The sequence below is a fragment of the Gracilinanus agilis genome, chromosome 4, assembly GCF_016433145.1.
Source record: "Gracilinanus agilis isolate LMUSP501 chromosome 4, AgileGrace, whole genome shotgun sequence".
In the NCBI taxonomy this organism is placed as follows: domain Eukaryota; kingdom Metazoa; phylum Chordata; class Mammalia; order Didelphimorphia; family Didelphidae; genus Gracilinanus; species Gracilinanus agilis.
In genome coordinates this window covers 163,795,249-163,867,337 of record NC_058133.1, presented here as the reverse complement: position 1 = coordinate 163,867,337, position 72,089 = coordinate 163,795,249, and the positions used below count along the sequence as shown (strand labels likewise).

The window sequence follows — 72,089 nt, the reverse complement described above, 5'->3', positions numbered from 1 at the left end:
GACTAATGACATAATCAATGCTCTATTCCGAGTTCCAGTCAAACACTTCTTAATATTGTGTCCAGTACTGGGGCCTATGCTTTATGAAGGCTATTGATGATAAGGGAGTATCTTACATTGTTTAATGACAATGTGAGGTGGCCAAGTGGAGCAGTGGATAAAGTGCTGAACCTGGATCTATGAAGACCTTAGTTCAAATGCAGCCTCATGAACTTATTAACTATGGGACCCTGGGTAAATTGCTTAATTTCTACTTCAATTTCCTCAATTATAAATGGTGATAATAATAGCACCTATCTCAAAGGTTTATAAGGATCAAATGAGATAGTATTTGGAAAATGATTAGTAAGTGTGCCAGACACATAGTAGGGATTTGATCAATATTTTTTTGAGGATGTTAAAATAATTGGTAATTTGGAAGAACACCTTGAAGAAAGTGAATACACAAAATGTATATGTAGAAAGGGCTATTTGATAGAAGAAGGATTAGACTTTTTCCTTCTTGGTCCCTGAAGGCTGAACTAGAAGTTATGGGTGAAGTTTCAGGGAATCAGTTATAGATTTGATGAAGGGAAAAAGAACAAAAAAACCCCCAAGAAATTTGCTAAAACTTAAAGATTTTTTAAAAGTGCAATGAGACTGCCTTAGAAGGTAGAAATTTCCTAATAATCCCTAGAGATTTTTGAAGGAACTCATTTAAAATGCCTTTCTGTTCAGGTAATATTGAGTTGGATGGCTTCTGAGGTCCTCTTTACCTCTGAAATTCATTCAGTACTATTTTCTCATTTTAAAGACAAGGAACTCTCCAGCCCCAAGTGGTCTGTGTGAAACCCAGTCATAGAACTAATAATTATTAAAGACAGGATTCAAATTTAAGTGGTCTTGGTACTCCAATCTAGCCAACTTTCCCCCTCCTAACCCCTAAAATAATTAATTTATATGATATTTATTCTGTTCTGTGTCATGAGTGGATAAATGAATGAAGAAGATCTATGAGATCTAAAGATCTGCTTTCTATATGCCAGGAGTGTAGAGTATTGAGGATAAAAATAGAAAAGCAAGGTAGTCACTGTCCACGAGGATCTTATGTTTTAATAGACAATGCATAAGAGAATGTTAATGGAAGAATATTTTGGTCTGAGACGTCATAGAAAAAGCAAGTAGAACAACAGGGCAATTGATTGACAACTCCTTCCTAGATGTAATGGTAATGTTGATCTGATTATAGTTTCTAATCAATAGAAAGCAAGAGAGAATAGTATTATCAGAGCAGCATAGTAAAAAGAGCTGGAGTGAAGAAACATGATTAGGTCTGGGATGGATTAGATATATTGGGCTATGGTCAATCAAAACAGCACTTCCCAGTTTGCAGTATCATAGATACATGATCTGTGTGTTCTGTTATCTTAATAAGTCTCTAAATCCTCCAGGATGGGTATTGTATTTTTGTATCATCTACGCTACCAATCATAGTATGTTGTATATATAGTAAGTGCTCAGTAAACATGATAAATGAATGACTGAATAAATAAATCAACTACCTTCTTAATGAATATCCAACCAAAAAGATGTAAGGAGGTCATTACTATGTTTCTTTCTTTCTCCATCTTTCTCTATCATGAATGAGATACTGGCCTTTTCCTTTCATCTTTCTGAGAAGATGTCATTTCTGTCTGGTGTGGTAGTTTTTCATACTGAAATATTTGACCTTCTCCAAGTACCTGAAGTCATTGTCCAAGCTTTTTCTTAGAACATTGAATGAGAACTGAGAATGTCACTTCCCAATCAATCCATCAATGATTCATTCAACCAATACTGACCGTACCTGAGATGAATGAAATCCTGAGTCTGGATCATGTATCTTCCATCAATTACTGATGGTGGAAGTGAAAGAGTAATTTTGCAACTAGTATTGAATTTCAGATCTTGCTTCCCTCTGAACTCCAGCAAACTCCAGAGTCCTTTCTCTGTCATTTAACCCCTTCCAATGCCAAGCCAAGAGGATAAAATTCATTTTCATCCAAGAGTATGAAATTTTACCTAAGTAAAAAAATTGACTGAAAAAATCTCAAACCATCATCATATAATTGTATATACTGTTATTTAAATATAAAGAAATGTTGCCTAGTTCCATGAAAAAAGTATTAGATTTAGTATTATAAGACTTGGATTTAAATCCTACCTTACCACTTATTATCTGAGTGACTTGAGCAAATAAATAATTTCTTCTTGATATAAATTTCCTCATTTATTTAAAAAAAGGGAAAAAAGATAAATAAGGGGATTGAATGTGATGAACTCTGCTGCTAATTAAATATTTATATATGATATACTGCACCATAGTTGTCATCCATGAGAACATAAATTAATGAAGTTGAAATCTGAGACTTTCCAATTATATTTTTCAGCTTTGTAAAATTCAGGACAATGAGTATCAACAAGACACTCCTGGAAGAATTCATCCTTGTTGGCTTTTCAGTCTACCCAGAGTGGCAAGTGGTCCTCTTTGTGACATTTATCTTTCTGTACTTTCTCACCCTCACTGGCAACTTGGCCATCATGGCCCTCACCTGGGTGGACCACACACTCCATACCCCCATGTACCTCTTCCTCAGTGCTCTCTCCTTTTCTGAGACCTGCTACACATTAACCATAATCCCTAAAATGTTGGTAGACCTTTTGGCCAAGGATAGAAGCATTTCTATTCCAGGCTGTGGCCTTCAGATGTGCTTTTTCCTTGGACTTGGTGGCACCAACTGTATCATCCTTACAGTGATGGGCCTTGATCGGTTCTTGGCCATCTGTAATCCACTCCGCTACCCAACATTTATGACCAACAAAACATGTGGGCAGCTTGTGGCCTCAGCTTGGGTAGGTGGTTTTTTCATCTCCTTAACAGAGACTACATTGATCTTTTGGGGATCCTTCTGTGGCCCCAATCTTATCAAACACTTCTTCTGCCACATGCGAGCAGTGGTCAAGTTATCTTGCCTAAATAGAGGTATCACAGAGGTTGTTGTCACAATCATTTCAGTGTCTGGTTTACTTGGGACATTTTTATTCATTGTCCTTACATATATGTTTATTCTTTCTACGGTCCTCAAGATCCCCTCAGCTGAGGGGAGGAAGAAAGCCTTCTCCACCTGTGCCTCTCACCTTACTGTGGTCATTATTCACTTTGGGTTTGCCTCCATAGTCTACTTGAAGCCAGAGGCTGAAGAGGGAGATGACACCCTCATGGCTGTCCCCTACACTGTCATCACACCCTTCCTCAGCCCCCTAATTTTCACCCTGAGAAACAAGGACATGAAGAATGCTCTGAAGAAAGTACTGGACAAGAAAGTTTCCTTAAACAAATAATCCTGGATAGTTGCTATTGTTGGTAAACACTCAGAAGCAGTGAGGCATTTGTCTTGTGACCTGAATTTTCTCCCATTTTCCAGAGATGAAAAAGGGAACAATAGTGTCAGAGATGCTCAAAACTGCATAAATTTGTCTAGTATGCTCAAGGGAAGTGTTTCTCTTCTTGTAGGGGCAGCTAAGTGGCATCTTGATTAGAGAAATAGACCTAGAGTCAGGAAGATGGAAGCTGAAATCTGTCTAAAGACACTTACTAGCAGCATAACTTTGAGCATATCACTTAATCCTGTTTGCCTCAGTTTCCCCATTTGTAAAATGAACTGGAGAAGAAAACAGGAAACTCCTCTAGTATCTTTGTGAAGAAAATTCCAAATGAGGTCATAAAGAGCCAGGCATGACTGAAAGGACTAAACAACAACTTTCCTTGCCATTTCCCTTTAAAGAGAAACATCTACCATCTATTGACTCTTGGTAGGGATATACAAGCAGGCAGTGGAGCATCATTCCAGTTACCTGTGGGCATTTAGAAGGTACCCTTGGGAGGGTGAGTAGAGTGGCATGGAAGAAAAACTAATCAGTAGCTGAGACAAGGGGTAATCAATATTTGAGGATATAAGAAGAGAAGATGAGAATGTGCAGGCCAAATCTTCAAATCATGTGAAATAGCTCAATCTTCCCTGGCAGACAGTGCCATCTCACTTTTAGAAACTTCCTTTCAAAACAACAGTCCCCAATCCTAGTAAGTAGTGATGTATGTATTATTCCTTTCTGAAGTATCCATACTGTTAAATAAGATACACATATAGTAATCTTAAACAGAATACTATCAAAAAGACTCCAGCAAGTGATCATGAGGATTATCCACCATGATCAGGTGGGATTTATACCAGGAATGCAAGGATGGTTTAAAATTAGGAAAACCATCTACATAACTGACCATATCAACAACCAAACCAACAGAAATCACATGATTATCTCAATAGATGCAGAAAACGCCTTTGACAAAATACAACACCCATTCCTATTGAAAACCCTAGAAAGTGTAGGAATAGAAGGGCTTTTCCTAAAAATAATAAACAGTATATATTTAAAACCATCAGCAAGCATCATATGCAACGGGGATAAATTAGAAGCCTTCCCAATAAGATCAGGAGTAAAACAAGGATGCCCATTATCACCTCTATTATTCAACATAGTACTAGAAACACTAGCAGTTGCAATTAGAGAAGAAAAAGAAATTGAAGGTATCAAAATAGGCAAGGAGTTGACTAAGCTATCACTCTTTGCAGATGATTTGATGGTCTACTTAAAAAATCTTAGAGAATCAACTAAGAAGCTTGTAGAAATAATCAACAACTTTAGCAAAGTTGCAGGATACAAAATAAACCCACAGAAATCATCAGCATTTCCATGTATTTTCAACACAACTCAGCAGCAAGACTTAGAGAAATTCCTTTTAAAATCACCTTAGACAAGATAAAATATTTAGGAATCTACTTGCCAAGACAAACACAGGAATTATATAAACACAACCACAAAACACTTTCCACACAATTAAAACTAGCTCTAAACAACATAATAAAAATGATAATCCTAACCAAATTAATTTACTTATTCAGTGCCATAACTATCAAACTACCAAGAAACTTTTTTACTGAATTAGAAAAAATTATAACAAGGCTCATTTAGAAGAACAGAAGATCAAGAATATCAAGGGAAATAATGAAAAAAATGTGAAGGATGGGGGACTAGCAGATCTTAAATTGTACTATAAAGCAGTGGTCATCAAAACAATATGGTACTGGCTAAGAGACAGAAGGGAGAATCAGTGGAATAGACTTGGGGTAAATGACCTCAGCAAGATATTGTATGATAAACCCAATGATTCTAGCTTTGGGGACAAAACCCCACTATTTGACAAAATCTGCTAGGAAAATTGGAAAACAGTATGGGAGAAATTAGGTTTAGATCAACATCTCACACCCTACACCAAGATAAATTCAGACTGGGTGAATGACTTAAATATAAAGAAGGAAACTGTAAGTAAATTAGGTGAACACAGAATAGTATATTTGTCAGATTTTGGGGAAAGGAAAGATTTTAAGACCAAGCAAGAGTTAGAAAAAAATTACAAAATGTAAAGTAAATAAAAGGGTTTTGTACAAACAAAACCAATGCAACCAGCATTAGAAGGAAAACAACAAATTGGGGGAAAAATCTTTATAACAAAAACTTCTGACCTCAAATTTATAAGGATTTATAAGGAGCTAAATTTATAAGGAGCTAAATTGAATGTACAAAAAGCCATTCCCCAATTGATAAATGGGCAAAGGGACATGAATAGGCAATTTTCAGGTAAAGAAATCAAAACTATCAATAAGCCCATGAAAAAGTGTTCTAAATCTCTCATAATTAGAGAAATGCAAATCAAAACAACTCTGAGGTACCACCTCACACCTAGCAGATTGGCTAATATGACAGCAAAGGAAAGTAATAAATGTTGCAGGTGTTGTGGCAAAATTGGGACATTAATGCATTGCCGGTGGAGTTGTGAATTGATCCAACCATTTTGGATGGCAATTTGGAATTATGCGCAAAGAGTGCTAAAAGACTGCCTGCCCTTTGATCCAGCCATACATACCACTGCTGGGTTTCTATCCCAAAGAGATCATAAGGAAAAAGACTTGTAAAAAAATTTATAGCTGTGTTCTTTGTGGTGGTAAAAAACTGGAAAATGAGGGTATGCCCTTCAATTGGGGAATGCCTGAACAAATTGTGGTATCTATTGGTGATGAAATACTATTGTGCTCAAAGGAATAATGAACTGAAGGAATTCCATGTGAACTGGAATGACCTCCAGGAATTGATGCAGAGTGAAAGGAGCAGAATCAGGTGAACATTATACACAGAGGTGGATACACTGTGGTAAAATCAAATGTAATGGACTTCTCTACTCACAGCAATGATGCTATGCAATGATCCAGGACAACTGTGAGGGAACTATGAGAAAGAACACTATCTACTTTCAGATGAAGAACTGTGGGAGTAGAAACACAGAAGAAAAACTACTGCCTGATCACATGGGAGGATGGGTATATAATTAGAGATATTGACTCAAAATGAGCATCCTCACACAAATATCAATAATATGGAAATAGGTCTTGATCAATGACACAAGTAACACCCAGTGGAATTGTGTGTCAGCTATGGGAGGAGTCGGAGGAGGGAAGGGATAGAACATGAATCCTATAATAATGGAAAAATGCTCTAAATTAATTAAATAAAAATGCCAAAATCTAAATAAATAAATAAATAAATAAATAAAATAAAAAAGGAATAAAAAATAAAGACTAACATTCTCTCATCTTAAAAAAAAAAGACTGCCTGCCCTTTGATCCAGCCATACCACTGCTGGGTTTATACCCCTAAGAGATAATAAGGAAAAAGACTTATACAAAAATATTTATAGCCACACTCTTTGTGGTAGCAAAAAATTGGAAAATGAGGGGATGCCCTTTGATTGGGGAATGGCTGAAAAATTGTGGTATCTATTGGTGATGGAATACTATTGTGCTCAAAGGAATAATGAACTTGAGGAATTCCATATGAACTGGAACAACCTCTAGGAATTGATGCAGAGTGAAAGGAGCAGAACCAGGAGAACATTATACACAGAGACTGATACACTGTAGCACAATCGAATGTAATGGACTTCTCTACTAGCAGCAATTAAATGACCCAGTACAATTCTAAGGGACTTATGTAAAAGAACGCTACCCACATTCAGAGGAAGAACTACAGGAGTGAAAACACATAAGAAAAACAACTGCTTGATCACATGGTTCGATGAGGATATGATTGGGGAGGTAGATTCTAAAGCAGTAGTTCCCAAACTTTTTTGGCCTACCGCCCCCTTTCCAGAAAAAAGATTACTTATACACCTGGAAATTAATTTTCAAAAAATTTTATAGCAATTAATAGGAAAGATAAATGCACCTGTGGCTATCACTACTCCCCTGGATTGCTGCAGCACCCACAAGGGGGTGGTAACGCCCACTTTGGGAATCACTGCTCGAAAGGATCACCCTCGTGCAAATATTAATAATATAGAAATAGGTCTTGATCAATGACAAATGTAAGACCCAGTGGAATTGTTTGTTGACTGTGGGAGTAGGATGGAAGGAGGGGAGGGAAAGAATATGAATCATGTAATCATGGAAAAACACTTCAAACAAATAAATAAATAAACTTAATTTTAAAAAAAAGACACACAGAGAGGGCAGTATCAGACCAAAAGAATTATTGTCTTAGGTTGGAATTTTCAGGCTTTTTTAAGCAGAACTCATAGCAGAAGGGGAGATAAGAATAATATCTTTCTGAAACCCTTGAAGTAGTCCCTTTAAAGTAATCAATAATTCCACCCATGAATTGGGATAGTAAGATCCTGGTATATTTGAGTGAGTGTATATTTTGTTTAAAGTCATTTTTTTTTCAGAGAATCTTAATGAATGAAGGTCTGACTTATTTTGGAAGACATTCATTCCTTTTTTTGGATCATGCCTTTTTCCAGAAGGCCTGAGAAAATCTCTACAATGCCATCAATCCAAATTTGTCAGTTCACTGAATGTGGCAAAGAAAACTTTATTAACGAGGAATTAATAACAAATACCATTTCCATAGCACTTTAAGATTCACCAAATTCCTCACAATACTTGTCTCCGTGTGTTATTTGTGTTAGGAGCAGTAGTGTCGGCTTTCCTCTGGGCAATCTGGACTAGTCATTCCTTAAAAAGTATGGCAGCCATTCATTAGCATTGTTTGGTTCAGAGAACTAAAGGGTTAGACTATTGTCATCAATTCCTCAATGTGTGAATGTAAACTGACCACAAAGAGCTCCAGATTCTCTCTCATGGTTAGCTGATGGACCAAGATGGACAACTCAGGTAAAAGAGTTTAACTCAGCTGAGGACATTCAGGTGTTCTCAATGCTTATTGTTGCATAACTTCTGACAATGGCTCAGTATATCTCCTTTTGTGAACTGAAGAATGGCCTACAAATACCTCATTTGTTCTAATATTGAACCTAAACTTCTAGGGCACTGACCTAAAGTAGGCCTAAAAGAATAGAGAGAAGAGTAAAATTTTATTTTAGAGATGAGTAGGCTGAGATCATCTGAGAATAAATGACTTGTCTAGAATTAGATATATAATAAGTGTGACTGAACCTCTGACTTTGTTATTAAATTAAATAACATTGTAGTACTCTGTATTAAGTGAATTTGAATGCTCCAGTGTCCTCTTAAGTATCAAAATGCTCATTTTCCAGTACCTCCTTGCAGTTTTTCTCTGCTCTTTCTTATTGGACACTCTTCCACTCCATACCAAGCCAGGCCCTTGTGTGGCAATAGGAAGCCTTCTTTCTTTGGTCATCACTTTCAAAGGGCTTCCAAATTTCCAAGATTCTCCCATTTTTTTTCTTGTACCCAGATGGTTCAATAGGTTTGCCCCTGCAGTCCACATACCTCAGGAACTTGGTCCAAACCTCAGCACAAGCTGAAAGCCACACACACTGTGCTTGATTCCAAGGTACCTTCTCCCTCTGTCTTCAAGTCTACACCCTCCAATCTCTTTCACGAAAAGTTTTGCAAACTGGATGAGAAGCAATAGAATGAAACTGAAAAATCTCTGGATTTGAGGGTTGGAATCCTCACTCTGCTAATTCTTACCTGTATGACCTTAGGCAAGTTGTTTTATATCTACTGACTCTAAGATCCAGGGGTTGGTAGAAATAATAGACCCAAACTCTAGCCTCTTATTTTGATGATAATACTATTAATTAATGGGCTTGAAATAGGTCTTTAAAGTTCGCAAAGCACTTTACAAATATTATCTTATTTTATCCTCACTACACCCAGGTAAATAGGTTCTATTTTTATCCTCATTAAATATATATATTTGTTGTTTTTTTCTGAACTCTTCTAAGTTCAGAAAAACTCTAGGGTTTTCTTGGCAAAGACTCTGGAGTGGTTTGCCATTTCCTTCTCTAGTTCATTTACAGATGAGGTAACTGAGGCAAACAGAGTAGAGTGACTTAGTTATTATATAACTAATAAATGTCTGAAGCCAGATTTGAACTCCAGAAGAGGAGTCTTTCTGACGCCAGGCCCACCACTCTATCAGCTGAGCCACCTAGCTGCTTTCTCTACAAAGAAATATAGCCTAGTTTCTGGAACATTTAAACCCTAACCACTATACTACCTTTTGAAGAGGAAGTATAAAAAAATAAAGGTTCTCCTCAGGCCGTTAGACACAAATGTGCCTGACTCTCCCTTGAAGATCTAAATTGGCTACTCGATTGTCTTCCATGAATCTTATCATTTTATCCAGATATTTTATCAACTGATTTCTATACATTTAATCAGAACATATCTGGCTCTGTTATTTAGACCAATCTTCTACAGAATTTTTTATTTTATATCTGTGTCAGCAAAAATAAAAACTAAATTTAAAAATGCCCCTCACAATATATTTAACTTTACTTATTTATGAAGTGTGAGGCCTTTTCACCCCTACTGCATCCTGTTGATGAGATTCTATCTGGCACAGGAGGGCTGAGAACACACAGGTGCTGTGAACATCCCTTTCTTCCAAACTTGCTGACTATGTTCTCTTCCCTTCCAGCTGGACATTAGAGACCTTCATTTGCCATTTGTACTCTCATTAATGGGAACTCAAATTCTCATATAAACACACCCTGTCTTTGACCCACTTTCTCCTCAATTATGATGAGCCTCTCCCCGTCCTACCTTGTAATGGGATGGACATGGTTGATTATAATACTTGGATGAACATAGAGTTATTAATTATAATCTTTTTAGTAAAACATTTATTTACCAAGCCCTACCATCTGCCCTGCAATTATGATGTTCAGATTTCTTGGCCTTACAGTCTGATCTTCTGATGTACCCCAAAGACTCCTGGACTTTGGCCTTGCCATAAAAATTGGCCTTGTCACTCTCCTTGGATATGAAGCACCCTTTATGTATTGTCTCTCTCATTTAAAAGGTGAACTCCTTGAGAGCAGGGACTCTTTTGTATTTGTATCCTGTGTACTTGATATGGTAAACATTTAATAAAAACTTTATTAATTTGTGTTGTTATAATAATTTTATATATTATAAGATATGCACAAATTAAAATTTTTAAAGGATGAAATTAAAATAGAATTTTGGTTTGCTATTTGAATCAAATTTAAAATTAAATTTGAAAATTTGATCCACTTACTCATTGTTTCCTCACCACCATGGTCCTACTTTGCAACCAACTCTAGTCCACTGGATATTTAGACTCCACCCCAATGTCCCTGAGGGTCCCTGGCAAACTTTTCCCTTAGCTTCCTGGGACCCATTCTTCCATAAAACTTCCTGTTTTCTCCTCAGCAACTGCTATTATATCAGCTGCCACCAAAAATTTCTCTCAGGACCAAATGACATGACACAGACCTTCTTCTCCTATGCAAAGAAAAAAATGAATAGTGAAACAAGCATTTCTGACTAAAGCTTATGAAAATAGTAGCTCTCCTGTATCCCTGCATACAAAACTCTCATCTTCCACCTGACTTCTCAGGGGGTTTTATGTCAGTCTTGGATTCACATTGCATGGAAATTATAGACCCTGCTATATCTACCTATCAGTATTCCCCTTTCTGTATGGCCAGCACATTCCATTTTGCTTCCCAACTTCTTTCCTTAATCTAGACATAATGCCTTATACAGATATCCCTTTCTAATGCTATTTATATTGGTGTACTAATCAGTATATATCACATTCCTCCTTTGTCTCAGTTCTTAACCTCCCAGCTTCTACTATTCACTTTGACACTTTTCTTGTCCACAAATTATTTAAAAATTTTGGCTGGAGTCAAGATGGCCCATTACGGCCAACCACCCAGCTGAACTCTCCCAGCATTCACCTCCAAACCACTTTAAAATAATCTTCAAATCAAGTTTTGGAGCAGCAGAAAAAGAGAAAAGCAGATAAGAAGTCATGGTGAAATATTTTTCCTGCCTAATAAACTTAAGAGGGTGGCAGAAGTCAACATCAGGAGAGAAATTTGGGTTTTAAAGTGGTGTGTGTGTGTGTGTGTGGGGGAACTGCATTCCCCAGCATGTCCTAGAGGTTTTCCCCCACTACTTCCTGGTGTGGGATTGGTCTTGAATTGGATCAATCCCATTCTAGGATGGGACACCCCCCCCCCATTTCTGGGTGTGGGATTGGTCTATATAAGGACCAATCCTGTGCCTAGGAGGGAACTTTGAATCTGAGAAGATTCAGGGTTTAGCAGGGGTAGTGAATTTCAGCCTAGTGAACTCTGTGGTTTTTTTCTTGAAATAAAGTTTTAAAAAGATCAAAGCAGATAGTTTTCTTTCATCATCTTCAAAGGTCTGTTCATATCTCAAACATGTGATGGTTGTAAAAACCATAAATGGCAGGTGGAGCAGTAACACTTTCTGGATCTCACAGCCCAGCAACAATAAGGAGGCCTGACAAATGCTTATAAAAAGATTACATAGGACCCTTTGGTTGGACTGGGTACTGCTGGTACTGATTGGCAATTCTATTGTCCATATACAGTTTCAAAGCAGAGAGGGAATCTGGTGATTGGTCAACAGGGAGCAGATGCCCTGGGCACAGTACCAAAGCAGAGAGAATTATTGGCATGTGCAGCTGCAGAGAATGGGGACCTTTCCTGGGTAAACACCAGAGCTCAGACCAGAGAGCAGTACTCATACCTATTCCCAGATCACATCACAGTGGAAATACCCCAAACTTGCAGACCTCCATAACTTGTTCTGAAAATAGCAACATGAAAAATCTTGAAACTTGGGACAGTGTCTTTCTACTCCCAAGTGAGCAGAGCCTAACTTTAACATAAAGTTCAAAGTCAAGAAATAGGCTGGAAAAAAATGTAGAAGTAGCAAAATAATTAGGCCATTAAAAACCACCAACAACAACATTATGGTGGAAGGGAGGAGCAAGACATAAACTCAGAAGAGGACAAGAATGTCAGAATAGATACAAGCAAAGCTTCAAATTAAAATACTAATTGGAGCCAAGCCTGATAAGAATTCCTAGAAAAGTTAAAGAAAAAGATAAAACTAGAAGAAGACAAATTGGGAATAGAAGTAAGAGTGATACAAGAAAAATTTGAAAAGAGAATTAATAGCTTGATAAAGGAGGCCCAAAAAATATCAAAGAACATAACTCCTTAAGAAGCAGAATAGGTCAAAAGGAAAATGAAGTATGAAAATTCATTAAAGAAAAGAACTCTTTAAAAAGCAAACCTGGGGGACATTTGGGTAGCTCAGTGGATTGAGAGCCAGGCCTCAGATACTTTCTAGCTGAGTCACCCTGGGGAAGCCACTTAACCCACATTGCCCAAACCTTACCACTCTTCTGTCTTGGAACTAATACTTAGTATTGATTCTAAGGCAGAAGATAAGGGTTTAAAAAAATTAAAAAATAAAAAGAAAGCTGGCCAAATGGGAAAAGAGGTACAAATGTTCACTGAAGAAAATAATTGCTTAAAAATTAGAACTAGCTTAGGGAAGCTAATTACTACATGAGATATCAAGAAACAACAAAATAAAATCAAAAGAATGGGGAAAATTAAAAGAAAATGTGAAATATCTCATTGGAAAAAGCAATCTAGATCTAGGAGAGATAATTTAAGAATTATTGGGCTATTTGAAAGCTATGATGAAAGAAAGAACTTAGACATGATATTTCAAGAAATTATCAAGGAAAACTGCCCCAACATCTTAGATCCAGAGAGTAAAGTAGAAATTGAAAGAATCTACTAACTACCTCCTGAAAGAGATGCCAAAATAAGAACTGCCCTGAATATTGTATCAAATTCTAGATCTCCCAAATCAAAGAGAAAATACTTCAAATAACTAGAAACAATTCAAATATTGTAGAACCACAGTCATCATCACAAGATTTAGCAGCTTTCACGTTAGAGAAGTGGAAGTTTTGGGATATGATATAGTAAAATGCAAAGTAGTAAAAAAAGAAAATTAAAGGATCTAGCATTACAAACAAGAATGGCCCCCAACAAAAGTGAGATTAATCCTTAAGGGAAAAAACAGATATTTAATTAAATAGAGGGCTTATAAGTATTCCTGATGAAAAGATCAGAGCTGTGTGTAAATTTAATATAAATTGTACCCCTTTAATCTGTTTAAATACCCATTTTGATTGGGTCCAACCAGAGAGACACAGAAGCAGTGACATCACTGGCCTAATAAAAAAGGGAATAGAGAAGGTGCTTGGTTTTTTGGGTGGGGCTGGAGTCTCTTGCTAGTGGATCTTCTATTAAACAAAAGCAAAATAAATCTAATTAAAAGAGCTAATCAGGGAAACTACATTTTACTAAAAGGTACCTTAGACATTGAAGTAATATCAAAAAATTGCAGCAAGCTTCTCTGATAAAGGCTTAATTTTTAAATTATTTACTGAATATAGAATTGATTCAAATTTACAAAAATAAGAGCCATTACCTAATTAATAAATTGTCAAAGTTTATAAAGAATCAGCTTTTAGAAGAAGAAATCAAAAATATTTATAGTCATATGAAAAATGCTCTGAATCACTATTTATTAGGGAAATAAAAAGTAAAACAACTCTGAGGTACCACCTTACACCAATGAAAAATGGCAAACACTAGAAAAAAATGAAGAAAAATATGTACATTAATACACTGTTAGTGGAGTTCTGAAATTGTTCCATAATTTCTGGAAGACAATTTGAAATTGTGCCCAAAGGACTATAAAATTGTGTGTACCCTTTGATCCACCAATACAACCAGTGAATCTATATCCCAGAGAGATCCAAGAAAAAGGAAAAGGACATATATGTATAGAAATATTTATAATAGCTCTTTTTTTGGATGCCAAAGAATAAGAAATCAAAAGGATATTCATTAATTGAGGAATGATTGAACAAGCTGTGTCACATGATTCAAATGGATTACTGCTGTGCTATAAGAAATGACAAAGGACATGGTTTCAGAAAAACTTGGTAAGACCTATATGAACTGATGCGAAGTGGAAATGAGAAGAACCAGATTATTATGCATAGTATCAACAATGGTGTAATAATTATAAACTATGAAAGAACTGGTTACTCTGACCTATATCATTATCTAAAAGAATTCCAAATGACTTATGATAAAAAATGCTATTCCACTACCATAGATGGAACTGATGAAATCTGAATTCAGATTAAAGCATACTCTTTTTCATTTCACTCATTCATCTTCTTTCACAACATGATGAATAAATATGTATTGTATGATATTACATGTATAACCTGTATATCACATTACTCTTCATCTTGAGGAAATAAGGAGGAGGGAGGGAAAGAATTTGGATTACAAAATGTCAGAAAGTAAATGTTAAAAATTGTTTCTACTTGTAATTGGGGAAAATATAATAAAATATGGGTGGTGATATTTGGGGGGGAAATGCTATTTACCATCAGAGAGAGAACTGAAGAATTCTGAAAGCAAATAAAAGTATAACTTAATCACTTTATTTTTATTGTTTTTTGTCATGTGAATAATTTGGGAATTTATTTTGTATGACATCACATGTGCAATTGATTATATTACTTGCCTTTTGTGGGTTGGAACTCAAAATATAAAAAGAAAAGAATGTAAAAAATAAATAAATAGTATTTTTAAAAGAAAAAAATCCTTTTCATCCCTTATTTCAAGACATCTTTCTTTGTTTTTCTTCCTATAATTATCTGAACAAACTGGAAACAATGTGGTTCACTTAAGAATCACATCTTTGATTTCTCTTAATCCAAAAGCTGTTTGAATTTGATATTCTTAAAATTAAAATATATAATATTATGAGGGTAAATTAGGGGATGTGGTGGTCAAAAACTAAACAGGGAAAAAGGTGATGAAAATTAATTCACAATAATAATAATTGTGCAAAAATCTTTGACAAGTAATCTCTCTAAAAAAGACCTCATTTCTCAAATACATAGAGAAATGAGTCAAATGTATAAGTATACTTGTCATTTCCCAATTGATAAATGGTTAAAGGATATGCACAAGCAGTTTTTAAACAAAGTAATTAAATCTCTTTATAGTTGTGCAAAAAAAATGGTCTAAATCACTTTTAACTAGAGGAATACAAATTAAAAGAATTCGGAGGGATAACACCACATCTATCAAATTGGCTATTATGACAGAAAAGGAAAATGACAAAATTTGGAGGGGATATGGGAAAATTGTGACACTATTCTCAGCAATACAATGAACTAAAACAATTCCAAATGATTTATGATTTTTAAAAAATGCCATCTGCTTCCAGAGAAAGGGCTTAATCCAAGAAAGAATGGATATGGGAAAATGTTTTACATGATTGCATATATAAACTACATGTGAGAATACTTCCCATTTCATCAGGGAGGGTGAGGGGAGGGAGGAAGGAAGGAGAGAGGAAGAGAATTTGAGACTCAGAGTTCTTTTAGAAATTTTGAAAACTGTTTTTACATGTAGTTGAAGAGAAATACAATTATATATGCATATATAGGCTTACATTTCAAGAATAATTTACCAAGAACAACTGAATATAATTCAACAGGGAATAAAAAGATCCCTTAATGAAATCAACCATTCCTGATGAAAAGATCAAAGCTTAGTAGAAATTTTGAAATATAAATATAGGAACAAAGAGAAGCATAAAAATAGCAAATATAAGGAAGCAACTAGAAAATATTCCATAAGGATGAAGTGATTTTACTCTAAAGAGGAGAAAGATGATATGTTTCCTTTCTAAACGGTCCTGCCTACAGGAACCATAGATTTTACCAGTAAGACAGAAGGCCTAGAAGGTTTTTGTTTTGTCATGTTTTTATGGATTTAAAAGGAAAGAGAGGTAGGAAATACACTAGGGAAGAAAAGAAGAACAGATGGGGTGAGTATTATTTCATATAAATTGAGGGATAATAGTTAAGGTTAATATAAGTAAGGAAGAGATTGAGGAAGCTAAAATCATTTGAATCTCACTTTGAGATGACACAGAATAAAACAGGTAGAATCATGAGAACAATTTTGCGAAAAGACTGGAAAAAAGAAAAGTTTTGAAAGATTTAAGAACTCTGAACAATGAAATTATTTAACATGCTTTAGAAGACTAATGATTTAGAATGATGTCCACCTCTTCACAGGTGATGGAAGAGATATGTGGAGTTCAGATAAGAGCATTTTTGGACAATATCAATGTGAGAATATGTATCCCTTCCACATTGCAGGGGTTAGGAACCTGGTTCCTCCACAGTCTGGAACACTCATGTCATTTTTTTTGGTCCTTCCTTCATAGCCAGGGAAGAAATCTGATTTTTTTCTTTTTCTTTTATGGGGCATTTATAATGCATTCTATGCATCTGTGAGTTACTAAACTTTTTTAAAAAAACATTTATTAATATTTATTTTTTAAAAAAGTTAACATAGTTACATAATTCATGTCCTTACTTTCCCCTTCACCCCCTGAGCTCTCCCCCCACCCTCCATGACTGATGCGTATTTCCACTGGTTTTAACATGTGTCATCGATTAAGACCTATTTCCAAATTGTTGATAGTTGCATTGGTGTGGTAATTTCGAGTCTACTTCCCCAATCATGTCCGCCTCAACCCACGTGTTCAAGCAGTTGTTTTTCTTCTGTTTCCACTCCTGCTGTTCTTCCTCTGAATGTGGGTAGCATTCTTTACCATAAATCCCTCAGAGCTGTCCTGTGTCATTGCATTGCTGCTAGTACAGAAGTTCATTACATTCTATTTTACCACAGTGTATTGGTCTCTGTGTACAATGTTCTTCTGGCTCTGCTCCTTTCGCTCTGCATCAATTCCTGGAGGTTTTAGTTACTAAACTTTTAAAGATATTTTTCTCTTTTTTCTAATCTTTATGTGTTGTCTGCTAGCTTTCATGTTCTTTTCACAACTTTTAATTTTTTACATATTTTAACTTTAAAAAAGAAATGGATATTTGTGGTATTAAAAGATAAAAATATGTTATTATACAACACTGAACATAAAGTTTATGTATTTCTAAATTTTCTTTATTTTCTGCTGGCCTTTGAGTATTATCTGTGGTTTCTGCAAAACTCTCCCCAAATTTCTTGGCTATGAGTATTTATTTCAGGTGATGTATTTTTCTATTTCTTCTTCTCAATGTAAGTAGGAAGTGAGGCAAAGGAGGTAGATACTTGTTAACTGAAAAAACTAATTAAAAAACCCTATAGAGAACTGACAAAATTAATGATTAAGAACAAGTTCTCATTGCTCAAAAGATATGAATTTAAAAATATATATCAATTAATTGAAAGACAATGTAAACCATACTAAAAGCAAGAATAACTTCCAAATTGAAAAATAAATAAAATACATTTTTAAGAAATTGGGGGAAGGGAAGGGAATAAAAGGTAGTAGGGTTGACCTTGAGAGTAACCTAGATATATATGTTATATACATTATTTTTATTTGATTCTTACACTACAAAACAGGTGCCTGGAACTGTCATATAATGAAAAGATCTAATTCAGATATTTCTACATTCTACTTTGAGCTCACTCTCCTACCTGCTCCCCCTCTAAACTATGTAGGTATACTATTCCTCCCTTCTACTTTCCAGATCTACTTTATGTTTTTACATCATTATCTATATAATTAAAAACATAATATATAGTCATATAATAATATCTTATTAAAATATAAACTCCTTGAGATTAGGGATGGTTTTTGTTTTTATTTTTGTAGGTCTAGTGCTTAAGGCAATTCCTGATACATAGTAAGTACTTTCTAAATGCCCTATTTTTTTACGTATACCTATTTATATATAATGTTTCCACCATTAAAATGCAAGCTTCTCAAAAGAAGAGATACTTTGTGTTTCTTTATATCTTCACTTCTTAGCACAGAGCCTGGCAAGTAGTAAGCATTCTAGGAACACCTTTAATTGGTTGAATTGGGGAGTGAGAGTGATGAGGTTCTACCCTCTGAGGCTAGACAGACTAGAGGAAAAAGTTCGAAATACACTGAGCTCCACTTTTAAAGCCCTTTCCTTTCCTCACTGTGCCACAAAGGATGGTCTGAGGTCAAAGTGGTGACAATGATGAAGCATAGAATTCCCAAACTGGAAAGTCATCTAGGTCAACTTTCTCATTCTACACGTGAAGATACAGAGGTTGGAGAGGTTAAGTGAATTATTTAAGTTCATCAGTATCTTAAATATTTAAAAATGTCTTTCATTGTGGCTTCTTGTAGGGCAGTTGGAGACACTGTTGATTCAGACCATTTTTGGCATAATGAGCTGTTCCACAGGCTGCATTTTGATAAGAATGGGCTGGAGGGCACCCAAAAGAGGACAAGTATGATGATGAAGAGTCTGAAATCCATGTCGCATGAGGATTGATTGAACGAACAAGAGATGTTTAGCTTGGAGAAGAGAAGATTTATGAGGGGCATAACTGTTTTCACAGAACTGTCACGTGTAAGAGAATTCAGACCAGCTCTGTTTGTTCCCTGAAGGCAAAATTAGGAACAATGAGTAGAAGTTGCAAAGTGACTAATTTAGATTTGATGTCAGTGAGGGGAAAGATGTCAGAGGAGGAAAAAAAAAACCCTTTATGTCAATAAGAGCTGTTTATATAGAAAGGTCTGCCTCAGAAAGCAGACGCTTAGGAGGTCTTCAAACAAGTATTTTTAAATGATCATTTTTAATTTTTACTTTATGGACTTATCATATTATTTTAGTATATTTTGATAATTATATTTAATAGGATTGGATTTTTTTGTGATCGTATTGTTTTGTTTTATGCATCTAAAATCTGAGAAAAAGTACATAAGGAGCATCAGACAACAGACTACCATCATAGGCACAAAGGGATTTATGATACAAAAAAAGACTAAGAAAATCCAGACAAATGACCTATGAGAAAGTGTGTAATAACGGAAATAGCACTGAACTTGGTGTGCTAAATGAGCTTGGGCTTGGATTTGAATCTGGCTCCCCCACTTTTTCTTGTGTACACTCTGTAATATTCTGGATACAATTCTTTACATATGACATTCATTCCTTTATTCCTATGCCTTTGCCCTGACTGTCCCCCATGTCTGAAATACTTTTCATCTTTGCCTTTGGGTCTTAGAATTTGCCTTCCTTTGGGACTCAGCTCAAATCTGATCTCCTGTGAGAAACCTCTCCTAGTTCCTGTGGCTACTAAAGCCATCTCTTGCAGTGCTACCATCCATCTAATTTGTAGGCATCTTGTATGTATCTGTTCATTTACATGTTGTTCATCCATTAGACTATAATTCCAGTCAGGGACTGTTTTTGCCTCTTTGTAGTATGATGTCTTCTACATAGTAAAAACTTAAAAATACTTATTCATTGATTAATTAATCCTGTGACCTAGGACAGGTCACTTCATTTCTGAGGCCTTGTTATATTGTTGTTTTGTTAATTCTTCATGTTCAACTCCTTGTGATTTCTTTTGGGGTTTTTCTTGGTACTGGAATGGCTTACCATTCCTTTCTCTGGCTCATTTTGCAAATGAGGAAATTACTCATCTATAAAATAAAGGGTTTGACCTAAATGACTTCTGATCAATTGGTAAAGAATTACAGGTAGTCCTCCCATTTTCACTCTCTGATGCTCATTGTGTAGGCAAATCCCCTTTCTGAGATATGGTGGATACCAGGATGGAGGAGAAGAGTCAATTTGCTTTCTTCTCTTGAGGAATTCCTGGATTTAATAGAGGGAAAAAAACACCCCCCCCCCAGGACACAGGCAGATGTACATGCAGTGAAAGTCAGAGTGACAGATGGAGTAAAGTGATGTGGGACAAATTAAGCCCACAGATCTTGTAATCTTTGTAATGTAGCAATTATATATGTATAGAAGTAGAATTACATAGACTTTTATTTATCTATGTCTCCATATACATATCCACAGAAACATAGATATATTTGCTCCTGTAAATGTTATTAGTCTAAGGGATGTAGTTCTAAAGTACAAGCTAAACTTCTGATCACTGTTTATTAATAGAGAAAGGATACAAGCTTTATATATATATAAGAGTTAACTCCCCACAAAATACCAATTACATATTTGTTGTTATTCAGTCATTTCCAACCCTTCATGACTTCATTTGGGGTTTTCTTGGCAAAGATCCTGGTGTGGTTTGTCATTTCCTTCTATAGTTCATTTTACAGCTGAGGAACTGAGGGTAAACAGGGTTCAGTGACTACCCAGGGTCACACAACTGGTAAGAGTCTGAGACCAGATTTGAACCCAGGAAAATGAGTCTTTCTGGCTCTATCACCAGCACTCTATCCCCTAAGCCGCCTAACTGCTCAGTAGGTGGTAAATAAACCCATTTATCCAAGCTGATAGTAAAATAGAAAATCAGAGAAAACATACATAGGAGAATATGTACCAGGCAAAACAGAGCAAAGGGGTTTCAATTGGAAGTGAGGTAACTCAGGTCAATCAAGAGAGTTGCATAACTCATCCAAAGTAGAAATTCCCCAAAGCCTCTAGTGTAGCAAGCTGGGAAGAGGGTTATGATGGCGATCTCTGGCTCTTCTCATGTTGGCTTTTCCCCAGAGTCTTATTTTCCCTTCTGTGATCTGAAGTGATTTGGCATTGTCCATGTTTTCTCTTGAAGATGGAGGGCAAAAGTGTCCAAAGCAACTGTGGAGCTCCAAGAGACTGACTACAATTAAGACACTGGCACTCTTGCCTTTCCCATCCTTGCCCTCTTGCTGGAGGCATTGATCTTTACCAATGAGGAGAAAGCCAATGAGCTTTGGAGCTTGAGCTACAATAATAAAAGATTGATTGGAGCTGGCTGTGTTCATTTTTTGAACTTAAACTATCTTGTATTAAAAAAAACAACTTTTATCTAAATTATTACGTAATTGAAATCTTCCTGACTTTTTAGTGAGGAGAGACTTAGATTCATGTTCTAAATGGACTTTTCTTAGTTTTGTCATCAAGTCCCTTGTGAGCCTCAGTTTTTCTCTTATGTGTATAATAGCAATAATAATATTTTAGTATGAATTGAATGAAGGGAAATGAGAAGACACCCCCAATCTACCATGTTGTAGAAAAAAACAATTCCATTCCTTAAGGAAATCACAATCCAATTGGAGAAAATAATACACAAAAAGGATGCTTTGTGGAGGTGGGAGGTCCGCAGCTTGCACCTGTCTTCAGACTTTTTCAATATTATCTATCAGTTGTGCTGACTTTCTCCCATCTATTTGTTAAATGAGGTAGCTCTCCTGGAGGAGGAGGGATAACTATGATGATCTAAGACACAAGTATCAAACTCATATAGAAACAGGAACCATTATACTGTTGTTGTGGGTAATATATTGACTTTGAAAATCACACATATATAGATGGTTGAGTGGAGAAAGTGTCAGGTCTGGAGTTAGGAAGATCTGTGTTCAAATCAAGTCTCAAATACTTTGTATCTGTGCGACCCTGGGAAAGTCACTAAACTTCTATTTATCTAAATTTCCTCACCTGAAAATGAAAATAATAATAGAATCTATCTCACAAGGTTGTGTGAGGTTCAAATGAGAAAATAATTGTAAAGTACTTAGCATAATAGTTAGTACATAGTAAGTACTTAGATCTTAGATATTATTATTATTGTTTTATTAATGTATCAACATATTAAAATCAGATAGGAACTTTATTTTAATCTGGTTTTGACCTCACCCAAGAGTGTTCTTTGGCTACCTATTTTATACTTCTGATCTGAGAAACAGAGGATATTAATAAAATATGAAAAATAATTTTTGCAATACATAGCTACATAGATGAGGGAAAATGTTATATAAAGTTTAAAGTATTATATAAATGTGAGGTATTTTTATTATTAACCTCAATAGAGGAGCCATTTTTTTCAGACAATAAGAGCTATATAAATATCCTGCTTTACAAATATGAACAGAGGTAGCATGATAATAGTGGAAAGTCAGGGAGTCCTGGATTCAAATTCCTCCTCTGACACAAATGGCTATAGGATCCTGGGCAACTGACAACCTCTTAGCTCCCTCTGGCAATTCACTAAGACTATACATTTCTGAGCAGTTACCTATCTGCATTTATGGAAGGAGTTTTTTCATCTAGAATTCTTTCTACAATGAAACCCCAGGTTCTGGACCTAATAGAAACAATAGCCAATTAGAATAATTCTGTTAAATACCATATGGAGGAATACTGTACTAATAAGGTCCCAGAAATAAATTATTGTTGTTCAATCATTTCAGTTGTGTCTGACACTTTGTAACCCCATTTGGGTTTTCTTTTTGGGAAAAATATAGGGGTGATTTGCCATTTTCTTTTCCAGTTCATTTTATAGATGAAGAATCTAAGACAAACAGGATTATGTGATTTGCCCAAGGTCACGTAGCTAGTAAGTTTCTGAGGCCAGATTTGAACTCCAGTTTTCTTGCCTCCAGTTCCTGTGCTCTATCTACTGAGCCACCTAGCTGCCTAGAAATAGTTAGGAATACATAAAAAATAAGGGCTACTTAGTTTCTGGTTTCCTCAAATACTTCATTATGCTTACAACTTTGACACTCCACCTTTTTAAAATCTGTTCTCTTTGGAATGCAAATCAAAGCAAAGATTTTTAACTTTATTTTATTTGGGTATTTATTTTGGAGTTGTGGTTTTATATGATTATTCTCTTACAAAAATGAACAATATGGAAATATGTTTTGCTAGGTTATACATGTATAACCAGGAATGAATTGCTTGCCAGCTTCTGGGAAGGAGGAGGGAAGGAAGGAAGAGATACATTTTGAATCATATAACTTGGGAAAACTTATGTGGAGATCTGTTATTACATGTAGTTAGCAAAATAAAATACAATTTAAAATATCAATAGGATATTTGTTTCTTAATTGATTTAAATCAGTTATTTATTTAAGTGTATTATGAAGAAGTCTGTAGTTTCTTAAGATATAAATAGTGTTTTGGTAACAAATTGTCACTGCTAATGATATTGTTCCTTCTGAAATTTCAAATAGGAATCAGGGTTCCTATAATATATGGCAAAATAGTTGAGGAATGGTGGAGGGAGGATGGACATTCAGTTATTTTGTTTGACTTTCCTCTGAAATGTTCTTTCCTTTTTTTATGCTGGGGTCTATAGAAAGGTCAAGACGAATACAAAATTGAATAATGTGAAATTCAATTTTGTGTGAATTATGAAAATATTTCAGGTCACATTTAATGAGAGACAAAAATTCAACTGATGAGATGCATGTGAGCTCGGTTGAGATTTTAACACACCACTACAAAATCAGTCCACATTTGCTTATCATTTCTTGTGGATGTGATAAGCTACAACCATATTACCAAAAGTTTGGTTGATTTTTTTTTAAGAAATTCTAGGCAAAATGGTCAAAAGAAAGAATTGTTTAAAGAGAAACACTGCCAGCATGCAAAAAAGCTTATTATTATTATTAACAAAATTTTGATGTACTTGGACCACATGAACATGGTCACAATAACTCAAATATAAGACAAGTTGGTATGGAATATAACAAATATGCATGCAAAAATAACAGAAAAAGTCAAACTTGCATAAGCTTTTGTGTTTTGCAAGTAACTACAAGGAATTGCTATAATTATAAAAATGGAGCATCTTTTAGCTATATAGATTGAAGATGGCAATAAAAAATGTGTTTCTCTGAGTAGAGCAGCCATTCCAACAAAAGCTTCAAGTTTATTTAAGGTCACAAAAGAAAATAGAAATGAAGTGGATAGTGAAAAAGCCTATTAAAAGCATTGGTTGTTTTTAATCATTCTAAAACTCAAGTTCAAGTATACAATGTTAAAATTATGGAAGATGAGTATGCAGAAGCTAAATGCTCTGATGTTTTGAAGAAAATAATCAGAAAAGGTGGAGAGAGCCTTGAGGCAGGGACACCCACCAGCAGGCTATTACAATAGTTGAGGCATTAAGTGATAAGAGTCTGTACCAAAAAAAAAAAAAAGAAGGATTACATATACATACATACACAAATACACATGGTATGAGAGGTGTTACTATATATACTATGTGTACATATTAATATATATGTTTATTTATGTATGTGTATTTATATGTGTACACACACACACACACACACACATATATATTATAAGGTAGAAAGAGAAACTGATCACTTATTGGATATGAAGGTTTTGGGGGGGGTTGGTAAGAAGTCAAAGATGATATCTTGGTTAAGACCCTGGGTGACCTGGAGGATATTAGTATTCTCAACATTGAGAGGGAAATTAGGAACATTTGGCAAGAAAATGATGAGTTTGGTTTTGCAATGCTGAGTGTCTAGAGTTGAATAATCAGGATGATGAAAGGCTTTGAGTTCATGACATATGAGGATAAATGAAAGGAAAATTAAAGGCAGATATCCAATCCAATCCAATAAACATTTATTAAGCACCTACTATGTGTTAGGTGTTATGCTAAGTGCTGGGGATACAATTAATATAAAGAAAGATTGTCCTTGTCATCAAGGATTTTCCGTGCTCAACACACATGAAGGAAACACACAAGAAGATGTAGGAAAGGGATGGAGGGAAGGATACTAGAAAGGACCCATCCATGGGAACATCTTGTCACGTGGAACTGAAACCAATCAGAGGAACAGACGGAGAATGAAGTGAGTCCAAAAGTCCAATTTCTGCTCTCTCTCATTGGGAGGAGTTTGGTTCTCTACTTTTCAACCCTGGAGTCTGGGGAGAGGAGGCTGAGGGAAATAGTGTCAGTCCAGACTTTAATTAGCAACAAGGTGATGAGATTAGAGGTGATGTGCTTAACCTGGGAGGGGCATCTTGTTCCATGGAGTTGAAACTAAGACTAGCAGCAGATACAGAGTGGAATGATATAACTCTTCAGAGGGTTGCCATGTAGAGGAGTGAGTAGAATTATTCTGTTTGCCTGTTTCAAAACGTGTCTCATATATATCTCTTTTTCTCATTTGCCATTAGCACCACCGTGGTACAAACTCTCATCACCTTAAACCTGAACTATGTAATAGTTTCTGGTGGTCTTTCTGCCATATACCTTTCTCTACTCCAGTCCATACTACATTCAGTCATCAAAGTGATCTTCCTAAAATACATCTGTGAGCATGTCACTTTCCCTATTTAATAAACTCCCAGTATCTCCCTATAATTTCTAAGGTCAAATGCAAAATACTATTTAGTTTTTTAAGCTGTTGATAACTTGGATCCCTTCTGTTTTTCCAATATTCTCAAATTTTACCTCCACATATTCTTTGATGCAGCAACACTGGCATCCTCCTTCTTCTTTGACTATAATACTTAATCTCCTTATTCTGGAATTTTCCACTTCCCATATCTCTAATTCCTGGAACTCTCTCCCTGCTCTTTTCTGCCTCTTGGATTTCTTGGCTTTCTTAAATTCTCATCTTAAATCTCATATTCTTCAAGAAACCTTTCCAAATCTTGCCTATCATTCCCTCTAAGATTATCTCTAATAGATATTACCCAGTATATATCTTCTCTGGGCATAGTTGTTATCATGTTGTCTCTCCCATTAGACTGTGAGATTCTTGAATGGAGGGATTATTTTTGTATATGTGTATAGTTTTGTTTGTTTTGCTATTTGCCTTTAGTACTTAACATGGTGTCTAGCATACAATAGATGCCTAATAAATGGTTGCTGACTTGATATGAGATGACGGAACCAGAAGCAATGAGTTGCTGTCAGACTGAGGCTAACTCAAAGCAAGTTCCTGGTAACTTAAATCTGATACTGGATTGAAAGAGATATTTAATCCCAATTTAAAAATTAACAAAATGTAGTTTACTTAGCCCCAACATAAAAAGGATACTGAATAAAGATAGAAGACTCAGATTAGTTAGATGCTCCCCATCTCACCACCATAGGGAACCTGTCTGGTTATCAGGGTAGAAGGTGGTAACTGCATTGGCTTGAGACATCCCCTATTAAATCTAAAGAACCCCAACTCCATGAGGTAGGATCTTAGATGAAGAAGTCATATTAATATTATCCAAGGTCACCAAGAGATTTACTGAACATTTAAGGGACAAGAGTTTTAGTCCCTTTAATCAGTCAACTCATGTGGATAGCTTCCGTGACTTTTAGGAAAAGATTTAGCTTCATATATATGGGACTGGGGGGTGTGTGGAAAACACTGTTTTATCACAGTTGCAAAGAGGTACATGTAGCCTCAATGCCAAGGCTTCCTTATAATTATTTCCATTCAAAAGTGGATTTGGCTGCCACAAAAGATGCTAAGTTCCCTATCTTTGAAGGACTTCAAGCAGAAATCTCAAGATCTCTTGTAGGGTATTATAATAAGGATTCCTTTCATATATGGCTTTGATTAATTAGCCAACAAGGAGCCTTCCAACTCTCAGATTCTGTGATTTAGTGTTTCTGTGAGAGTCTAATCCTTTCATTTAGTAGAGAAGACGGGTCAAAGAAAGGAAATGACTTTCCCAGTGTTTTACATATAATAAAGAGAAGATGTGCTATTACAATGTTCAAGGGTCTTAGCCCTGAGAGTTGAAAAAACAAAACTTTCTTTCTTTGCAGAGGTTCAGGGCATATGGAGGTGGTGCATGTGCCATTAGTCTTGACCGATATGTTTATTGGTTATACTGAGATTGTTGAATTCTTTTTGTAAATTTCTTTCAAAAATAATTGTTGTCTTCAATGCCTGGCTCAATGGGTAGGGGATGAAAAGTCTATTCAGAAATGAAGGTGAAATAGAAACAAAAAATATAGCTAAAAACATAATAGAATGAGGTTTCAAATCCAGGTCCACTGACGTCAAATCCAATGCCCTTTCTTCTCCAAAAAATGAATTTTCATGCTGTAGAATCTTAGACCAGCATGTCTAGCTTCCCTCAATAGCATTTCAAACCCCCAAATTATTCAACGCTTATATTAGTTTTGGAAACATCAGTCTGAATTATGACCTGCCTCAGTATGTATAGATAGTAGGCAGCTCCATTCATAGTACTTGATTTGAGTTTGTAGCAATGCTATACTAGGAGCAGGGGTGGGGGAAGGGACACAAGGCTCTTCTCTAGGTTCTGGGATTTTACATTTCCTCCCTCTTGCCCATCTGGTCTTCCCTTTGTTCTAGGTCCCTGAGGTGACCACAGTCTTCCTTGAGCAGGCCATGACAATGAGCCTTGGGAGTCATAGTCCCTCTGGAGAGGATAAGAGTGTTGGCACTTCCCTCATCTATCTCAGACCCTGCTAATGTATGGCAAAAAATACTGGGAGAAAAGAGTGAGGACCTGACCGCTGATTCAGGACTGAAGCTGACCACAGAAATACAAAAGTGTATAGCCAATGGCCAAGAGCTTTCCAGGGGAGTGGGTAAGTGGGCAGGAAAGCCTAACTAAGGAATGGTTTGGTGCTCACATTATTAATTTTCCTTCATTGGAAAACGGTAGGCAGCAGCAGGAGTTATACAGAGAGATGAATGTTGTGGAACTAGTTAGTTTAAGGACCATTTTAGACAGAAAACGATCATGTCAGGGATCTTATGAAGAAGGGGTAAAAGAGGCAAAACAGTAAGGCAGAGATAGAAGGAAAGAATGGAAAGGAAGAGAGGGAAAGATGAGAAGAGGAAGGAAAGGAAGAGAGAGGAAGGAAGGGAATAGAGAGGAAGGCAGATAAGAAAAAAGGGAGATAGGGAGGGAAGGCAGGGGAGCCTAATAGTTTAAGGAAATGCCAAATGACAAGTATAAGGTTGAGAAGAATTAAAGAAGGGTTCCTTTTCTACCCTCTTTCCTGTGATTCTATCCCAAGTGTTCAGCTGATGACTTTGCCATCATTCCCACACCCAGAGTCACAACTACATAATTTATTTAAATAGTTTCTGCTCAGTACAAAGCCAAATGGAGTTCTATTTCTATCATGTAAGACCACATCAAGAAATATCTTAGGAAGACAGTAGAAGGAATAACATTTCATATTTTCCCGACTATTCTATAGGACTAGAGAGAATCAAAAAGTGTTTAACAACAATATCAAGACAAGGATTGTTTGAATGAATCTTATCTTAAAATTTTTCACCTAATTTGCTTCTTGTTTCTTTTCCTTTTAATTATCCAGGGAACTGCTTTATTATTGTTGCTACTACTACTGTTATGTGTTTATCTGTGCATTTCTACTGTATATGTGTATGTGTATGTTTGTGTGTTTGTATGTATGTGTAGGTGTATGTGAACTTTCATTCAGGAGAGGAGAGTGAATGTTACAAATGTGTTAGGACAGTTGGGAAAATCCTGTTAACACAGAGACAGAGAATCATGACAGTAAAGACAGAGGAGCCATCACCAGTAGCAGATTTGGACTTTGGATTTATTATAGAATAAGGAAAGCCCAGAGAGGAGACTAGGGTTCATATGGGCTATCACTATTCCTTTCCTCTGAAGGTCATTTATTTTTTGGACTTGTCAAGATGAAAAAACAGATTTTCTACCTACAAAATAGCCAAATTTGATTTATCATTTGATCCATTATAGATAATAAATGACATTTGTATGTAATTTAAAGATTTACAAATCATTTAGATACATTATCTTATTTGACTTTCAAGGCAACTTCGGAAGGCAGGTACTGATAGTCATTTTCATTATTTTATAGAGAAGATAATTAAGGGTAAGGAACCAATAAATATCAGAGGCAGAATTTGAACCTGTGACTACCCTGATTCCAAGTCCAAACCTTTCAACCATATCACTCTGATTCACAAATATTTCTTCATTGTCAAGAAATCACTTAAAGTGGTGAATTTGGAGTTATAAGATTTGGGCTTAAACAAAACAAAAGCAATGTGAGTTTTATCAGTTGCATATGAGGAAAATTACATCGATATTGACTCCATTGAAAGCTTGCTCTGAGTATGATAAAATTATGTCATTACATATGATTAAGTACAATAAAAATGTCAATTATTAGACCCAAACTAAGATTTTATGAGGACAACTGACTGTGTTGGAATCCATCCATTGCTTAGTACCCTCTATGCCAACTACAAAAATCAATAGAAACACACACACACACACACACACATTCATGAATCTTGGAATTGTTAGGAGCCTTCCAGTTCACCTAGCCCAATCTGTGTCTGATATAAGAATTCCCTCTTCTGCCTATCTGTAAGGAAACCACATGATCTTCATTTGAGGTCATGTACTAAGGAGCAACTGATTATCTTTCAAGATTACTCATTCCCAGGTCTGGGTAAATTCATCCTCACATCAAGCCTAAATACGACCCTTTAAAAGTTTCATTCATTGTCCTCAGTTATGTGGTTTCTGGTCACTCTTTACTCATTGATTTGTGCCCTTCCAAACTGAAAACATAATTAAAAATAGAGGCTGAAGGGCTCTTTGAATTATCATTGGCTAGGAATGAAGTCGAGGTTTAGGGAACATGGCTTTGCTCTAGCTGTCATTTTAGAAGCTTTTACCCAGGGAGGTCTGTCTGAGGAGGTCATCATAGGGTATGGCTATGGGTATAGACCATCCAATGAAGTGGAGATTTGATCATCACAAGAGGTGAGTTGGTCTATGTAGGCAACACATTTGAACCTAGGACCTGAATGATCTAGTTCAGAGTCTGCACCAATCGCAACCAGCTCATCAGAGCAATAAATTATCTTCAGTTCTCTTTGTGCTATGTAGATTCAGCCTAGAGAGAGAAGAAAAGAGTTATCTTCCAGGTGTCTACTTTATCTGCTGGAACTAAAACTGGAGTCCCCAAGGTGAGGGAGAGGATTAAGACACTTGCTATAGTAAGGAGGACGAAAATACACATCAGGTCACTACACCCTAATGATGGAACTGTTCTGTTGGTCCTTAGGAGAAAGCAATTAAAAGTTAGAAGGAAGAAAGCTTCTGACCTAGAGACAAAAGAATGCTTGAGCCTCTTATAGGCTATAGTTAAATTTTGAATGGTACTTACACTTTGGAAATCAGAAAATATTACAAATAAAGGCTTGGTTTATAACTTTGTTGATTATAATGGATAAAAATGTTAAAGGAAATTAAACTTAAGTGTGCTATGATTTCCAGAGATCTGGTTGTTAAATATTTACCAGAACATCTCTACCTGAAGACATACATTAGCAAGAGCACCTGACTTAAGAGTCAGGAAGCATGTTGAAGTCAGAGATAAATCTGACATCCACTTCATGTGACCCTCATCAAATTTCATTTGTCTTTTAAGTCTCTATGCATAAATGTCATGATCTGTAAAATAGACTAATAAGGAAAGAACTTTGTTTTAATGTGTAGAGGGCTAGTTGACCCTTGGCCAGCTGATTCCAGATCTTCTCCCAATGATCCAGATAATACAGTCACAGAAAATAAGGGGAGGGAATCAGCTAGTTAGAATCCAACTAGCCCCCTACACATGAAAATTCAAAAGATGCATTAATTTAATAAATATTCTTAATCAATTACATGCACAGCAGAGAAGACATTGTTACTATTCTTAAGAAATTATTATCTCAAGGAAGATGAGATATGAGTATGAAATAACTGGAGAAGACTGTAAAGGAATGTTTTTCTCTAATTGAGTACTGATCTTGTACAAATAAGAGAAGATAGAAGATTAGGAAGAGAGAGAGATGGTGAAATGTAGTATAAAGAACACTTGATTTGGTGTCCAAAGACTTGAATTTTAATCCTTTTTTAAAATTTAGCAGCAAAGTTCCATAGTCTGTCTTATGCTTTAGATAAAGTGTTTGGTAGCTGTGTTAGAGGATGGATTAGAGAAGGGAGAGGCAGAGAGAAAAGAAATCAATTAGGAGACTATTTCAGAAGTTCAGGAAAGAGGTGATGAGTGCCTGGACTAAGGCAGTAGATGCATGAATGGGAGAGAAGAACATAGATGTGAGATATTATAGAGGCATAACTAAAAATACCAAACAACTTGAATGAAGAAGGAGAGGAAGATGCCAAGCCAGACTCTAAGGTTTTGGGTGCCTTTGGATATTGGTGGCCTGAATAGGAGCAGGAAGTTTGAATGAGTGGCACATTGCAGGGGTTCAAGGTGAGGGGAGGGAGAGGGAATGATAGCAAGCATGGCATGACACATTAAGATTTTGCAAAGATTTTACAAATATCATCTTTAATTCTCACAACAACCCTGGAAGGTAAGTGTGCTATTATTTGTTATGTTCATTTTACAGTGGAGGCAAATGGAGGTGAAGTGATTTGCCAATGTCATACTAGTTAAATGTTGTGGCATTTGGACTCAGTCTTCCTGACTGCAAGTTCCTAACTCCAAGTCCAGCATTCTATTCACTGCACCACCAAGCTGCCACTATTAAGTTTTACTTTGACATATTGAGTTCAAGATGCCTCTGTGACATCCCTAGATATTCTAAGTGCTCAGCTTTTTCTTTCCTTCTTCCTTCCTTCCTTCCTTCCTTCCTTCCTTCCTTCCTTCCTTCCTTCCTTCCTTCCTTCCTTCCTTCCTTCCTTCTGCCTTAGAATTGATACAAAGTATTGATTTAAACAGAAGAGCAGCAAGGGTCATGTAATTGAAGTTAAGAGACTGACCTGCCAGGATCACATAGCTAGAAGTTGTCTGAAGCCATATTAGCACCCAATCCCTCTGTACTCCAGGTCTAGCATTCTATCCATTATGCTTGCTAGCTGTCTCACTTATATACTTTCTGTGTGACTGTGAGCAAGTCATTTAACTGATGATTATCTCACTTCCTTCAACTGTAAAAGTGGGATAATAATAGTGTCGGCTTCACTTAAAAAGGTGTCTGGCACATAGAAGGTGTTTAATAAAGGCTTTATTATTTTCCTCATGGAAAATACTTTGGGGATGATTTTATTGCTATTGAGATCTCCCGATGAGGAAGTTCCCTCTGCTAGCACAGATAGATAAAACTTCTGCACCTTAAACTCCTACATGGTTGCCAGGGGCACTGAGAAATTAAGTAACCTGCACAGAATGTGTTAGTATGTACCAGAGGTAGGACTTGAACTTAGTACTTTCTGGCTCCAGAATCAACTTTTTGTCTAGTGTAGCATATAAAACATTGTGTAAAATCTAAATAGGAGTTGTTATTACCATTTGAGCTCTTGTTTTTGACAGTTTATTTTTACTCTGTAGATTTAGAGAAAAGGAATGAGGAAGATATGGGGAACAAGGAGTCAATTTAGGATAAAAAGAAAAATACAGAGAAATGAAAGGGTCAAAGAAGGTCTGGAGAAAACCTTCTTATCAGGAATCAAACTTGTTCTGACTCTTCAGCTCTTTCTTGTTACACACATTCATCTTGTGTGTAAAATATCTACCCTGTGCTTCTTATCTACCCTTGCTTCACACACACACACACACACACACACACACACACACACACACACACACATGAGAGTCAANACACACACACACACACACACACACACACACACACACACACACACACATCTGAGAGTCAATACTGTGAATTGATTCTAAGGCAGAAGAGTAGTAAGGGCTAGGCAATGGGGGTTAAGTGACTTGCCCAGGGTCACACAGCTAGGAAGCATCTGAGGTCAAATTTGAACCCAGGACCTCCTGTCTTTAGGCCTGGCTCTCAATCCACTGAGACACCCAGCTGCACCCTTCTTCCTTATTTATTCACCCATTTCTCCTACATTTCCATCCAGAAAGCCCCTAGTCATAACAATCCAAAGGCCCAAAGCTCATGCCCTTGTCCAGAGATGACACAAACTATATTATTTGAAATACACGTATTTAGGCAGAGATGTGCTGGAGCCCTCTCAAAATCTACATAAGAGTGATTGTTAAATTTTCTGTGAGAGAATTTACACCTCAGAAATGGATAAATACTACAGATAAGGAATTCATTGACTATTTTGCTGACTGTTTAGATTTAAGAAAGTGATGGAGAAAATGTTAATGCTGATTAAACTGTAATTATGTCCTGTTTTTTTTTTTATTTTGAGAGCCAATTGTTAAACATTTATTTACCAGCACCATGCTGCATTGGGGTCTGAATGCCTTCCCACCGGAGCACACAGTGACACATATTAATACTGACCCTCTGTGCATGATCCCCAACTCCATTATATTCTCATTTTAGACTCAATTTCAGAAGGATCCTTTCATAGCAGTAATAGAACTTGGGTCACCACATATTTCCTACATAAAGACAATAGATACTATTACAACTATTAGTCTAGTAGTTTTCCCTGTTGACCTCTTTGATGTTTATTTTGAACTTTATTTTTTTATTTTGATTTTTACCAATTACATGTAATAACAAATTTCCAAATAAGTTTTCCTAAGTTACATGATCGAATTTATCTCCCTCCCTCCTGGTGCTGGCAGGAGATTCAGACTGGGTTATACATGTATTATCACACAAAATATATTTCCATATTGTTCATTTTTATAAGTGAGTAATCTTATAAAATCAAAACACCAAAAGACAAACCCAAATAAACAATTGAGGAATCGTATGTTTTGATCTGCATTCTGACTCCAACATTTCTTTCTCTGGTGGTGGATAGCATTCTTTGTCATAAGTCTCTCAGAACTGTCCTGGATCATTGTAGTGCTGAAAGTAGCTAAGTCTCTTTGATGCTTGTTTCAGAGAGCTTTAGGAAATTTGCCTATTTATTCTTTTATTTTTCTTTTTACCTCTCCCAGTAACATTCATGACGTGAAAGACCATGGGAAATTGGAGTGGGAGCCATGTAGAGAACTTCGTCCTGGTGGGCTTTCCTACCTCGCAGCCCCTCCAGCTATTCCTTTTTGTGCTTTTTCTGATCTTCTACCTGATGACCTTGCTGGAGAATGCTCTCATCGTGTCCACTGTGTGGCTCACCCCTGCCCTTCACCGCCCTATGTATTTTTTCCTGAGCCACCTGTCCTTTTTGGAGCTGTGGTACATCAATGTTACCGTCCCCCGGCTTTTGGGTGCCTTTCTGACCCAGAATCTTTGGATCTCCTTTGTGGGATGCATGACCCAGCTATACTTCTTCATTGCATTGGCCTGCACTGAGTGTGTCCTTCTAGCTGTCATGGCTTATGATCGGTACCTGGCCATCTGTGAGCCCCTCCGCTACCCTAGCCTCATGTCTCCATCTCTAGCTACCCGCCTAGCAACTGCTTCTTGGGTTAGTGGCTTCTTTAGCTCCATGATGAAGCTCTTGTTCATTGGCCGGCTATCTTACTGTGGGCCCAACGTCATCAACCATTTCTTCTGTGACATCTCTCCTCTCCTCAACCTTACCTGTTCAGACAAGGAACAGGCTGAGCTGGTAGATTTCCTCCTGGCCTTGGTAATGATCTTGCTGCCCTTGCTGGCTGTGGTGTCCTCCTATGCCGCCATCATTGTGGCCATCTTGAGGATTCCCACTTCCCAAGGAAGGCAGAAAGCCTTCTCTACCTGTGCCTCACACCTAGCAGTAGTTGTCATCTTCTACTCTTCCACCCTCTTCACATATGCTCGACCGAGGGCTATGTATGCCTTTAACTACAATAAAGTCATATCTGTGTTATATACTGTTATTGTGCCTCTCCTCAACCCTGCCATCTACTGCCTGAGGAACAAGGAAGTGAAGGATGCCCTGAAGAAGACAGTGCTGGACCGATGTCACCATTGTGGTGATTCCCAAGATTGACAGTGAATAGATTGTGGGAAGAAGTAGGGAATAGGGATGGATGAAATGTGAGAAGCTCCCCAAAGAAGGCAGAGAAAATTCTCTTTGTTAGGTGGTGATCTCAGGGATTTGAACAGTGACTATTATTTCTTGTGTCCTGAAAAAATGCAAAACTAGGTTATACCTCTAATCCATGGATAAATTCCTGTATATCTATAACCACTAATCAAGCAAGCTTCATTCCCTCAGTGTAAGTAAAAAGAAGGGAAATATTGCAAGAATGAAAAATGCCCTATCAGGAGTGTGTGGGACAGGGTAGAGAATATCTATGCTACCTGCTAAATGAGGTGACAGATGAAGGGTGAAAACCCCAATACCTAATTACCATCTAGTGCCCTGGAATGCTGAGAATTTTCTCTCCCTCTTTAGGGGAAGATGCCCCATCCTTCTCACCTTTTTGGTTTAAATTCCAATGTTTTGCATCAGGAAGGATTAAACCACATGTCTTTTAGAAGCAAGAAGTGTGGTAAAAAGCTACTTTCCAGGTTGGATGACAGTGTCAGTTTTATGTTGACATAATAGTCTGCATTTCTGATATTGAAATGGCTGTTGAATAAAGCTATAATTTGCCTAGTAAATCTTTTCTTCTCTAAGCTAAACATTCCCAATTCTTTCAACAGATCCTTCTCTCACACAATCTTAAGACTCTTCAGCATCCTGTCTACTATTCTTTGTGTGACTTTAGTTTGTCCATATCTTTCTTCAGATGGGATACTTATGAAGAACATTTTAATTTCACATATGATTTGATCAGGATGGAATATATAAGGAACATCACTACCTTACTTATCCTGGGACACTCCAGAATTGAAATAATCTCTCCAAGTATAGGCTCTCAGTGTGACAATGGCAAATGTAGAGAACAGAGGTTAAAGATAAAAGGGAAGGAATATTGGAAGGCATCAGAATTTTCTCATTTTATGCTTTGATCTTTATTGAGCATCTCCCAACTAGAAGGACCTGTCAAAGGGAAATGTCAGTTAGCTCTCTCTCTCTCTCTCTCTCTCTCTCTCTCTCTCTCTCTCTCTCTCACCCTTGCCTGTTATATTTGAATTGATACTAAGTATTGGTTCCAAGGCAAAAGAATGGTGAGGGATAGACAACTGGGGTTAAGTGACTTGCCCAGGGTCACACAGCCAGGAAGTACATGAGGCTAAATTTGAACCCACTTTTGTCGCTAGGCCTGGGTCTCTATCCACTGAGCCACATAGTTGCCTCCAATTAGCCGTCTCTTATTGCATTTACAAGGTGAAAATTTCCATACATGGAGGTATGAAACCTAGTAAGGGATCAATTGAACAGTCTATCAGTGCAGCAGAAGTATACTATTTCAAGTAGAATTATCTTAAGTCAAGAAGATATATATATATATATATATATATATATTTAAAAAGTGGTTAATAGGAAATGTAAATTCAAGGTAAGAAGAGGTAGTAAAAGGACATGTAAAAATGAGCTCCAGTCACCAGACTCAGGCAAAATATGTTATTCACACAATTGATAGGCATGATTACCAGACAATAATCTAAAAACATAGCACAGAAGAAGAAACAAAGGGTACCTATTTTTTCATTTTAAAGGGTAAAGACTAAAATTCTGAAACTACAAGCTGGTGAAAATAACTGCAATTCCTGGATAATTCTGGAGCACATCAGTAATGGCACAATTTATGCCTTTTATACAGCTTGTGAGCCTTTAGAAAAGGGAATGAGCCAGCCTAGTTTCATCAAAAAGAGACCAGGCTGACCACATTTCTATTATAGGAGGGTAAGTTTCACATGCCAGATTAGTGGATCAGCATCAGTTGGCTTGGATTTCAGTGAGGCATTTGACTAAGTTCTTGATAATACCTTTTTGGTTAAGATGAAAAAAATATTGTATAGAAGATAGTTGAATTTGGAATTGACTGACCAGAACTCAAAACTAGTCATTAATGAATAATGTAAACTTGGAGAAAGGTCAGTAATAAAGTATTTCAGTGATCAGTCCTTAACCATTTACTATTCAAACTCTCTCTCCATATATATATTATCAGTGGCTAAAGGTGTATATGGAAGGCTTATCAAAATTATAGATGACACAAAGCTGGAAGGATAAGCTAACATGTTAGATGCCAGAGTAAAGATCCAAAAAAGTATTTTCAACAGGAAAGAGCAATGGCCCAAATCTAATAAAATGAAATTTAATATGGTTAAATATAATGCATTGGGATTTAAGGTATAATAGCTGCCTCCAGGTATAGAGAAGTTAAAGAGAGATTATATTTATTTTGTTTGGCCCAGAGGGCATAACCGAGAGAAATAGGTGGAAGTCTCAGAGAAACAGATTTAGGCTCCTTAAATAGCATGCATTTTATGAGAATTAGAGCTGTCCTTAAAATCAAATTGACTACCACAAGAAGTAATGACTTTTTTAATATCACCATTTAAAATACATTTTAATCAATACAATTCTATTTTCTCTTCTATCTCAACTCCTCTTATTAAAAATAAAAGATAAATGCAAACAAACCAACAAAAACCAGAAAAAAGAAGGAAAATACTTTATATCAAAACAAATTCCTGAATTAGATATGTCCAAAAATGTCTTATTTTGCATTATGAATTCATTACCTCTCTGTCAAGAGGTGGGTTGGGTAGTTTTATCCTCAGTGTACTGTACTCAAGGTTAGTGCTTGGTCAGAGTGGTGAAGTCCTTCAAAACTATTTATCTTTACAGTGTTGTTATCATATAGGTTCTATTGATTCTACTCATTTCATTCTACATCAGTTCATGTTAGTCTTCCTAGGTTCCTTGTAAACTATTACTATCATCATTTCATACAGCACAATAGTGAAGCCATAAGCTTTCTAAAAGCTAGATATGAAAGCATAGGAAAGACAATCACTTTTCATGTATTTCATGTATTTTTGAGAGGATGTTATCTTGATATGGGTTCAGTTATGTGGTCTCTGAGGACCCCAACTAGTTATAAGAGTCCATGAGCCAAAATGGTCATATAAACTGAATATTAAAGGCCATATATTTTTCCAAAAATGAAAAGAGAAGGAAGTAAGGTACCTTTCACAACTTTGGTTTGATGAGAGACAAGGGAGTTCCAAACCAAACAAAAAGATAACTTATCACAAATGATATAGAAATAACTTTAATTCATAAAATTAAAAACTGTTCTTCCCCAACAAAATAGTGCAATTTGGATAAGAAGGAAATAAGTCAATTGGGGGAAATATTTATATCAAATTTATCTGCCGAAAAGCTGAGATCCAAAATATATGAAGAGGCAATATAAATAAATAAGGTATGAGTCACTTAATGGATACATTGTCTATCATATACAATGGTCAAAGGACATAAACCAAAAATTCTTCAAATTATTGTAAATTATTAACAACAATATAAATCACTCAAAATTACTGAGAAATATAAATTAAAACAACTCACAATCACCCAAACAATTGACAAAGAAGACAAAAGATTAAATAGCTAGTTTGTGTAAAGAATAGATCTTTGGACTGGAAAAGAAAGAACTGAGTTCAAATCCTATCATGGGCACTTAATTTGTGACCTTGGGAAAGTCACTTAGCCTCTAATGAAAATCCCTATTTCATATGGTTGTTGGGAGGACCAAATAATATGGGATATGTAAAATCCTTTCCAAACCTTAAAATTCTATACAAATATTATTATTGTTATTACTATCATTATTTCATGCTATAGTGGGGGCTGGGTTACACAGAATACCAGGCAGATAATACACTATTTGTTTAGTTGTGAATTGGTCCAAGAATTCTGAAAAACCACTTTGGAATTAATCTAAAAAGATGGCTTACATAACTATAAATTTGACTCAGATATCCCATTGTTAAGTATATTTTCTAAAGTCAAGGATAGACAAATATTAAATCTGCCAAAAAATTAGTAGTAGTACTTTTGTTGTAGCAAAAGGAGTAAAAACAATCTAGGACACTAGCTAATTCAAATGAGCAAGGTGGTAGAATGAATAGGGCATCATGTCTACAGTCAGGAAGATCTGAGTTCAAATTTATCCTTGGACACTCACTCACAAGTTCTGTGACTATGGGCAAGTCACTTCACTTTTGTCTGCCTCATTTCTTCAACTGTAAATGAAGTTCAGAATATCATTTACCTCCTAGTGTTGTTGTGCGGACTGAACAAGATAATGGTTGTAAATGTTTAACAGAGTTCCTGAAACATAGTGGGTGCTTATTATCTTCTTTTCCTCATTTGAAAATGAGAGAACTTGACCACAGAACCTGTGATCACCTCACTATTCTATGCTGCCATTAAAGTAGATGCCCATATGTTGGGAAATTGATTTTAAAAAGGTGAATGAAATTAAGTGGATGATATTGTGCCATAAGAAACAATGAAAATGAAGAATTGAGATAATAGGGAAGAGTTAATATGAACTAATTCAGAGGAAATTAGGTAGAACCATAAAAACAATATAGATGATTACCACAAAAATATGAAGGGAAAGAATAACAAAAGAGAAATTGTATAATTATAGTGACCATGGTTGGTCCCAGAGAACAGATATGAAAATGTACTTCCCTCTATTCTATGAGGAGGTGGGATACATACTGTGTGTGTGGATCATAGCATAGGAGGTAAATTCTGGACAGTTTGTTGATTAGTTTTGTAATTACTTGTCTCCCTCTTTGTAATTATTTTATCCTAGAGATAACTTTCTAGGTAGGGAAGGAGAGATAAGTTTGTAAATGAAGGACATTAAAAACAATAGATTAAAAAATAAAATAGATTAATATAAATAAATATTTTAGGAGTCTAAGCCGCTCCTAGTGGTCATTTGTGATGCTTATTTTGTTGTTTTAAGGTTTATATCTTCTATATAATTAGACTCTGCTTTTTTCATGAAAGTTTTAAATAATGTTTAAATAGAAGTTTTGAAAAGAAAAACAGTTGTTTTCTGTAAAATAGGGAAGAGTGGGGAAGATTTCAGACCAAGAAAGGAAAGGGAATCTTTTAGGTCATGCTATTTCCTATTTTGTTTAAATTTTTGTGCATTCAAAGGATTTCAGACATCTTCATCTTTGGAAACAGAAATTCAAATATGGTCAACATAAAACCAAAAATAAATAAATGCATTTTGAATCTTCCACTATTTGGAATTTTTTTCTCTTTTCTCAAGTGGTTGTCTAGACTTAGTAGAAATAAACTTTTTTTCCTTTTGATTATTGAATGGTATTGTTACATTGGGGTTAGGGCCAGGAATTATAGGATGGACAATGTTGATGGGATGTAACAGCAAAAAATATAGTGGAATAAATACAAAATGTCAGGGGAAAGTGGATGCAAGAATCTATCCTCCCTTGGAGGGGTCCTGGATCAATTTATTCCCATACCTCCAAGATCAAGTTTAGACAGAATCAGGGGATCAAAAGGTTAAGATTAATTTTGCCAAACATGTTAGACATTTTCAGTATTCTTGACTCCTAGAAAGAATCCATTATGTTACAAAGGGTTGGAGGGGAAGGCTTCCAAAGATTAGGGGTGTCTTGGGTACTGTTACAGAGGAATTGTGTAAAGGAAGCTAGGGAACTTCGTTGAAAACTTAGGTAGTATTTCCCCTTTGGGAAAGTGGTCTCTCAATGAATAGGTACAAGGTAACATGTTACCTAATATTCTAAGGTGAATTCCAAATGGAAACATGACTTAGAAAGATTGACATTATAAGCAAATTAGAGATACAAGGAAGAAATTACCTTTCCAATCTATGCATAGGTGAAGAATTCATGACCAAAGAGGATCACAGAAGACAAAATGGACAATTTTTATTTCATAAAATTTGAAAAGTTTTGCATAAAGTAAAACAATGCAACTAATATTAGAAAGGAAACAGGTGACTAGGGAAAATGTTTACAAAAAGGCTCATTTCTAAGATATTTAAGGAACCAATTCAAATCTATAGGAATAAGAGTCATTCTACAACTGATAAAAATTATCAAGGAATAAATACAGGCAGTTTTTATTTTATTCTAAAAATATTTTTAAATGTATTCTGTTCAGCAATGCAATAATCCAGGACAATCCAGAGGAATTTATGAAAGAATGCTATTCACATCCAGAGAAAGAACTGTAGGAGTAGAAATGCAGCAGAAAAACGTATGATTGATCATGCGGTTCAATGGGGATATGATTGGGGTTTGGACATTAAAAGATCGCTCTATTGCAAATGCGAATAACATGGAAATAGGTTTTGAACAATGATGCATGTATAACCCAATGGAATTGTTTGTCAGCTCTGGGAACGGGGAGGGAAGAGGGGTGGAAAAATCATGAATCATGTAACCATGGAAAAATGTTCTAAATAAGGAAACAAAAATTTTATTTTGTTAAACATTTTCTAATTACATTTAAAATTTTGTTTAACATTCATTAAAAAAGCCAAACTCTTCCTTCTGTCTTAAAAATCAATAGCATTTATCAGTTCCAAGGCAAAAAAAGTGTTAAGGGTTAGGTGTTGGGGTTAAATGACTTGCACAGAGTCACACAGCTAGAGACTAGATGAAGCCAGATTTGTATTAAGGATCTCCCATGTATATGAGGCCTGGATCTCTATCTCCTGATTCACCTAGATGCCCTCACATTCCATTAACTTAAAACTTTCACATGATCATTGGGAATCACTAAGAAGGAACTGCCTGTATGTTATTTCACTGAGCCACCTGGTTACTCCTAACATTGATTTTAAAAAATAAATTCCAAATATTTTCCCTCCTTGTTACTCCTCACCACCACTGGAAAAGGCAAGCAAAATGATATCCATTTTATATTAGAAGTCACGCAAAACACATTTCAATATTAGTGATATTGTGGAAGAAAACACACACATATATACAAAATAAAGTAAATGAAAAAAATTTGCTTTTATCTGCACTGAATGTTCATCAGTTCTCTATCTGGAAGCAGACAGCATTTTTCAACATGGGTCCTTTGGAGTTATTTTCAATCATTGTATCAATTAGAATAGCTAATTGATCATCAATACAATATTGCTATTACTGTGTACAGTATTCTTCTGGTTATGCTCACTTCACTTTGAATAAATTCATATGATTTCCCAGATTTTTTCAGAAATCATTCTACTAATCATTTGTAATAGTGCAATAGTATTCCATCACTATCATATGCAAAAATTCATTCAGCAATTCTTGAAATGATGAGTATCCTTTCAATTTCCAGTACTTTCCCATAACAAAAAAGTTGCTATAAATATTTTTGTATATATAGGTCCTTTTCTATTTTCCTTGACATCTGTGGAATACAAGTTTTGTAGTAGTAGTATTGAGTCAAAGAATATGAATAATTTTATAGTCCTTTGATTGTAATTACAAATTTTTAACCAAAATGGTTTGACTGGTTCACTATTCAACTAATAGTTCATTAATATATCTATTTTCCATAATTTCATCCAGCATTTGTCATTTCTAACAGATGTTAAGTGATAATTCAGAGTTACTTTAATTTGTTTTTTTTTTCTAAGCAAGAGTGATTTTACACACTTTTCCTCATATGACTATGATAGATTTGATTTTTTCTTCAGAATATTGCCCATTCATATCTTTTTGGAAATCGCTCTTATTTTTATAAACCTTTTATTTTGCTGAGTTTCACATATATTTGAGAATTGAGCTTTGTATCAGAAATTTATTGCAAAGTCCTCAATATTTTCTTGAAATATTATATCTATGCTTTTTCTTTGATCTGAACTTTCAGGTAGTCTAATAATTCCTGAATTACCTTTTCTCAATCTATTTTCTAGGTTGATTGTTTTTCTGATGAGATATTTCATATTTTCCTAGATTTTCTTTCATTCTTTTGACTTTGTTTCTTGATTTCTCATGGAGTCATTAGTTTCCATTTGTCCAATTCTAATTTTTTTCTTTTTAATTTTCTTTTATTTCCCCCAATTATATGTGAAAACAATGTCCAATATTTAAAAAAGAATTTTGAGTATTAACTTCTTTCCCTCTCACCCTCACCTTTGCCCCCTGCTTCCCCTGAGATGGTAAATAATCTCATGTAGATTTTACTTGCACAATCATATAAAACATTTTTCCATGTTAAACCTTTTGTGGAAGAAAAACAAAAAAATACGAAAGTAAAAAAGTGAAGTTTAGTCTGGATTCAGACCCTATCTGTTCTTTCTCTGGAGGCAGATAACATTTTTTATCGTGTGCCCTTTGGTATTGTTTTGGATCATTGTATTGCTGAGAATATCTAAGTTATTCACAGTTCATTATATTGTATTCCTGGCTCCATGTAAAATATTCTACTGGTTCTGCTTATTTCACTGCACTTCAGTTCATGTAAATATTTCCAGGTTTTTCTGAGCTCCTCCAAATTCTAATTTTTTAAAATTATTTTTTCAGTAAGATTTTATGACTTTTTTCATTTAGGGAATTCTTTTTTGTAAGGTGTTTTTTTCTTCATTTTTTGTGCCTCTTTTACCAAGTTCTTAATTGTCCTTTCATAATTTTCTTCTTTTGCCCTCATTTCTTTATTTTTCCTTTATTAGTCTTATTTGATTTTTTGTTTTCCACTCCAGAATTCAACCCTAAGGCATTATTTTAAAATTGGAGGAGAATACTAGGAGAACTTGGCTGAGTGCTTTCTCTTCCCTTCCATCAATTATACCACAACCTTGCAAGACCTAGTTTCCTTATTTGCAAAATGAGGCAGATGTACTTGATGCTCTCTGAGGTTCCTTGTATTTCTAGGTCTGTGATCACATATATGTAGATATGAAAGGTGAATCCATAAGAAATAATGGAATCACCAAAAAAAAGTGGATAGACAAGACGTCCTAGAAAGAGCACTGAGGTCTATTCATACCCAGGGGTCAGGATATGGAAGCTGTTCTCACACAGGAGACTGAGAAGTAGCAGTCAGATAAGTGGAAGGATAATCAGGATAGATCAGAAACAGGAAAACCAAGTGTCATAATTCAGGCCTGACCTAGTCTGATCCAATGTTCAGGTTCAAGATTCAAATGGAATGAGATCCTGTCATTTTAGCAATTAGCAAAATTAGCAGAATTCTAGTAATTAACAAAAAAACCAACACACTCAATGTCATAGGAAAGATATCCACTAAGGAGACATCATTAATTCAGTTTAGCTTTAGACTCTCTGCCTCTGTGTTGATTATGCCTAGTAACACATCTAAGAGGAGAAATGCTCACTCCTTTTGAATTTAAGCCACCAGGAAACTAGAGCAATGCTCTAAATCACAGTCCCAAAGGGTAGTGAGAGTGTCTAGTAGGAAGGTATGGTCAACAGTATACAATGACACATAGATAAGGTCTGAGTAAAGACTTTTGGATTTATGAATTAATTATTGGCCTTGGAGAGAGGGTAGTTTGAGATAAGTAGTAGAGTCTGAAGCTGATTCACAAGAAGTAAGTGGGAAGTGAGAAAGTGGAAACAAGGGACATAAGCAAATTTTCCCCCCTAAGAATTTGGCTGTCAAATGAAGAAGAAATATAGGACCATTGCTTGGGAAGAAAAGTAGAACAAAGGCTTCATTTTTTTTATATTCATAAAGGAAATTTGGGGATTTTTTCATAGGTACCAGGAAAAAAAGACAGTGGAAAAGCAAAGATTTAAAATTAAGGTGATGGGGTGTTTGATTGAAGGTCAAACTCCCAGAGGAGACAGGGGCTGGTAGCATCAGGGGTCCAAAGTGAGGGATTGGTGGTGGCAAGGAGGAGGACCTTATCATTCTCAGAGATTGGAACAAAGAAAGAGGTAACTGGGGAATGGTGTTGAGGGGTTTGAGGTATAGAACTGGGAGATGAAAGCTCCTGACAGATGGCCAAGCTATCTTACCAGTGACAGGCTAATGGTTTTTATTTTTAGGAATTCACCTAGCCTTCTCTGGGGATAAGATGTTCCATCCTAGCATCTGCCCCCCCCTTATTTTTACCATTGGAAATATGTAGTTTTCCCTAAACTAAATGGCTGCACAAATACTGGAGTTTTCCTTCACTGACATTCATGCCTGGCCACACTTCTCCTAAGCTTGCTCCTTGGCTCAGAGGGCTAATTAGTTTGCTAGGAGAGGGACTGGTACTAAGGAGGCTACTTATCTCGATCCACACTTGGGCAGATGGCCCCCTTGGGCCTCCAGTTTCACCATGCCCTTTAGAGTCTAAAGGAAGCAGTATAATGAATGCTTTATTCTGTACCTCTGTTCTGCACCTGTCGTGTATTATTATCTTTTGCAGTTATCAATGTTTATATCTTATCCCTTTCTCAATGTAAATCTTCATGAGGTTAAGGGCCCCATCTTTTCTAAATTTTGCATCTCCCCCGGTAACTAGCCCAGAGTGCCACATGTAATAAATGCTTAATAAATATTTGTTGGATTGAGTTAAATAAAATTGAATGACTATGTACAGGGTTCCCGATAGAAAAAAATTTCAGATTTCCATTTTATTTCATGCACCATAATCTTTCAGCCCATGATTCAGACTGCATAGAAATTTGTATCTTGAGTGGGGATTATGTCTACATGTGTATGAACATGCATGTGGGCATACTCATGTCTCTGCTTGTTTGCATGCAGTGAGTCCTACTGTGGATGCATGCAAGGGCAAAGGTGCAGGTTGTTTTCCACTCCAAGCTATGATAATATGGTTAACTTTATCCTTTTTTGCTTTCCTCTGCATGTCCTCTGTTTATTGTCCCTCTCTGGAGATTCTTAATCTATGTGGAGACCAGCCAGAAAAGGATGGGATTTTTTGGGGAGAGAAGGTAATCACCCCCTCCCTCCCCACAGCCCCCTTACATTCACAGCCTGGTTTAGAAATGGGTCTTGGGCATTATTCATTGACCTAAGCACTTTCTTTGCCCTGGGGTACAACTTAAAATAGTTCTATCCTCAACTCTGCCCCCATCAAACTCTCATTCCAAGTCCCCCTCAGGGCCTTTGATTGGCCAAATCATCTTCTCAATTATCTCTCCCGGGAGGGCCCTTCTGAGAAGTCAGGGAATTGGTCCTTGGCCTCTCACTAGGGACACAGGGGCAGGAGGTGCACAAAGAGTGCTTGTTGCAGTCTTGACTCCAGCTTAGGAGAGATAAAGCACAGACCAGCCCAACACTGCTCAGTCCAGCTCTGCTTAATTCAGCCCAACCTAATTTGTGACTGTTCATCCAGGACCAGCAGTCCTACCCAGGTTTGGAGATTCACTGGTAATGTTCAATATCTAAGGACTTATGTTCTTCACAGGTTTGAAACTTAGTTGAATTCCAACATGCAAAAAATGAGAGTTAGGGAACTGATCCCAAATTTTAAAAAATTTGACTTTGTGCAAGGCTAATTATAGCAACACTTCACTCCTTCCAGAACACCAATGAAGCTCTTTCAATTATTTATATTAATGATGAGGAATGTTGACCTGGATAATCCAAAATGACCTTTGTCTTGAGAATGCATTTATTTTATTTTTACTGTTTGTTTTAGCATATCCCCATCCCTAACATATAATGACGAATGCCAGTGAATTAGAATCTATAACACAATGAGCCATATTTGACCTGAGGTCTCCCTGAGGACTGATGGGAAAATTCTCATCTTTGTAATATCATTCTTCAATTATACAAAAGGAACATAAAAATTATTGGAACAAGGGGGAAAATTATCAATTCATATTAAGCTATACTTAGTCATGTGAGGAAAGGAAATAACCAGAGACAAGAAAGGTCAAAAGCACTTAGATCAGGGGCACTCATTCTGGTTTATAGATAAACCATAAGATTTCAGAGTTTTGGAACTTGGATGGAGAAAAATAGCATTTTTGTTTTCACTAACTAATAGCATTTTTCAGTTATTTAAAAACATTTTAATGAGGGGTCCTTACATTTCATTAGACTGCCAAAGAGGTCTTTATCACAAAATAAAATTAAGAATCTCTGATTTAGATAAAGACCAAGAGAGAAGAAGAGATATTATTGTTAAAGTATATTATATTATAGAGAATTTGGAAAACTAGCCATAAGTAAGAGGGATTTAACTTATCGAGGTTTCTAGAGATGCTCTTGCCATAAGCAGAGCAGTTAATTACTATATAGAAGATAGCCATCTTTGAAGTGCTGTCATGAAGAAGAAGGATTAAATTTCTTCTATTTGGTTCCAGAGGCAGGAATCAGGAGTTATAGGAGGCTATGGCCAATTTAGGATTGATTTCAGGAAAAATTTCTGAAAATGAAAGCTATCCATAAAAGAAGGGGCTGCCTTAGGAACTAGTAGGTTTATCTTCCCTCCTTTGAGGTCTTCAAGCAGAGACTATGACAATTTATCAGGGGTGTTATGGTAAGGATTCTTTGTGGGGGGTTATGAGTTGGAATAGAGAGTCTCTCAGGTTCTTTTCAACTCTAAAATCTATGATTCTGTGAAATGGAATAAGAATCCATTCCATGTGGATAATTGAGAGTTCACTCTAATGGTCAGCTTGGTTGGGACTCTGGAAGAGAGCAGCTGGGCATTTTTGTGCATGTGTGTGTGTGTGTGTGTGTGTGTGTGTGTGTGTGTGTATGTATGTACATATTTATGTGTGTGATACTTTTTCTTGTAAGGGGAACAATCAGGGACTTGGGAGACTGTCAAGTGTCTCCCACAGCTATGACCAATTGGCTCACAGGAAAGAGTTCCTTCCATTCTTCTCATCTCCTCCTGGAGTCAGTCAAGGGCTTTTCCCTTGGGGAATCACATATATGAACAATACTACTTAGTAGGAAGGCTACAGTGAATAACATTCCTGTTGTCCCTATAAATAACAACTACAACAATAATAAATAACATTTATATTGGTGCAGCTAGATGACACTATGGAGAGAGTGCTGGGTCTGGAGTCAGGAAGACTCATCTTCCTATATTCACATATGGCCTCATCTATAAAATAAGCTGGAGAAGAAAATGGCAAGCCTTTCCAATATCTTTGCCAAGAAAACCTCAAAGAGTGGTATAAAGATTCAGACACAATTGAAAAAATGGCTGAACAACAAAAACATTTATATCATAATAATAGTAGCAAATATTTATATAATACCTATGTGCCGGGCATTTACAGACATTGTCCCTTTTGATCTTTACAATTTTACAGATATTTTACGGATATCGCTTTTGATCCTCACAACAACCCTGGATGGTTGGTCCTATTTTTTATCCCCATTTTACAGATGAAGAACCTGAGGCAGACAGAAATCAAGCAAGTTATCCGAGGTCATACAGCTAGTAAGTGCCTGAGGCTGGAATTAAATTCAGGTCTTCCTGTGATCCCTCTGCCCCATCTCATTAGACCTAAACAATGCCAAGCTTGAAGAAACCCTATAGATCCCTGTGTACTAATCTCGTTATTTAGGAAACTAAGATTCAGAGAGACAAAGTGAACTAGCAAAAATTATACAGCTAATTAATGGCAGAGCTGGAGCCTATGTCTTCTGACTTCCAATGAGGCATTCTTTCCCTTACCACCATTTGGCCTTTGTATCTCAGTTTCCCTTATGTCCTTTACCATCACATGACTTCCTCTTTTATACTCCAGAACCAGGCAGAATGGAACTAAAAATCATGTAAGTTAAGCAGTTTTTTCAAACTCACTCAGTAACTGAAGGGTGGAAGTAGAAAGAAAATTCAGTTCTCTTTACCCTAATGCCTAGGTTAGGGTGGATTGTTCCAAAGGAGGAGCAGGATCACTAAAATGGATACAATTAGATTTTCTTTCATGGGTACTTTGCTAGTAAATTGAGGAGATTGGATTATGAATTCTCAGGTCCCTTCAGCTCTAAACTTCCATGTTTTTCTGTGAATCAACAGGTTTCTCCTGAGCCCTCTAATACCTTCAGTGAAAGGTATCTCAAAGTGGGTAAGGCAGGCTTAAGAATGGAGGTGATTACATCCCCAGATGGAGGGGTGCATAAATAATCCCAACACAAACTTGGATTTGTTATTGAAAACAGTTATCCACATGGGTTCCTGTTTTTTTTTTTAAAGAGAGTTTTCTGAACATTCAGAAACAGGTTTATAGACTCACGGAGTCTCAGAGTAGGAAAAAAACTTTAGCTACTTTTTAATACAAGCTTCATATCTGAGCAAATAACCTCACTTATAACATTTCAACTAAATTGTCATCCAGCATCTGCTGGATGGCCTCTCCTGATGGAGAGCTTATTACCTCATAAAGCAACCTGATCCAATTTTTGGATGTTTCCTGCTGTATGAAGTCCTAGAAATAAGGACTGTATCACTAGTTTTGATTCCTTCTCCTTCTACTCAGAGCTTGGAGAGATGTGCCTGTATTTCCTGGTATATATTAAACAACATAGTTTTCATCCTCTTACCGCCTCATGATATATTAGTGAACTACTTGATGGAGCCTGGATACTAATTTTGTCGATTTTCACTGTCTTGAGTCTCATTTTGAGATTTCAAGAATTTCCTTTCAGGGATAAGTATAAGGGAAAAAATTCTTAGCTGAATAGGCTAGGAAAATCCCCAGCAGGACTTTCAAGGTCTAAGGCCATATCTTGAACCTCTTCTCTGGACAAAAAGTCAGTCAATAGTTTCCCCTATAGGCAACAAGCATTCACCTCATCCCTATGGTGACATAGTTCTATATTTTTAATTCTTGCTGCTTTTTAAAAATATTTTCTCTATCTCCTGTTGACTGCTTATTGCATTTCCTATTGTGATTGTTTCAAACCTTTATAAATCTCCTCATTTCCTTCCTACTCCTCCTCACTCATAAGACTTGAACAACCTCCTACTTATGAACAATTAATTAGGTGGTATAATGACTAGAGCAAGGACTTGTTGTTAGGAAGAGCTAAGTCTCACACACCAGCTGTGGGACACTGGGCGATCATTTAGCTTTTATCTGTCTCAGTTTCATCATCTGCAAAATGGGGATAATAATAATACCTACCTTTCAGGATTTTTGTAAGGACCAAAGGAGATGCTATTTTAAAGTATTTTTCAATCTTTAAAGCTATCTTTGAATGCTAGTCATTGCCATTATTTCTTTGCTGAATGTGAGACCGTCCAAAATGAGATCCTGTATCTTTCTACTCTCTATCCTATAATCTCACTTTATTTTTCTCCCTCTCCTTCTCCTCCTCTTCCTTTGCCTCTCCTCCCATCTCTTAAGTTGTACTTTCTTTTATCTTTGCTTAGGTTTATCCTCCATTTGTGCCTTCAATCGCATCCCTAGTCTCTACCATTATCTCTTTCTTTTTTGTGTATCATTTTCTTTTCAAGGTTCCTTGTCTTTTGCCTACAAGCACAATTTATTCTGTCCATCTTAATAATGAAACAAAACAAAATTCCACCTCTTCACTTATACTATCATCTTTTTTTCTCATCCATTTTATCTCCAGATTTCTAGATAGAATTGTATATAATTGCTGTCTCCATTTCCTTACCATCTGCTCATTCCTCAGTCTTAAGTATCTATTTTTTGTCCCCAGTCTACTAAAAAAACTTCAAGTGTCATTCATAACCTCTTTATCAAAGATTTGTATCCCCCTTGAAATTCTCTCCTTTTATTTCTATGGCACTATACTCTCCTAATTTCTTTATTCATCTAGAGTTCCATTAACAAATATTTTTTAGGTCAATTGAGCAATCAATAAGCATTTAGGAAGCACACATATGGAGAGCACTGTGTTAGTCACTAGGAAGTAAACATGGAGAAATTATACACTTGACCTTAAGGAATTTATGATCTAATGAAAATAATAGAAATAATAATAATAATAATATAGTTTACTTCTGACTCTTTTTTACATCTTCTAATAATTTTCCTCCCATTGCTACTTCTTAAATATAGATATTCTATGAAGTTATATACTATCACCTCTCTTCTACTCACTCTCTATGGTCACTCCTTCAGTAATCAAGCTAGGAGTATTTTGACTATTTTGCTAAGGCCTCAAATTTAAGATGTTCCAAACTTAATTAAGTTTAGAAACCCTGGAGTCATATTTTATTTCTTCCTCTCTTTGCCCCCCATTTGCCCCCATTTGCCAAACCTCATCCATTCTACTTTCTTACTGTTGCAACTTGTTCTTTCTTTTATGTCATCACTACTTGGTTAAGCCTCTCAACACCACTCATCTGAACTCAAATGCTCTTCCTCTTTCCAATCTCTTTATCTTTCAGTCCATCTTATATGCTATTACTGCCGTAGGAATCTTTTTATAGAACACCTTTAATCATGCCCTCTCCTCAAAAACTTTTGGTAGTTTTCTATTGCTTAGAGAATTAAGTACTTCTTCTCACTCAAGACCCTCCATGATTTAACTCCCATTTATCTCTCTATCTCATTTGTAATTACTTCCCTAAATTCACCCTGTGATGTAATAAATAAAATTACTCATTGTTTTCTGAATATGTCATGCTTCTTTATTTCCCTGCCTTTTCCTCATACTCTTTTCCCACTGAGATAATATAGATAATCCAAAATACTGTACCCACTAGAAAAAGCTGATTCTTTGCTTTGTCCTCCCACCAAAGAGTAGGAAGTGAAATGCTTTGGAGTCCCCAAATTGAGCTCTGTCCCTTTCTCTAACTTCTTTTCTGGCCTCATGTAAATAGCTTTACCTTCACTGAGGTTTCCTCATTTAATATATAGGTATAATAATCCATGAGCTACTTATTCCCCCTGGGGATTATAAGAATCAAATGAAAATGAGGATAATACTTTAAATTCTCAACCTCTGCCATTCCTTTTTTTTGCAGTTAAATGGGATGTTTTTCTTTATCAGCTTCCAAATCAGCTTCAAGCATCCCTTCTTTGTATGCTGATACCTGCCAACAATCAGAGAACAGGTTTTCTTGTTGCCCAAGGACATGCTAAAGAATCCGTAACTAAGGTAGGTGTTCCCAGAAGGTTGACTGGATGAGGATGGGGATGTGGTGGGAGATTAAGGGACACTTGTACTGTCAGTTTTTTCAAGGAGTAATTCTGGCTCCCATTGGCTTATTTAGCAAACATTTATTAAGTGGCTTTTGAAGGTAAAGTACTGAATAAGGCATTGGTGAGATCTAATCCAGCATTGAGATGAAACAGTCAAAGAGAACTATAATACATTCCATTGTAAATTTTGGCTCTATTTTTTTGTATTCCCATTAGGTAGATTAGTACAAGTATTATTTCCCTCAATTTGGGCATCTTTGAACCGATCCTGTGATTCCTCTAGTAAAAAATAATTCCTTTTAAGGAAACTCTAGCCATCAATGCAGATTGTCACCTACTCTGCAATTCATAGTCTAGCAGTGATGGTGAAACTTTTAGAGATGGAGTGCTAGGTCCTGTCCCCCTACCCCCAGACCAAGTGCCATGCCTGCCCCCTCCAAGACACCACATGCTGTGCCTCTCACATAGGGGAGGGAGGAAGCACTTCCATTGGACTGCTGGGTGGAGGAGCTGGTGAAGTGAGGAGTGTCCTCAGTGAGTGTAGAGAGGGGGAGGAGAATGACCAGAGTGCTCTGCTCCCCTCCAGCTCTGCTATCTGTGTGTTGCCCACCTTACCTGCTGTGCACTCCCATGGAGCTGTTGGGCAGAAGGATGTGGGATGTGAAAAAATGTTGTCAGGTGTGGTGGAGAGGGAGAGGGGAACAGCTCCACCTGAGTCCTTCTGCCTTCTAGTAATGAGCTGTAGAGTAGAGCGGTCATATGCCCACAGAGTGCACTCTGCCTGCCATCTTTGGCACCCATTCCATAGGTTCACCATCACTGGTCTATAGAGAGCTGCCTGGGGAAACTGAGAAAGTATGTGATTTTTTCAGAGCCAGAGATATAGAAAACATATGAGTCAAACTTGAACTCACATCTTTCTGACTCAGAGGTTACACTTTGTTGCCAATACTCTGATCATTTTAAAGATAAGAAATTGAGGGAAAGTTATTAATCCCCAGCTAGATAGCTAATAAAAGAAACTGACAATAATCCCACCAAGGTTTTTTTTTTATTGCAAATCAAGTATTCTTTCAACTCTATCAATACATTTCCCCTGGTGCTATGCTACCCCCTCATTTCTTCATCTGGAAAATTAGAGGATTAGACTAGATTAATAGTAAGAACAACATTTATATAACACCTTAAGGTATTCAAATTGCTTTACAAATATCAACTCATTTTATTCTCACAACCACCAAAAGAAGTAGGTGTTATTATTATGCCTGTTTTACAGATGAGGAAACTGAGGCTTAGAGAGGTTATGACTTTGCTCAGGATTACAAAACTAGTATCTTAGGATAGATATGAGTTCAAGTGTTCGTGACTCAAGGACCAGTGCATTGTGTAACCTAGCTGTCTCTGACTTCTATTATCTCTTTCAACTCTAAATCTTATCTTTAATGTGAGCAGGCAAAACTGATGTTACTAGCAACATCAGGGAAAAGCAGGAATGAATATTCAGGGCATGGCATAAATTGACCCTACTTGTCCCCACAGTTCATTATGAATGCCAGACCCCAAAGGGAGGACAACTGGACAGCTACCACCCAATTCATTCTTCTGGGATTCCCTACACAGCCTGCTGTCCAGCTACTCCTCTTTTCCCTTTTTCTGATAGCTTACCTGCTGACCTTGCTGGAGAATTTCATGATCATTCTTGCCATCCGCAGTGATGGGCAACTCCACAAGCCCATGTACTTTTTCCTGAGTCACCTCTCCTTCCTAGAGATGTGGTATGTCACCGTCATCAGCCCCAAAATGCTGGTGGATTTTCTCAGCCATGACAAGAGTATCTCATTTGCAGGCTGCATGACTCAACTCTATTTTTTTGTTACTTTTGTCTGTACTGAATATATCCTCCTTGCTGTTATGGCCTTTGATCGCTACGTGGCCATTTGCAACCCTCTCCGCTACCCAGCCATTATGAGCAACCAGCTCTGTAGCATCCTGGCTGGGGGCTGCTGGATCTGTGGCCTGATGACAGCCATGATCAAGATGGTCTTTATTGCCCGACTCCGCTATTGTGGCATGCCTCACATCAACCACTACTTTTGTGACATCTCCCCACTCCTCAACGTCTCCTGTGAGGACTCCTCCCAGGCTGAGCTGGTAGACTTCTTCTTGGCTCTGATGGTTATTGCTGTCCCACTCTGTGTGGTGGTGGCATCTTATGCTGCTATCATTGCCACTATCCTAAGGATCCCTTCAGCCCAGGGCCGCTACAAAGCCTTCTCCACCTGTGCCTCTCACCTCACGGTTGTCACTCTCTTCTATTCAACCACCCTCTTCACCTATGCCCGACCCAAGCTCATGTATGCCTACAATTCCAACAAGGTGGTATCTGTGCTCTACACAGTCATTGTCCCCCTCCTCAACCCAGTCATCTACTGCCTGAGGAACCGAGAGGTAAAGGTAGCCTTGAAGAAGACCATTCTTTGCAGAGCTGGGGGGACTGGGGAGGATGGGGCTTTGCATGCTTGACTGTCAGACAGAGTCTTTCTCAGTCAGTAACAGAATTGAATCTTGGCATTATCGTTGCCTGGACCACAAACACTTAACTTACTGCTTTTCCCACTTCCCATAAATTTCTAATTCTTTGTTTCAATTATCAGAAATTAGTGTGCATCATGAAGAATCATAGAATATAAGCATTAGAAGAGTCTTCTGAGGATGCCTACTCCTTATTTTCTCTTCATGAGAAAATGTGGGCTAGTAAACAAACACTACTCTTGGAATTAAAAGATTGGTATTTGAAGTCTGACTCTCCCACTGCCTTTGAACAGTTCACAAACTCTAACCCTAGGTTTCCTTATCTGAAAAATGGGGTTAGGAGGATGATAAAATATGCTATCTACTCATAGAGATATTTGTAAGAATCAAAAGAAAAAATATGTAAGGTACTTTATAACTCTGAAGTACCATAAAAATGTAATTTTTTAGACTTTTTACTATCTACAAATCCCAAGAAAATTTTAAAGAAATTGGTCCAGATATTTGTATAATTTGGAATCTATTACCACCTCCTTGTTTCCCACACACACTTTTGCTGCCATCTCCTTCTGCTTCAACCCAGAATTTAGTCTATGACTAGCCATCTTGACATATTTTAGGAGGAATCTTGTGGCCAAAAATACTGAAGGACTTGAAGTGTAGACAACAGAATGGCCTCTATAGGTGATCCCTTGGGGCTCAGAACCAGCCACCATTAAGCTTGGGTGATGGTTTCTCATTGTTCACATGAGGGTCAAATTCCTTCAAAGGACAAAGGGTCTTCATCACAGATCTTATGGTAGAAATGACATTTGAACTTTTCCTGGAAAGAGAAAATAGCTGTGAGTAGCAAGGAAAGGAGAACAGATTCACCAATTGCTGCTGAAGAGAACTGAGTTAAAAATTTTTTTTCAGTTATTTTTCAGTCATTCTTCAACTCCGTTTTTCCCTTAATAGAGGTGATATGCTTTGGTGTAGAGATTTAAAGTCAGAGGGTCTGGCCTTGAATTTTAGCTCAGCTATCTAACTATCACTCACCTTCCCTTTGGGCAAATTTCTAAGCTTTGTAGCTCCTAATTTCCGTATCTACAAAATTGAGACCAATGTATACCACCCACCTTTTAAGGGCATTGTGAAGAATAAGTGATCCATTCATTCATCAATCTATCCTATCAATAACTATGTACAGGTAATGAATAAAGCTCTGAGGATAGACAAAAATGAACCAGTACCTGATATCAACTAGCTGACATTCTGCTAGGAAGATGCAATTTAGTCAAAGATAAGTAAATATAAGATCTTTACAAAATAAACATACAGTAATTTAGAGTTGAGGCACTAACAACTAGAATATTAAGGAAAGGTCTTTTGAATGAGGGAGCACTTGAGTTGAACCTTAGGAACTAGGATTTCCAAGAAGTAGAGATGAGGAGGGAGAACATTCAGGGTACGGTGGACAGCTTGTTCAAAGAAATGGAAATAGAATGTCATATACAGTGAACTTAAAGAGCCCGGTAATAGAGAATCTGTATGTCTAAAATGACAGAGAAATGTGATCTCTTTTATTATTTTGCAAGTGAGAAAAAGAAAGAGCTCAGTTCCTCAACCCAATAGCCTCATAAAAATAGTGTAAAATGCTCCCAAATTATAATAAATTAATTAAATAGGGAATGAGGATAAATGGACCACTTGGGATCTTTAAAAAAGAATAGTCTCTCAGATAAAGAAAAGAAGTTAAAAGAGAGAATATATTTAGACATTTTGTTTTATTCATAAAAGACAATAGCTGAGCATGACAGAGAGAAAACAACTACATTGAAAAATCATAATTTTTAATCTAACTTTTAAAGATAAGTGCCTAGGGCAGCTAGGTGGCTAAGTGCTTAGAGTATCAGTTCTGGAGGTAAGAGGTTCTGGGTTCAAATATGACCTCGAGTATTTTCTAGCTGTGTGACCCTGGCCAAATCACTTAACCTCAATTGACTAGCTCTTACCAATCTTCTGCCTTGGAACAGTATCGATTCTAGAATAGAAGGAAAAGAGGTTTTTGTTTGTGTTTAAAGCCAAAGGCCTTTTAAAGGCAGCAAGTCATTGGACATCATAATTATACATATGTTAATGTATAAGTACATCTAATGGGTATTTTGTATTTGTAATGTGTTTGTAAACACATAATACTTTAATAATAGCCCCAAAGTTGTGGGAGGACCTATAATAAGACATATCCAGTTGAATAATGAACACATTAAAATAAGTTAATTTGGGGTAGTAAAGAAAGTTCTGATTTTAGCAAAGCAAGATCTGGCACCTGTAATGAAAAATCTATCATCAGTGAAAATAGGATAAGATAAGTCAACAACAAATGTCAAAAATAGAAAAAGTGATGAAAAATAAGAGCAAAGTTATGGAGTGATTTGGGAAATAAAACTAAAGCTCAAGTCAAATGAGCTAGAGTGATAGGAAATGCAGTAAAGTCTCCCACCTGACTGAATTGGTCACAATACACAAATGTTCTAATTCAATTTATAAAATGGCAGAAAGCAGAGTTATTTTAATTGACAGTGGTAACAAATAGGCTAAGGGTATGTGTCATTAAATGAATAAAAAATATTTATATATTTATAACAGCTGCTACAACAATTTTTTTAATGGAATCATGGAAATGAATGATTCTTTGTTGGTATCACAAAAATTAAGCCATAAAAGTGGAACAGTGAAGAGAGGAATGGGTAGTCTTAAAAATAATACTCCTCTCTGGATTGGAGAGGAAAAGAAAGGGATGATAAACAATAAAATATATTTAAACAAAAATTATAGAGTTCATTGAACCTATTTAGATATTTAGACTAGTATTCTATTATCCCCCATCTGAGTGTTATCTACATTTATTTGTAAGGAAAAGAGAGATAGTAGGGGGAAAATCAATTTTTTAAAACTAGTTAAGAAATTGGACTAATAAAGAAACTGGTATTAGTTCTGTGGATATATTTTATGTTAAGTTTCTGTTATTTGTTAAAATTAAGATCAGAAGGCTCAAATGTAAGAGGAGGCCAGCAGAGAGATTAGGGCTGGATAAGTAAATCTGAAAAAAGTAAGCATAGAGAAGATAATTGAATCCCTGGAAGCTGGTGAGATCACCAAGTGAAATAGTATAAGGAGAGAAGAAAAGAGTCCTGCAGGATTCTTGCTATTATCGTGTGTATTGAATGAAGATCTATAAAAGGAAACTGAGGAGTGATCAGAGAAGGAGAATCAGGAGAGAGGAGTGGTACAGAAACCTAGAGAGAAGAGAGTATCATGTGGAAAAAAGTGGTTACCCATATGAAAGATAGCAGAGAGGTCAAAAGGAATAAGGATTGAGAAAAGGCTTTGGGAATGAAGAGATATCATTGGTAACCTTGGAGAGAGTAGTTTAGTCAGAATGATGAAGTCAGAATTATGACAACTGTACAAGGGAGAAGGAGGAAACATATAGAAGAAAAGTTGTGAAGGTAGATATAAGACGTGGAACAAATTAGTACATGGTATGAGTGAGAACAGGGAGTCAAGGATGGGACAAAGTTGAGAGCTTGCACAACTGAAGGATGGTGGGTTGAATTTATGGGAAAAGATAATGAGTTCAGTTTTGATTATATTAAATTTGAGATGTCTTCAGGACATCCAATTCCAATTATCTAGTAGTAAGTAGTGATGTTAGCCTGAAAGATAAGAGAGAAATGATTTTTACCACCCTGATACAAATTATATTAAAAATCAATAATATATACAATATTTTAATATAATATATATCATGTTAAAAACCAATAATGAATAAAATAATTAAAATAAAATCAATGGAATGAGTTAGACAATAAAGTACTAGAACCACAGTAGTACAATGTTCGACAAAAATAGGAACAGATTTTTATTATTTGACGAATATTGCTGTTTTAATCAATGGATTATAGCTTGATGAAATTGTAACTAGAACAACATTTATCTCCATACACAATAATAAGCATCAAAAATGTTAATATGCTAATTATAAAAACAAACTAAAAGATAGGAGTTTGCTATGTCTTTCAAAACTTTAAAGAGGGGATGAATTCTTAAGTTATGCTTGTGAAATTTCTAAGAGACAAAATAGATTTGTTTGTTTTTTAAATTAAGGATTGTTTTCTTAATAAAAATCAATGTGGCACACAAAAAATCAGTCTGAGATAAGGATAAAAACAAATTGAGAGAATCTCTCTTTCTCTTTGTCTCTATCAAACACCTGTAGTAAAATTTTGATCTCTAAAATGTATTAACATAAATGTACATGAATTAAAGCCATTCTACAATAAATGATCAAAAATATGAGTAATCAGGTATCCAAAGAATATATACACAATATATATGTATATATGTATGTATATAAATTAACTTGCTTTAATGCTTTGACAAGACCTGTAACCTTTGGTTCCATAAATGTACAAAATCTCCTCTGTAAAACCCATTCATACTGGAGCACTGGTCAATGTTTAACAACCTACTCTCTATTAAAAAATGTAATTATGAAACAGTCGAATTTAATTTGCATTATTAACATTTTCTCCATTACCTTCTTAGATCCATGCAATCAATAAAACAATAAATCAAGCACTGATTTGTATTATTTGTTTATTTCCAAAAGTTTAAATGTTCAGGAAAAACATTTCCAATTGACTCTTTCCAGTCAGTGTGAGTTGGCTTCAGTATACCTCATCTTCATGTTCTTTCATTATGTGAGACTTTAGGTCATATCCTCTCATACATTATCACAGTGGAGCCATAGTGGCCGTCTTCTAGCTATCTAAACAAAGTATTCCTACCCTTGGTGCACATGGGTTTGTTACTTGCTCTGAACCCATTGACAATCTACATTCTTTGTCTAAGCACAGATTTTGGTAATAATTTTCATGTCTCTTCCCTTGCATGATTCTTGTATAAGACATCTTCAGTATCATTGCCCTCCAGAAGCTAAGAAGAATTAGAGACTAGGATCGAGATGCTTTCAAATGGGGTATTTTCTTATTCTCACTGTTCTGGGAAGTGATGGAGTCGTCTATAACTCTAAGCACTAGAGCTGAGAATTTGATATTGAAGACTGAGAAGAGTAGAGGTCTGAAACTTGCTTATGCATAACTTTTTTTAGCCCTGGGTTGAGTTACATATTCTATTTTATCAAATGAGATAATAATTGTAAAGTGCTTAGCATAGCACCTGGCATATAGTAAACACTATATAAATGTCAATTATAAAAAATTATCCTAATAATAATTGTTATTCTCTTCAACTGTTGACAGACTAGAAAAAGAAAAAGAATCTAAAACAAAACAAACTAAAATAAACCAGATACATGGAAGGCAGAAGAAGCATTTCAGAGAATGCTAATGTGAATATTTTATTATTTTATGAAACCTCATGGGTCTGTTAGTAAGACTAGCATTAGAGAGTGTTGAGGGTGGTGGATCTCTTTTTAGGAATAAAAATCAACTCTTCCCTTTTATCTGACATCATTTCATACCTTTTACTTGTAGAAACTGAGAATTGGATGAGGGGAGAGATGCTGAACAGTTAGCATTAGACCTTTTTACATATTGAAAATATATCAAGACTAAATTTTCACATACTTAACTATACAGTATATTAGTTTTTAAAGAAAAATATAAATGAACTACAGGGAGAAATAGGTAATAAGACAATCATTATTAAGGAATTCAATCTATGCCTTTCAGACCTAGATAATTCTGACAGAAGGACAACTAGGAAACAAGTTAAAGACTCAAATAGAATTTTTAGAAGGTTGAATATTATCCTGTTGATTACTGAATGAGAGTCAAAAAAGTATATACATTTCTCTGCTCTGAATGACAGTTTTACAAAAATCAATCTAGTAGGATGTAAAAATCTCTTAAAGAACTGCAGAAGAATAATTAAAAATATTTCTATCACCCATTTCTATTATATCCCTCCCTTGCCCAGAGAACCATATCTTATAAAAGAGAAAAAAATAATTTCATGAATAATAACCACCATATTGAGAGTCTGACATTAAATGCAGTATTTTAATATTCATCATTCCTTTCCTCTGCAAAGAAGGGGGATATATACATTTTCATAGCTTATTTGGAGTCACATTTAGTCAATACATTTTCAGCATTTGGTTTCAATTATTTATTATTCTTTTGACATATTATTGTAGCAATTTTCATTGTTTTCCTAATTCTGCTTACTTCATTTTTATTGATCTATATATTTTCCTATGCTTCTCTGTACTAATCATATTACTTTTTATAGTACAGTGATATTTCATTACATTCAAGAACTAAAACTTGTTTAGCCATGTCCTAATCACTGGACATCATTTTATTTCCAGGTCTTTGTTAATTAAAAAACATACTACAACAAATATTTCAGAATATTTAAGGATCTTTCTTATTGATCATTAACTTCATTTGATTTTGTTGCTATTATAAACCCCCAAGTCAAAGACAAAGGGAATATACTCATACAAATAAAATACATTGGCAGCAGAACATTTTGTTGATGTTATTGTAATTTGTCATTTTGGTAGTGTTTGAAAAAATTTGGCATACAAATGTTATTTATATTATTTTCCCATATGAAGTAAGACATTAAAAACTCAGAGAAGTCTGAGAGTACTTTTATGAAGATATGGGGTAAAATGAAAGCACTTTATAAAACAACTACCATTACATAAGGAGAATTAATTTTGATAGGGCAAAGAGAGAAAGTCAAAAGAAAAGAATATTAACAAAATTTTAAAAAATATGTACACACAGTGAAGAAAAGCATAAGAAAGTGCAAATAGAGCATAAGAAAGTACAACTACATTAAATGAAATACAACTAAAACTGTATATAACAGAAGTTCAGAGTTTTATATTCAGTCCTTGCTTTTTGCATAATGAAATATTCATATTTGTTGATAGTGAAGTATATAATTTTAAAAAATTAAAAGGGGTAAATAGTTTCAAGAAGGCCTACTGCCTCATCATAAAAGTCAATATAATTTTGGGAGCATCTTAGCTTCAACCAACAGTATCAACAATCTATCTTTCTATCCCCTTTTCCCCAATAACTGATACAGAGACTCTTAGGTAAAGGGGAAGGGGAAGTGACATAATCAGCTGGTGGGAAGATTGTTAAAAAAAAGAATATGGAATGGATTCTAGAAGTGGAGTTGAGAGCCCCAAGAAACTGAAGCATGAAATTGAGGATTTATTCTCTTAGATGTTCATATTTGAGTTTCCTAGGTCCCACAGTCTGGTTATCACATAAATATGAGATTTCCCTTCAGGTTAAATATACAACTGTAGCAATAGTGCTTACCTTTGGATCACATTTTTCAAAGTCACCCAGGACAAGGGAAAGCAAGAAAAAATGATATCAGTCTTTTTCTCCAGGGCAGTGACTCCCATCTGGAAGCTTAAGGTTTCTCAGGGTGAGTATTTCTTTACTACCTATACAAGATCCACATCATCCATCATTTTCCTACCCTTGAAGCCTTGAATGAGTGCAAAGGCAAAAAAAGAAAAAAGTGGTAGTCGTGGGAAGATATTGGATGGAAAGGAAGAGAATGAGAGAAAAACAAGTAGATGATAAAGAGGTGTAGGGGAAGATAATATTTCTCTTCCACATAGTAAACATTGATTTAATCAAATATAAGTGAATGGTCTATGGAAAAAATCAGGTAGTATTTAAAGCATTGGCTTGGTGAAAAAAATACCTCATGTTGGGGTCCAATTGAGGAGGTTTATAGTTTGGACTTAAAGGGGTTGAACAGAATAATTAAATGAAAAAGTGCTAAAAATTGGTAAACCTTTTTATTTATTACGTTTTAGAGAAGACTATGGTGGCTTAACTAGAAATATCCAAGGACATGAGGACAAGAATGAAATCTAAATTCAGGGATGTCATTTACATCAATCAATCAAGTAGTCCAAAACTATTACGAATTTTATACTATGTGTTAGGTGCTTACTGCTGCGGTAGAGACTAAGGATGCAAAAATGAAAAAGAAATGCTCTCAAGAAACTTACAATCTACTAGAGAAACTACATACACAAATAAGTGAAAAATAATGAGATCAGGGGAGAGATTAAGAGCACCTGGGGCAGATCAAGTATTGAAGGTGACATTTAATATGAGCTTTGAAGGAATTTAGGGATTCTAAGATATAGGAGGAATTTATTTAGGGTATAGAGGTCACCTTGTGGAAAGGCCAACAAAGGCAAGATGATAGAATTTTGGCTGGGAAATAACAAGAAAGTCAATTTGTCTAGGGCAGCTAGGTGGTACAGTGGATAGAGTGCCAGGTTCAGAGTCAGGAGATCTGGCCTCTGACACTAGCTGTGTGACCCAGGACAAGCCATTTAACCTTGTTTGCCTCAGTTTCTCCATTTGTAAAATGATCTGGAGAAGGAAATGGTGAGACACTCCAGTATATTTGCCCCAAAAGAAAACCCTAAAATGACTAAACAATTTGTTTAAACAATATTTTTTGACTAAACAAATGACTAAAGAAAAAGACAACAATTTATCCAGTCTGTGAATGAGAGTAAAGGGAATAATAGTAACAAGCTCTTTACAGGATGTCTGGAATTTGAGATACCTATGGGAATGAAGCTAGAGAGAGATGAGAGCTGAATAAGTAGAATAAGGAGCAATCTGCATAGATGTGATTGCTGAACCTTGGAAGTTGATGAGATCACCTAATAGACAGAAGGGCCAGACAGAGCCATAAGGTACACAGAGATGTATCTGAATGTGAATAATGAGTCAATAAAAAGGAAGAAGAAGCAGTTGCTTGACAAATAGAAGGAAAAGCACGAGATGTCAATGTAATAATAGAAATTAAGAGGAGAGATTATTCAACCTGGCCAGCATTATAATGATGCAAGAGGTTCAAAAATTATGTCATTGGATTTGATTTTCTTTTTTTAACTTTTAGAGCAATTTTAATTGAGTGATACGATCAGAAGTTAAGTAACAAAAGGCCAGAAAAGTAAAGCCATGCAGACCACTGGTTTTTTTCCTCCCTAGGAAATTTTGACTTGTAAAAGGAATTAATAAATATGAAATGAGGTCTTTTGTTGAAATGGGAGATGATGGTGTAGATGAGGAGAACCAGACCTCTAAGTTAGCACTTATACCTTTTCTCTATATAGCATCAGGCCTCTAAGTTCTGGATAAAAGGCTTTTCCTTGCCTTCGTTCTCAATAGCAGATCTCAATTTAGACCCCATGCTGGAAGACTCCATCTAGTAACCTTCTGGCTAAACCCAATCCTCATATTTCACAGGCATCTGTCTTCCTTCTTATGCAGAACTTGGCTGAGGAGGAAAAAAACATGATCCAGTTTGATTTTCCTTTGGATTTCCCAATCATGACTCATTGTAATACTTTTTCTAGGTCTAACTGCTTCCTTCTATTCCTGAATTAAATGATTTTAAAATTATCTTTCAAAAAATATTCAATCCAATAATGTAATCTAATAAATATTTATTAAGAACCTACTATGTGTCAGGCACTGTGCTAAGTATTAGAAAAAGAAAGACAGTCTCTGACCTCAAGGAGTTTATAATAGAAAGAGATAATACCCAAAAGGAGGCAGAAAAGTGGAGGTGAGGGAAATGAAACACAAAGGCTATGGGTCTAGTGGCATCTTGTTCTGTGGAGCTGAAACAAATCTTAGTAGCAGATGCAAAGCAAAGTTAGCTGAGAGTCCAATTTCTGTACTCTATAAAGGAAGGCATTGGTGGGGGGGAGTGTGTTTCTCTGCCTTCCAGCCCTCCAATTAGAGGGGAAATGATACTGAGGGAGGTGGTATCAATTATAGCTTTAGTTAGTAGCTTGGTGATGAATTAGATGTAATGAGCATATCCTGGGAGGGGCATCTTGTTCTGTGGAATTGAAACCTGGCAGGGCAGCAGATGCAGAGTGAAAATATCTCTACGTTTTCTTCTATTTTTGTCAGCTGGATGATTCAATGGAGAGATCACTGAGCCTAGAGTCAGGAAGAATTGGTTCAAATCAAGATTCAGATACTTAATAGCTTTGTTGTCCTGGGCAAGTCATTTAATCTCTGCCTTGGTTTTCTCAACTCTAAAATAGGGAATAATAACAGAATTAACCTCACAGGCATGCTAAAAATTAAATGAAATGTTTGTAAAGCATTTAGCACAGTGTCTGAGCATAGTAGATGCTTAGTAAATGTTTCGTAGTTGGATGTCAAGGTGGATAGAGTGCTAAAGTCAGGAAAACCTGAGTTCAAATTTGACCTCAGACATTAGCTGTGTAACCCTTGGCAAGTCATTTACCCTCTTTGTCTCAAGTTCCTCATCTATAAAATGATCCAGAGAGGGAAATGGAAAACCATTCCAGTATCTTTGCTAAAAAAACTCCAAAAGGGGTTATGAAGTCAGATGTAACTGAAATGACTAAATAACAACAACAACAAAAAATGCTTACTCCCTCCCTGTGCACCTTTTCATCAGGTCATCCACTTCTATTTGGTCTATTCTATTTTCTAGAGAATTTATTTCCTGAGTAAGGTTTACTACCTTCTCTTCTAATCTATTTATTCTTCCTCCTAATTCTTTCCTCAAGAACTTTTAGTCCTCTTATTAATCTCCTGCTTAATTTATTCTGGCTATTCATGTAGAAAAACCAATTTTTTTCCTTTGCAACTCTGTTTACAATTGTTACAGAGTTAATTTTTTTAATATTTGTGGACATTTCCTTTGATTTATTCATCTCCAGTTTTTTAGTTCTTGACTTGGTATGCTCTTTGGGTGAGGTGGTCAACTCTACTTGGTCACACCTTGATTGTCTTGGGTTTTTGAGCTGAACTCTAATTTCTAGGGTTTAGCACCCATGAATCTTGGAGCTTCAGAATGTTATATTTTAAGGTCCCCACTCTGGCACTTCAGACCTACATATCAGGGACCTCAGATCCCTAAATTGTCCAGGTCATACCACCCTGTCACCACAATGTTACTACCACAATTTTGAGGTTCCCTACTCTGGAACTTTCTGATAGATCCTGAGGCTTTCTGTTCCCTCTGCAGCTTTTTAGGGGGAAGCTTTCAACTCTTGCTGCCTCTAGACACAGAGCATTATAAGATAAATGTGTCCCTGGATGTCTCTGATGTAGAGTTAGCACTAGTTTTATTTGGGTGAGTGGGGGTAACAAAATATTTCTATTACCACTGGGATTTTTGGCTGACTTCTTGTACAGTTCTAGGATGGAAGAAGTCACATTGTATTTTCATGAATGATTTCTTGATCATTGTTTTATTGCAAATTTCAGATTTGCTGCAGTTGGTATAGGGAAGCTGGAAAGCCTGCTTCCCATTCATATGGCCGTCATGGAAGAAAAGTAATATATTTGTATTTTCATAGCCCATCTAACACTGGCTATTTCCATATTTTTATCATGTTTTCTGATTTCCTGGGTATGTGGTGAAACACAGAATTGTTCTAATATGTATTTCTTTTATTAATGATTTGAAACAATTTTTCTTATATATGTTAAGAATTTATAAATCTTTTGTGAAAGGCTTGTTCAATATAGTAATATCACTATTTGGGCTATCCCAAAGAGATCAAAGAAAAGGGGAAAGGACTTATTTGTATCAAAATGTTCATAGCAGGGGGCAGCTGGGTGGCTCAGTGGATTGAGAGCCAGGCCTAGAGTTGGGAGGTTCTAGGTTCAAATCTGGCCTCAGATACTTCCCAGCTGTGTGACCCTGGGCAAGTCACTTGACCCCCATTGCCTAGCCCTTACCACTCTTCTGCCTTGGAGTCAATATAGAATAGTATTGACTCCAAAGCAGAAAGTAAGGGTTTAAAAAAAAAGAAAGAAAGAATTCTTCTTAAATATGAACATAATAGAAACCGTTCCTCTGGTGTCTTGGAACAAAGACATTCTCAAACATATCTAAAATAATCTGAAAAGACACCCAAGAAGATTCAAAACATCCTACACTGAGGCTTCTGATAAGATTCTATGCCCTCTTCACTTTTCATATGAACAACACTAAGTCTTTCCTAAGTTATCAATAGCTGTATTAAAAGTTGCTTAAAAATAATTCATTAATAGAAATGCAAATTAAAATAATTCTGAGGTCTACTTCATACTCCTTTGGCAAATTTACATAAAAAAGAAAATGGCAAGAGATGTAGGAAAATAGGTACTCCTTTATGCACTATAGGCTCTGGATTACATCACAGAGAGTGGGAGTAATTGCTACTATTTCATCAACTATTTGTTCCATCTAGATTTTTTCAAACAAAAATTCTCAGTTTGTTACCTGAATATAGGCACAAAGGATTCTGTCTTGAATTATATTGAAAATAAGGGCTGGATGGGATAGTAAGAAATTAAGATACTTGGAAATAGAATTTAGAAGTCTTGACCTTCCCTACTATCCACCATGCTCAATTCTAAGCTTAGGAGAACATTTAAGACTGAAAGTTTAAATCTGAGAGATCCATGAACTTTAGGATACTTATTTTCCTAATGAAAATGCCAATATTATATCTCAACAACTCTTGCTTCTTGTAATTGCCTCAAAATCAGGAATTCTGATTTATTCTCTTCTTATATTCCCATCAGAAAACAGGACTTTTCAAGGAAAAGGAACAATTAGCACCAGCATCCCAGCGCTGAGTTTAACCTTTGCAATTGCTGCTCTGATCCAGTCTTGAAGGAGCCAACAGAAAAAGCCTCATTCTAACCATTTGAACAGAAGCTGTTCCCAGAGAATCCCAGAGTCCCTTACTTATATAATTAGGCAACATCATCAGGACCAAGACCCAGTCCTACCAAGCAGACATAGAGTCCCAGTATCTACCTTAAAGAGATTCCCTGCCTCCCACTTTCCTTCTCTGAGACTAAGATAAAGGAATTCACCACATTGCTTTGCTGCTTTAGCAAGAAACAGAGCTGTGATAGTTATCATGTAAAGGGGAGAGGAAGTTAGACAAGGAGTTATGGGGACAGATTAGTCTAAGGTCATCCAATTAGAGCTATCAGAGAAGTGACACTGTATACCAGGAGAATCTGGGATGTTTGTGAGGAAGGAACAAATTCTTTTCCACGTGGATCAATATCCACTACTGGTTAATTAGAATTTCTAAAGGAACAAGTGGAAGCAAGTTAAGAGATTAAACTTTTTATCCTTTATGGAACCAGTTAGAAAAAGCAGGAAGAAGAGGAAGGATCCCTGAGAGTAAACAAGTAAGAGTCCTGTACATGGACTTTGGAGCTCTTGCTGAGATGCTCTATACTGCGCTCTAATGGCTCCCCTTCTTTATGAAACAAATTAGGTTGCTAATGCTAAGAAAATTAATGGTATATAATAAAGTTTGAGAAACAATTGCCATTTTGGAAATCAGAAGAACAAACATTTCCTTCTCAGTCTTGAGAACATCCTTGAACCATAGAAGGAAACTGAGTCAGGTTTTAAAGTTCTTTTTTTTAAAAAAATAGAATTTATTTACAAATGTCTCAGCCCTTCCTTCCCCTCTCCATATTATAAAAGGCTAAGCAAATATGTATGTAAAAGTATTTCTTTTTTTTCCATTTTTAAGTTCATTCTCTGGAGATGACATTCATGATTTATTTTTTGAGTATTAAATCTATAGCTATATATAATTTTCTCTTGGTTCTTTTCACTTCACTATTTGTTATCCTATGTAGTTCTTTCCAAGTTTTTTTTTAATTAGGCTGCTCATTGATTCTTATGGTGCAGTAATATCCCATCACAATCATATACCACAATTTGTTTATCCATTTCCCAAATGATGGCTATTCCCTCAATTTCTGTTTCTTTGCCATTACAAAGAGACCTACTATAAAGATTTTGGAACATATAGGTTCCTTTTCTTTTCCCCTGATCTCCTTGGGGAAAAGACACAGCAATTGTATTGCTGGGTTTAAAGGTATATATAGTTTTATAACTCTCTGGATGCAATTCCAAATTGCTCTTCAAAATGGCTGAATCAGTTCACAGTTCTACTAACAACATATTAGTGCCCCTGTTTTTCCACATCTCCTACAACATTTGTCATTTTGCTCTCTTTTCATTTTAGCTAATATCTCAAAATTGTTTTGGTTCACATTTCTCTAATCAATAGTGGTTTGTGGAATTTTTATATATACCTATATATGGCTTTAATTTTTTTCATCTGATAATTGGCTGTTCGTGTCTTTTACCCACTTACCAACTGAGGGATGCTTTAAAGGTTTTAGGAAACAAATATAATCTATGAGATATAATGAATAAAGAAGAACCTGAAGAACTGAGTTGGAAAGAATCAATGACACAGAGACAATATAGTAAAAAAGAAAGAAAAAAGTATAGTTAAGCTAAGGCAGAGAAGGAAAAGATCAAGGAGAGCAATTGGCCCCTACAGACATTTCAGAGCAGAAAATTTCAAGTGAAGCTACTAGATGTGCCCAGCAATTCATGAACAGATGGGAGTTCCAAGAAAAGTTCTACTCTTCATCCAACTATCTGGTGCCTGTCCATTAATAAAGAAGTGTAAGATATGCATATAGTCCACAGCATTCCCTTGTGGAGCTGTGTACCAGACTAAAATGAAATTGAAAAGTATTTAAAAATTTATAAAGAAAGGGGAACATGGATAATGTTAATAACTGATTAAGCCAATAGACTAAGCCAATACGTGGTCATCAGGGATCCTTATTTAGTGGGTCCTGCTTCTATCTAATTATGACATGACTTCATTAACAGATATTGTAATATATCCTAGTCATTTCTTTACCTCAACATTTCTAGTGACTTTTTTTCCTTCAACCATAAAGAAGTCAGGTGTTAATTAGATATAACATAAATTCAAATTAGGACAGAGATCCAAACCTCTGCCTAAATATTATGATTTTCCTCTGAGCTATTTTGTGATTAACTCATGATTTAATATGAACCCTTTAAAGTAGCAAAGAAGAGAACAATGTGGCCTAAGGGGCCATTATAATGCCCCAAGCTAAAAAATGAGCTAATTATTGTAATAGGATGCAGCTGATTAAATATGCAGAGGAAAAAGAGATGGAAAAGAGAGGATAGTGATAATATCTGATGGCCAATTGAGCCTCCATAGCTATACTCACAATTACTAGTTTTATACTTGTTTTTATACAGAGAAATAAAAAGCAACAGAAATAATTAGAAAATCTTTAATTTACAGTGGTGAGTCTCTCAAAAGGAGTGAAAGAGAGAAAAGAAGAGGAATATAAATATATTGAAGTGAAGGACAAACTGGAATAAGAAAAGCAAAGTAATAAGGGTAAAGGAACACATGATTTCTATACAAACAAAATGCATTGATCTTGAAGACTACACACAGATACCTTGACATTTATAAATCTCCCAGAAAAACATGCCAAACCGAAATACTTAACCATCATAATAAAAGAAATTAAAAAAGAAGTTTTCTCAGATCTTTTAAATGCTATGAAAACTAATTGCTAATTGAAAAAATCCAAAGATCATTTTGAGGGAAAAAACAAAAAACAAAAAAACAACCCTGTGCTTCAAACTCCAAGATACATAATCTCTTCTACATCATGTGAGTTAGGGGCAAGGTCATTCCTGAGATCTGAAAAATTCATGTAAAATTTTTGGACTCTCCATTTGTACCAGAAAGGTCTGCATTTTATTTTTTATGGAGTATTTACAGTGCCTTATATGCATTTATGAGTTACTAAGCTTGATAAAATGTCTCTACATTTCTAGTCTTTCTGTATTGTATGCTGGCTTTCATGTGCTTTTCACAAATTTTAACTTTTTACTTACTTTAACTTTAAAAAGAAAATTGTATATTTATGGTATTAAAAATAAAATATGTTTTTATACAATATCATACATGTATTTTATGCATTTCTGATTTTTCTTATATTGTCTGTTGGCCTTTGTATGTAATCTACAGCTTCTGCAAAACTCCCCCAAATTCTAATTTAATTTCTTAGGCTGACCTGCAATATATTGATAGTGCAATGGAGAAAATTGTGATGTGAAGTGATGCTTGCAGTTAAATTAAAGAATCCCTATGACAAATAACTAATTGCAAAAGCAAATAGTAGAAAGAGATTCAAACTAAAGAGTAAGGAAATTTGAGTAATATGATGCTACTGTATACCTACCAGGAAGTGTTAAAAGGAATAGAATAATTTGAAAAACAAGGGAGCTCAAATTGGAACTCATAATGATATAACCTTCAAACGTTGAGTCTAATCATCAATGAAAAAATATGGAAATTAATTTAATATGAAGCATTTGAAGCATTCTTGGAGTGGGGAGGCAGATGTGAACCTATTATCAGACTTGCAAACAGAAAATAACCAAGATATAAGAAATTTGAATAAATATAACTACCAAGGAATGAATAAGTTATTAAATAAATTACCTAATTTCTAGAGAATAATAAAAGAAAAAATCTAGAAAGAGAAAATCTCCTAGTGGGTTGAACAACAATAAAACAAAGTTTCTATAAAGAAATTTATTTCCAAGACTACACAAGAGGATAAAGATGAAAGCAAAATTGAAAGAGATAGATGAACTGGTATTAGAGGAAAAGCCCTGAAACAGTGTGGAGGAAATTACGCAATTCAATCACAAAAAGTGAGTCAATGTGTTTTCTGGGACTAAAGTGCAGAATGGGACAATCAATAAAAGGAGAGGGAAAGGGAAAGGTATTGGGAAATGTGTGGCATATATTAATTACTAATAAAATCCATGAAAGAAAAATAAAAGAAGATAGCTCTTGTCATCTTTCATCCAGAAAAGAGGCTATAGGATAATAGAAGAGTGGCAAAAGGAGGGAATGAATAAGAAGAAACAAAGGAGATCTTTACCTAAGTCTAGGGATGTCCCACTCAAGAGCGCTATTACTAAGTAAGTTATATTCAGTATGGGAGATGGGAACCATGTGAAGGGTCTAATCTACAAGAAGTTGCTGAATAGGAAAACCAGTTAAATCAGATAGGACCAGATAAAATGTATCACAGGATTTGGAACATAGAACAGTTTTTACCATGAACAACATGTTTAACTTCATTACTTTCCTCATGAATTGACACAACTAAAAGTGAGGCACAATAGAAAAAAAAAGATGAGAGTGCAAGATCTAGAAAGGCAATACTATAAAAACTGGTTAGAAAAAAGTAGACATGTTTGATACTTTAGACACTTTAATTTCTCGAATAACATGAAGAGCATAAAAAATGGAATAAGTAAATATCCATGTTATGAAACAAAGAATAATGGTGAAGATGAACAGAGAACAGAGTAAATATTCTCCTTAGTAAAAGGCACAGAAAATTACCTATAAGATGGATAATTCGGCTTTTCCAACCATTCTGG

General features: G+C 35.8%; 3 protein-coding genes across 3 annotated transcripts; all 3 read left to right on the top strand.

Moving 5' to 3' along the window:
* Window positions 1-2,427: 2,427 nt before the first annotated feature.
* LOC123243782 (olfactory receptor 10X1) lies at window positions 2,428-3,360 on the top strand. The gene has a single exon (XM_044671867.1). It carries the CDS (start codon window positions 2,428-2,430, stop codon window positions 3,358-3,360), a length of 933 nt encoding a protein of 310 aa, XP_044527802.1.
* Window positions 3,361-34,188: 30,828 nt separating this feature from the next.
* LOC123246990 (olfactory receptor 6P1) lies at window positions 34,189-35,142 on the top strand. The gene has a single exon (XM_044675773.1). It carries the CDS (start codon window positions 34,189-34,191, stop codon window positions 35,140-35,142), a length of 954 nt encoding a protein of 317 aa, XP_044531708.1.
* A 9,844-nt stretch (window positions 35,143-44,986) lies between these two features.
* On the top strand, window positions 44,987-54,668 carry LOC123246061 (olfactory receptor 6Y1). Its single transcript, XM_044675010.1, has 2 exons — window positions 44,987-45,006; window positions 53,711-54,668. The coding sequence occupies exons 1-2, from the start codon at window positions 44,987-44,989 to the stop codon at window positions 54,666-54,668; spliced, it is 978 nt and encodes a 325-aa protein (XP_044530945.1).
* The last annotated feature ends 17,421 nt before the right edge of the window (window positions 54,669-72,089 follow it).

Bases quoted from the DNA above. Each gene is read 5' to 3' on its own strand.
- LOC123243782 (XM_044671867.1), top strand. From the start codon at position 2,428: ATGAGTATCAACAAGACACTCCTGGAAGAATTCATCCTTGTTGGCTTT.
- LOC123246990 (XM_044675773.1), top strand. From the start codon at position 34,189: ATGGGAAATTGGAGTGGGAGCCATGTAGAGAACTTCGTCCTGGTGGGC.
- LOC123246061 (XM_044675010.1), top strand. From the start codon at position 44,987: ATGGTGTTGAGGGGTTTGAG. The intron at 45,007-53,710 runs GTATAGAACTGG...CAGACCCCAAAG, and splicing joins ATGGTGTTGAGGGGTTTGAG to GGAGGACAACTGGACAGCTA.